Source organism: Lactuca serriola, chromosome 8 (genome assembly GCF_051521515.1).
Source record: "Lactuca serriola cultivar US96UC23 chromosome 8, Lser_US96UC23_V15, whole genome shotgun sequence".
NCBI lineage: Eukaryota > Viridiplantae > Streptophyta > Magnoliopsida > Asterales > Asteraceae > Lactuca > Lactuca serriola.
The window spans coordinates 288081488-288153576 of record NC_136415.1 but is presented as its reverse complement, the minus strand read 5'-3'; positions in this window follow the sequence as shown (position 1 = coordinate 288153576).

Sequence of the window (72089 nt, the reverse complement as noted above, 5' to 3'; positions counted from 1 at the left end):
TCCCATGGACATACAACAGTCCATGAGTTATCAATAACTCATTTCGTATATAACATAAATCAACAAATAAGACCCAACTGGTTGATATAAATATATTACCACCCATGTAAGTATAGTGAGAAGACTCACCTAGCGGGTAGAAGCTAAACATCACATCTCCAACCCAAGAAGATTTACCCTACATGGTACCTAATAGAAATAAAGAGTAACCTCTCAATCTACACTCCAAAACCCTTATTTTCACAAAAATTCAACCCATGCTAAAACTTAAAGTTTAAAGTCAAAGTCAACAACCAACAATGCTAATAGCTGACCCACACGTCGTGACTAGCCCTTGGTCATGTTGTGAGGATGCACCACGACGTAAACTGTAACACCCGTAGAGCCGGGCTAGTCAATTTAGAGATAATAGGGGTCAAAAACGAATTTTCGACAAAATATTATTTAGAATAAATAATCTTAACCAAGTTGTATAATATGTCTCAAGGGTTCTGTAGAAATAAAGAACGCCGAAATCCGAGTTCTAACGAAGAAGTTATGACCCGTCGAAGTTTCGCGACGGAACCGACACGACACCGGAAAGTGTAAATAGTGAATTTACGATAAAGTGATTTTTAGCCTTAGCGATCTAAACAAAAGTCATAGAAAATGTTAAACCGAGAGTGTCCATAAAAAGAACGCCCAAATCTGACTTCGTATGAGGAAGTTATGATTTTTCTAAGATTTGGCATAGCGATGCATGGCCTGTTGAGAAAAAAACTTTGAGACACACTTGAAAAAACGTTAGAACAAGTATATAGCGGAATAGTTAATCTCGAAGGATCTAAAAGCTCAACAATAATATTAAGAGTTACAAGTTAGATAGTTAGTTGCGGAAAAGTAAAGAAATGTAAATGACAAAAATTGTTATATCAAGTATACACATAAGCTGATTCATAACGAGGAATGCATTCAAGCCAAGTTAATAAGTGAGATCAAACCTAGTGATTAAGTCACAAAGGACTTGCTCCGAGGAGAGGTTGTGATTGATTAAGAGAGTAAGAAGATTGAATAAGTAAGATAGAAAGAGAACTTCTGAGATGTGTATTAGAATTGGATGAGATATTCTCCACACTCTTTGATTACATAAGAATGAGCTCTATTTATAGAGACTTATAAAGATAACAGATTTACAACTCGAAGAGTAGCCATGCAAGGCATACTGGACAATAGAGAGTTTTATAGTAAAGACAAAGTAATGTAAAGAAGATAGAGACTGCGGTACTAGAGACAACGGTTGATGATTGCTGAAGAAACTGCTTGACTGCGGTGGCTTTGAGGCTGCGGTAGCTGAAGTTCAAGATGGTCACTTTTTTTTATTCAAAAATTTCCCCCTAAGTGACCTGTTTAACTTCTGATCAACTGTCAAGTTTAAGGAACTTGATCAGGATCCACCAAAACATCCTGATGTTCTCCAACCAGTTGATTCTTCTAAGGATCTCGAACTTGACCTCTGCAGTGGTGTGCTTGGCTTTTTCTATTGCGGTTCGGCAAATGTCAAGTTGATTCCTGGTGAGACGATGCATGACATTGATAGGAATGAAGTATTTGACATTATCAGTCTTCCTTTTGAAAATGACTCCAAGTTCAGGATAGTTGGTTGCACCCAAAGATCTTTCTTTATAGCCTTCGGTAGGCATCGATGTGGGGTCAAGCGGTGGCAGATCGACTATCTTGGCAATGGTGGGGTGAATGTCCGCATCGATCTTGGCAAAATCACAAACTGTTTCCTTCAGGAAGGTCCTAGCCCTTTCAAGTGTAATCTTCATCTTCGGGTGCTTCTTAGACTTGTGTTGAAACACCTTAGCAATAAGAAAGAATTCTTCAGGGTTCATATAGGGAAAATCAGTCTCGGTGCGGACGTAGTCATGTTCCCTTCTGGTCAGAGTGTACTGGATGAAATCAACGTTCATAAACTTCCGGATCTTGTAATTTTTTACTGCTGATGGTCTATCGTTAGACCATATATGTTCAACGGGAGAGGCATGCTTAGCATAGAATTGGCTAAGTCTCTCAAATTCCATTGGAAGTCTTTTGGCATCAGGAAGGCTGCGGTCGAACTACTCAAATACAGTGAAGTATCTCGCATTGGGAGAGATTGGGACATCCCGGTATCCATTTGAAGGGGGTTCCACATAGGTAAGGTGTGGAGTGTAGTCATCATCAAGAAATCTTCGGTGGGGATTGACCCAAGAGTTTAACAAGGACTCGTCCATGACAGTGTCAAATCCACAAAGTCTCCATACTTCTTCAGCGAGTTTGGCTGCCTTCCAATCTCTTTTCCTTTAGGAAGTGGCAGGTGAGTCATTTGAACTCGGAGAATACATATACTCCTCCAGATTTTTGAAGTGAGGGGGAGTCTCTGGTTTTTCGGGAGTGTTTTCAACTTGAAGTGGAGAATTATGAGGTGGAGTATGATGAGATGGTTGCGGTGAAGGTTGTGGTGTAGGAATCTTTTCAGTAGAGACTGGGGGAGTATGATGTTGTGAGATGGAGTGGTTGGAATGATGGACTTCTTCTTCACTTCCCCCTCTTGAGGAGTTCAGACCCGGAGCCTCCTCAAGCCATTGATGAAGGCCATCAACCTTGGCATATACCTCTTGAAATTGCGCTTTGAGGACTTCGGCAAGTTGATGATTATATGGGATGGTGGGGTTGAAAAGTAGTATGTGGATTTCCTTGGTGAGGTGAAGAATTTCTAGACCATGGAAGTTGGCAGATAGAGATCGCTGTAGCAGGTTGATTGTTGTTTGAAGAACGGAGATTGCGGACTCGTAAGCAGTGTGAGTCTCAGCTATCAACTTCTCAGAGTGTGAGGCTTGATCCGCAATGGCTACTTGGAGATCCGTTTTGATTGCGGTAACCTCAGAGATGAGGCGTTCCGCAGCAGCCATAAATTCTTTGTGATCAGCTTGACGATTATTGTCAAGTGACCTGATACCCATTTCAACCTTCAGGGAGATACGCTCTGCAGCCATTCTCTCTCTTGTTTCCAGGAGTTCAATTCGTTCAATAAGGGAATGCAGTCCCGAAATATCTTCTGGTTGCGGTTGAGTTGGCTTGACCGCAGCCAGGATTTGATCAACCTTGGCCTGAAGACTTAGAAATTCCTTCCTAGTCACCGCATGCTTCTTCTTTTTCTTCTTTTCCTTGGGCTTAGAAGTGGAGTGATGAGAACCACTGGATTCTTCGGCTTCATCAAACATCATAAGATCGTCATCAGAAGGAGAGGGTTTGTTTACCTCTTGTAGTTCAGCATCATCAAAGCCAAAAATAGGAACAGAGCTCACTTCGATTTCAGGTTCGTCATCTTGTGAACCTTCAGCAGTAGGAGAGGGAGGAGATTTGGAGACATGTTGATTAGCAGTGGCTTCCTGAGTCTTCTGAAAGGTTTTGACCATTGCGGACATCCAGTCTTGAAATTTGAGGATTGTGGCTACGGTATTGGCATTGTTAATGGCATCTTCCCAATACTTAGCCACTGCTTGTATTTCTTGTTCCTTCAATTGCTGTTGTTTGATTTGTTGATCCTTGCGTGCTTGAAACACCCTTCGAAAAGCAGCATACTTCTTAGCTTCAGCCTCATTGGAGGGTTGGTACTGGCTCTATGAATCATCAGAATTTTCACCGTAATTTCCTGAAAATCGCACCAAGGTGTCCCTTGGGTTCACGGATCCTTGCACATTTGTGCTCACCATGTCTAAACCACCTGTTTCTAATGAAAGTAGAGTTGGATTTCCTGATCTTCCTTGACCCGTGGTCAAGTTTGGTCTCGGCTCAGTTCTGACATGGGCGGAAGAAGTGCCCTGCGGTTGGAAATGTGTTTGTAGTGTTTGGGTGACATTCAATAGGATGGAGTTCAACTCCTCAGGTGAAAAAACATGCAGTCGGAAAGCCCTGGAGACTTTAGGGTGAGAACCAGTATTATCCTCTTAGGATTGAACTAGGGGGAGTCTCCTCGTTGTTGGGAATCAGACTCACTTTCTGAGTCTGAAAGGAAAAAGATAGTGGTTTTGAATGGATGTGCAGGCATCCCAAGGACTACCAGAGCCTTTGGAGAGGCTGAGGTATCGGTCCGTTCATGCATTTGGCTAGATGAGTCAGTTTTGCATTTCTTGAGGATAGATATGGGCTGGTTATCCTCATCTAAATCACTGCTGGAGTCATGATGACTCGGTTCCACTGTTGTGATAGTGGGTGGTGCTTTTCTTTTCTTTGAAGGTTTGGAGGGTTTGGAAGCATCCTTTTTAGAAGTTCCAGATTTCTTTGTGTTGCGGGGGCCATGGAAGGACGAAACTTTGTGTTTACGTCCCTGGGAATGAGAGACATTGGAGAGAGTTGTAGAGGAAGGGACTGCAATACCTTTAGGGTTTAAGACTGCGGATGGAAGAGGTGGGGTAGGAAGGTATGGGTCATTACCTTCCGTAGCGTCAATGTGGTCTGAGACATCAGCAGTCTCGAGACCAAGGGTAGAGAGAATATTAGTCGGAAGTCTGCGGATTGGGAAAAAAATTGTTTGATCATAGGAAGGGTTGTACCTTTTAAGATCCATGGTGACGAAGAAGTTGATGTCATCACCCATGTCTATCCTTGTGTCCGCATGTAAGTTATATATGCAGAGAGACCAGAACCTAGCAAAGGTAAGCTCGATTGGGTTCTGCCTTGGGCTCTCTTTGGGAATGTATTGCAGAAAGTCATCCTAAAGGATATGCCCGTAGTTCACATCGTGGCCTGTGAAGATGCTCCAAACCAGTTCCAAAAGCTTTAGGCCCATGTTATCTGTGCCTCCGGTTCTGCCGGACAAACTGCGGATGATAAAGTGGTACACAAACTGCCAGACCGCAGGCCATTGGTTCTTCTTGAATTCGCCAATTCCTTTGATCTTCTTCTGATAACACATCTGATAAAGTGCTGAGGTGATGTCCGCCATTGATGGAGTGAAGAATTTAATGGAGGGATGAACAAGAAGGTTAATGGCGTTGAGGAATTTTTCTTTGGACAGAATGACCAAAGAATCATTGATGAGGTTTAGATGAACTTCTTGGGGGTTGTTGATTGGGCGATAAGCGGAGAAGGCACATTTGTAGAGGGTTGAAAGTGGAAAAACGTCTGTGAAAGCATCGAATGGTCCAAACAGCGGGTGATTCTTCAAGAACTTGATCATAAGTTTTGTGGGAGCATTGTAAGAGGGTTGATCTTCAAAGATGGCTCTGAAATTGCATGACGCAATCGTGGGAGAATCTGAACCAGTTGGGTTTACTGATCCAGAGGCATTGGATTATTTCTTTGAAACACCAGATTTCACCATTGTTATGTTTTTTAGAAAGCTTGAAGAATGCAGAAGAGATTGGAAGTTTTTAGAGAGCGTAAACTTTTCTTTGTGGAGAAGAAAGGGGTTTTATAGTGACTCAATGAAGCGGGAAACGTTTTTGATCTAAGTAAAATTGGGTAAAAACGTTTGGGTTTATCTTTTGAATTAGCATCTTTAATCTCAACCACATATTGACAAAAGAGGGATAAAGACTGAATTTGGGATTAACCAGAAAAGGGACTCTGCATTTAATGAAATGTCAGGTTTGTATCACGTCTTGAGAACGTGTGGTGGGGTTGAGATTAAACCGTTGGATAAAGGGGAATTCGTAACGGATGTGATGGTTTGGGGTAATAGGAAAAGACATAATAAAAGGATTTGATATGGAAAATATTTATTTTGTCATCATACCTAAAATAGGTCTGACACAAGGTTTTGGAAGAAAAGAATGTGACAGTTTCTCAAAGGACTGTTTTTATTTAATGTTTTATTTAATGAAGGATCATTAAATTGCACACTATGTTTTTTTTTTCATAAGAATGAACCGTCTGAAAATCAATTAATGTGACTGTGGATGGACACATCATTGCGGATGGCTTCTTTGGTATTGCGAATGATTGTAGTGGAAGAAACTGAGATGAGCACTAGTACAAAGTCACCCACTTGCCTCTCTTCCTTAATCGAATCACTCCTTTCCAAGGAGATACCTTTAGGAGTACGAAGTCACCCACTTGGAACTCGAGCTCCGAGCGACGCCTGTCTGCGTAACTCTTCTGATGACTCTGAGCCATCAGTAACCTCTACCTGACCTGTTGTATCTGCTCAATTATCTAAAGTACTATCTACGTACTACCCATCACACGTTGTCCGACCTCACCCTAGCATATGGGAGTCCGACACCTCCTCACATACAACAGCTCAAAGGGTGGCATACCGATGCTCGAATGATGGCTGTTGTTATAGGAAAACTCAGCCAAAGGCAAATACGTGTCCCAACTTCCTCCAAAGTCCAGTACACATGCCCGAAGCATGTCCTCGAGCATCTGAATCGTCCACTCGCTCTGCCCGTCGGTTTGTGGGTGGTATGTGGTGCTAAAATGCAGCCCCGTACCCAACTCCTCATGAAATTTCTTCCTGAACCTGGAAGTGAAATGCATATCTCGATCTGAGACGATCGAGATCGGCACTCCATGACGAGATACCACCTCTTTCACGTACAGCTCTGCCAACCTCTCCGCGGAAGAGCTCTCACTGATAGCAAGGAAGTGAGCGCTCTTCGTCAACCTGTCCATAATCACCCAAATTGCATCGACGCCCCTTGCAGTCCTTGGCAATTTGGTGATGAAATCCATGGTAATCTGTTCCCACTTCCACTCGGGAACTTCCAACGGCTGCAACTTACCATGCGGTCTCCGGTGCTTGGCCTCAACCCTGCGACAGGTCAAACCCCTCTCAACGAACCATGCAACATCCCTCTTCATATAGGGCCACCAATACTCTCTGTTTAGGTCCAAATACATCTTAGTGGCCCCGGGATGGATCGAAAACCTTGATCTATGCGCCTCGTCCATCAAGATGGTATGCGTTCCGCCCACAAACGGTACCTAAATCCGACCCTGAAAGGTCATAAGCCCTCGGCTATCAGTGATGAACTCTGATACCTGCCCGATAACCCGGTCTCTCTTACGGTTCTCTGGTCTCACGGCCTCGGCCTAGGTCCCTCGAATGATGTCAAACACTGGAGTTATCATTATCAGTCTCATACAAACGTCTCGTATCGGGGCGCCCTCCGCCCTACGACTCAGGGCATCGACTACAACGTTAGCCTTGCCCGGGTGGTACAGGATCTCACAATCGTAATCCTTCACCACATCCAGCCATCTCCTCTGGCGCATGTTCAGGTTGGGCTGATCCATCTAATACTTCAAGCAATTGTGGTCCGTGTATATGGTACATCGAACCCCATACAAATTGTGACGCCAGATCTTGAGGGCGAACACTACTGCCCCCAACTCCAGATCGTGGATGGGATACCTCGACTCATGAGGTTTCAGCTGCCTTGATGCATATGCTATCACACGCCTCCTTTGCATAAGCACCGCTCCCAACCCCGATATCGACGCGTTGCAATACACCACGAAGTCCTCCATCCCCTCCGGAAGGGCTAACACCGGGGCTTTGCACAGTCTCTGGCGAAGTGTCTCGAAGGAGACCTGCTACTCTAGGCCCAACGAAAAACCAACACCCTTCCGGGTCAATCTGGTGAGTGGCACGGCAATCTTGGAGAACTCCCTGATGAATCTCCTATAATAGCCTGCCAACCTTAGGAAACTCCTGATCTCGGTGGGGGATCTCGGCACCTCCGAACTCATCACTGCCTCAATCTTGGCCGGATCGACCAATATCCCATTTTGGTTAACGAGGTGCCCAAGGAACTGGACCTTTCGTAACCAAAAATCACACTTGGAGAATTTGGCGTAAAGCCTCTCCGATCTCAAAACTCCAAGGATCTCCCTTAAATGCTCCTCGTGCTGCTCCCTAGATTTCGACCACACCAATATATCATCGATGAACACGATCACCGAGCAGTCCAACATCGGCCTGCACACTTTGTTCATGAGGTCCATGAACGCCGTCGGTGCATTGGTGAGCCCGAAGGGCATCGCAAGGAACTCGTAATGCCCATAACGATTTCTGAACGCTGTCTTCTGGATATCCTCATCTCGCACCCTCACCTGATGATATCCAGACCTCAAATCGATCTTGGAGAACCAAGATGCTCCCTGCAACTGATCGAACAAATCGTCGATCCTCGACAACGGGTAACGATTCTTAACCATCAATTTGTTCAACTCCTAGTAATCAATGCACATCTGATGTGAACCATCCTTTTTTTTGACAAAGAGGATAGGCGCTCCCCACGGCGAACTGCTCGGCCGAGTAAACCCCTTCCCCAGCAACTCCTGAAGCTGTGAGGATAACTCCTGCATCTCTGGAGGTGCAAGGCGATAGGGCGCCTTGGCGATAGGTGCTGCCCCCGGAACCAAATCCATACGAAACTTTACCTGTCTCTCAGGAGGCACACCCGGAAACTCCTTCGGGAAAACATCCAGGAACTCTCACACTATCGGAACCTCATCCACTGACCTCGGCCTCCCTGAATCAACCCTCGTATCCATCACATACGCCACAAACCCACTACATCCCTGCTGTAGACTCTGTCTCGCTCTACCAGCCGAACAAAATGTTGCCTTAGAACGTTTACCCTCGCCGTGCACCGTAAGAACTCCCCCACTAGGGTCTCGTATGGTCACTAGCTATCTCTCGTAGTCGATAACCGCTCCAAATTTTCTCAACCAGTCCATGCCCACAATGACACAGAAATCTCCCATCGAAATAGGAACTAAATCAATCGGAAACTCAACGCCGAAAATCTCAAGTACACACCCTCCGATCACCTCTGTGGCATACACCGCTCTCTCGTCAGCTATGGAAACTCTCAGAGGTCGACTCAACGCCACTCGGCTAATACTTATGTGCTAACTAAAAGCCAAAGATACAAAATACCGACTCGCACCCGAGTCAAATAACACCAAGGCAGGTACAGAACTCACAAGAAAAGTACCTACGCATAACATAATATAAACACAATATCTCAATCATCAAAATAAATACATGAAAGAATACATACCAGCCATGACATCGGGCACTGCGCGGACCACCTCCGCGGTCAACTGGAAGGTCCTCCCTCGTGCCTTCGGTGCCTCGGCCTTCACAGGCCGTCTCTCGATAACTCTGATAGTAGCAGGGGCAGATCCTTGAGGTGCTCCCTGTGCTGATTCCCGCAGCTGTGGACACTCTGCCTTCCAGTGTCTGGTCTGGTTGCAGTGGAAACAGACTGCGAACCCCTTGGGGCAATCCTTGGCCATATGCCCTTCCTTGCCACACTTGAAGCAAGACCCCGCTCTGCAAACCCCATCATGACACTTGCCGCACTTGCCACAAGTGCGGGCCTTCTGGTTCCCTGATCTGGGATCAGCGGGCTTGGCCCGCTTGGCTACCGGCTGAGACTGTGCCGGTCGCCTATCCCTCCCCTGAGACTCTGCCTCCTCCCTAGCCTGAGTCTCCAGCTCTATGTCCCTCTTCCGAGCATTTGCCTGAAGCTCGGCAAATGTCTGGTACGACGAGTTCGCCGCGAACTCTCGTATATCCCTCCTCAAAATGCTCAGATATCGGCTCATACATGCCTGCTCGGAGGACACGTGCTCTGGGCAGAACATCGCCCGCTCATGGAACATCCTCGTAATCACTGTAACAGACTCAGTACCCTGCTTGAGGGTCAGAAACTCCTGGGCCGAACGCTCCCTCTCCTCCTGGGGAACATACTCATCTCGGAACATAGCAGTGAACCTCTCCCACGTCACTACAGCAAGCTCAATAGGCGAATAGTGCACCGTCACAAACCTCCACCCGTCCTTCGCTCCCAAGCGAAGCTGGTTCAACGCGAACCGGACTCTCAAATGCTCTGGACAAGAGCACATAAAGAAACACCCCTCGATGTCTGAAATCCACCTCATCGCCGCAATCGGATCCTGCGTTCCATGAAACTCGAGTGGTTTCGTGATGCTGAACTCCCGGAACAGCAACGCATCACCATCCTGCGGTCTGGCCACAACCACAGCTGCAGTGGATGTAACAACAGTAGCATCAGAAAGAATAGCATATCGCTCATCGGAATTCTCTATCAGCATGATCTTGATAGACCCAAACATCTCTAGTATCTCTGCGCTAATGGCCGCAGCCACCTCCTCATGAATGATCCTACGGATCTCCTCATCACTAGTACCGCTGGTCTCCGGTGTGTGGCGTGGCCCAACCATGACCTCTCTCTCTGAAATACAACATAAAAAATATCAGAGACTCGCTCGAGTATACCCACACTTGAGTACTCCACCCTACTTGTTCCTTAGTACTCTATGGATTCTTACTTGGACTGTGCACTGACCTGGTGTTTTTAGTAGTACGTGCCCAATACTACCATCCACACCGCATCAACATTCATCGCAAGTCCTCCTCCCAGAGTCCTAAATCCCAAATACTCTACTCTCTTTAACCATATGCTACTCACTAGCAGATCTCTCATAAGCTCCTCGCTGCTATCTAAACACTCTCAAGCATCCCTAGCAGCAAAATTCCTAGACTAAGGCATCACATATCAGGCCACTCTAGTCCTAATAAGAACACCTAGTCTACTCTAGCATGCATAATACAACTCATCCTATAACATAACATAATATATCTCATAACACTTATTGCAAGGGTATTTTGGGAAGTCACCATTCGGGCGCTGGCTGATCGTACACACGGCTCTGCTATCAAAACTCTTTTTACTCTTTTAAAATTGTTTTGTTATCAAAATTTTTCTCAAATCCTCAGTTTGAGTTCAGATACGCCCGAAGATGCATCCGAATCCCACAAACCAAGGCTCTAATACCAACTTGTAACACCGTAAAAATTAAAACAATTTTTCACATTTTCAAAACACATTTATCATTCACAAATATTATTAAAATCTCATTGTATCATATCTCTGTTCCACAAAACATTTCCCAAGATCGAAATACATAAAACTCCATGTGTGTGTATGAATCATGTCGGTGCCTTCCCGTGCACCTCACTAGTACCTGATACACATAACACAAAACACTATAAGCACAAAGCTTAGTGAGTTCCCCAAAATACCACGCATAACACATACTAGCCACTTGAGGCTATAACTCTGCGGGCCTTTGGGCCCTAACTCTGTGGACCCTCTGGTCCTAGGTCTGTGAACCTTCCTGTTCTAACTCTGATATACTCTGATATACACATCACATAAATCACATAGAAATAATGCAGTGCAACACATCACATAAATAGCATACTATAACTCTGTCACATAACTCTGATTACCACTCAAGGTAAAGTATAGTGAGAAGACTCACCTTAGATGTCTCGGTAAATCTCTGACTCGGTAGAAATATGGTCTAGCCTCCGCCTAATCACATAAAGTAAATACTCTCATAAATATAACTCTCGAGACTAGACTCAACCCTCCCTTAGCACCCATAGAAGGGTAAAAGACCATTTTACCCATCTCTTGACACAAAGGCCCTAGTGTTGACCAAACCCTCAAAGTCAACAATGTCAATGGTCAAACTTTGACCTGACTCGCCGAGTGCACTTGGGCGACTCGGCGAGTCTACGCGTGTCCGGTATCCCTCTAGTCTCGCATGACACGTCGAGTCTTTCCCCCGCTCGACGGGTTACACCTGGCATGAATCGCGGGGCCACCCCTACTCAACTCGCCGAGTCCCATTATGAACTCAGCGAGTTGCGCCTTGAACTCCAGTCCTCTATTTCCCCTTGACTCACTGAGTCATTCCCCCAACTCGGAAAGTTACTCACTGAGTGAACTATGGGAAAACCCTAGCCCTACTAGTCGAGTCTGTTCTTGGGACTCGGCGAGTTCATGCCATGCTCAAGCTCAAATGACCTCCTGAGGTCAGATCCGCTCCTCTAATCCATAGATGTGGCATCCTTAAGCAATTTAAACACGTAAAGTTTGGATCTTGATGTCCATGCAAAGACCCAATGGCTCTATTTGAAGAAATGGCCTCAATATGTCACCCTAAGCTCATATTACCCAAAGACACTCCATAAAGATTAGGGAGATATGGTCTCTGGACCTCTTTGGATCCAGATCTGAAGTCTCAACACAAGAAGGGACCACTTGTACCATCATTCACACTTTAAATGGGCTAGAAACCCTAACTCTCAAGGATTAACACCCAAAACTGAAGAAGGGTCGAATATATACTTTAATATGAAGTTCTTAGGCTCTGAAATCCATAGAATAGCACCCTCTTCATTTCCCTCTTGCCTTGGTCACCTTCTTCTTGCAAAAACACCCACACAAGGATCAAAAATCGCCTCTCCTTCCTCACAAACACTTTAGATCACTTAGGGTTTCACTCAGGGGTCTGGTAGCCGCACTTGGTGCCTATAAGTCCCTTTAAATAGGTCTCAACCCCGAGGATTAGGGTTTCATTAAACAGCGCGGACTCACCGAGTCCGGTCCTTAACCCGGATGGAATTCGTGACTCTACTCGGCGAGTCTAAGCATCAACTCACCGAGTCCCTCCAAAATATCCAAAATAAAGAATAAATAATGTACCTGGGAATCCGGATGTTACATTTCTCCCCCACTAGAATCAGACTTCGCCCTCGAAGTCTTACTCTGAAAACAGCTCTGGATACTACTCACGCATCTCTCGCTCCGGCTCCCAAGTCAAATCGGACCCTTTCCGATGTTGCCACTGGACCTGCACCAGGGGCACTTCTTTGTTTCTCAGAACCTTGATCTTCTGATCCATAACCGCCACTGGTCTCTCAACATAGTTCAGGCTCGCATCCACCTGAATATCCTCTAGTGGTACTACTGTCGACTTGTCGGCAATACACTTCCTCAACTGAGACACGTGGAAGGTATCATGAATCTGACTCATCTCCGCAGGTAGCTCCAAACAGTATGCTACCCTGCTCACCCTGGCGGTCACCCTGAAAGGACCAATATACCGAGGCCCCAACTTGCCTCTCTTCCTGAATCGAATCACTCCTTTCCAAGGAGATACCTTTAGGAGTACGAAGTCACCCACTTGGAACTCGAGCTCCGAGCGACGCCTGTCTGCGTAACTCTTCTGATGACTTTGAGCCATCAGTAACCTCTACCTGACCTGTTGTATCTGCTCAGTCATCTAAAGTACTATCTCCGTACTACCCATCACACGTCCGACCTCACCCTAGCAAATGGGAGTCCGACACCTCCTCACATACAACAGCTCAAAGGGTGGCATACCGATGCTCGAATGATGGCTGTTGTTATAGGAAAACTCAGCCAAAGGCAAATACGTGTCCCAACTTCCTCCAAAGTCCAGTACACATGCCCGAAGCATGTCCTCGAGCATCTGAATCGTCCACTCGCTCTGCCCGTCGGTTTGTGGGTGGTATGTGGTGCTAAAATGCAGCCTCGTACCCAACTCCTCATGAAATTTCTTCCAGAACCTGGAAGTGAAATGCATATCTCGATCTGAGACAATCGAGATTGGCACTCCATGACGAGATACCACCTCTTTCACGTATAGCTATGCTAACCTCTCCGCGGAAGAGCTCTCACTGATAGCAAGGAAGTGAGCGCTCTTCATCAACCTGTCCACAATCACCCAAATTGCATCGACGCCCCTTGTAGTACTTGGAAATTTGGTGATGAAATCCATGGTAATCTGTTCCCACTTCCACTCGAGAACCTCCAACGGCTGCAACTTACCATGCGGTCTCTGGTGCTCGACCTTAATCCTGCGACAGGTCAAACACATCTGAACGAACCATGCAACATCCCTCTTCATATAGGGCCACCAATACTCTCTGTTTAGGTTCAAATACATCTTAGTGGCCCCGGGATGGATCGAAACCTTGATCTACGCGCCTCATCCATCAAGATGGTATGCGTTCCGCCCACAAACGGTACCTAAATCCGACCCTGAAAGGTCATAAGCCCTCGGCTATCGGTGATGAACTCCGATACCTGCCCGATAACCCGCTCTCTCTTACGGTTCTCTGGTCTCACGGCCTCGGCCTGGGCCCCTCGAATGGTGTCAAACACTGGATTTATCATTATCAGTCTCATACAAACGTCTCGTATCAGGGCGCCCTCAACCCTACGACTCAAGGCATCGGCTACAATGTTAGCCTTGCCCGGGTGGTACAGGATCTCACAATTGTAATCCTTCACCACATCCGGCCATCTCCTCTGGCGCATGTTCAAGTTGGGCAGATCCATCTAATCAAGCTCTGGTGGTCCGTGTATATGGTACACCGAACCCCATACAAATTGTGACGCCAGATCTTGAGGACGAACACTACTGCCCCCCAACTCCAGATCATGGGTGGTATACCTCGACTCATGAGGTTTCAGCTGTCTTGATGCATATGCTATCACATGCCCCCTTTGCATAAGCACCGCTCCCAACCCCGATATCGATGCGTTGCAATACACCACAAAGTCCTCCATCCCCTCCGGAAGGGCTAACACCGGGGCTTCGCACAGTCTCTGGCGAAGTGTCTCGAAGGAGACCTGCTACTCTAGGCCCAACGAAAAACCAACACCCTTCCGGGTCAATCTGGTGAGTGGCACGGCGATCTTGGAGAACTCCCTGATGAATCTCCTATAATAGCCTGCCAGCCTTAGGAAACTCCTGATCTTAGTGGGGGATCTCGGCACCTCCGAACTCATCACTGCCTCAATCTTCGCCGGATCGACCAATATCCCATTTTGGTTAACGGGGTGCCCAAGGAACTGGACCTTTCGTAACCAGAAATCACACTTGGAGAATTTGGCGTAAAGCCTCTCTGATCTCAAAACTCCAAGGATCTCCCTTAAATGCTCCTCGTGCTGCTCCCTGGATTTCGACTACACCAATATATCGTCGATGAACACGATCACCGAGCAGTCCAACATCGGCCTGCACACTCTGTTCATGAGGTCCATGAATGCCATCAGTACATTGGTAAGCCCGAAGGGCATCACCAGGAACTCGTAATGCCCATAACGATTTATGAACGCTGTCTTCTGGATATCCTCATCTCGCACCCTCACCTGATGATATCCAGACCTCAAATCGATCTCGGAGAACCAAGATGCTCCCTGCAACTGATCGAACAAATCGTCGATCCTCGACAACGGGTAACGATTCTTAACCGTCAACTTGTTCAACTCCTGGTAATCAATGCACATCTGATGTGAACCATCCTTTTTCTTGACAAAGAGGATAGGCGCTCCCCACGGCGAACTGCTCGGCCGAGTAAACCCCTTCCCCAGCAACTCCAGAAGCTGCGAGGATAACTCCTGCATCTCTGGAGGTGCAAGGCGATAGGGCGCCTTGGCGATAGGTGCTGCCCCCAAAACCAAATCCATACGAAACTCTACCTGTCTCTCAGGAGGCACACCCGAAAACTCCTTCGGGAAAATATTCGGGAACTCTCGCACTATCGGAACCTCATCCACTGACCTCGGCCTCCCTGAATCAACCCTCATATCCATCACATACGCCACAAACCCACTACATCCCTGCTGTAGACTCTGTCTCGCTCTACCAGCCGAAGACAATGCTGCCTCAGAACGTGTACCCTCGTCGTGCACCGTAAGAACTCCCCCACTAGGGTCTCGTATGGTCACCAGCTCTCTCTCGTAGTCGATAACCGTTCCAAATTTGCTCAACCAGTCCATGCCCACAATGACACAGAAATCTCCCATTGCAATAGGAACTAAATGAATCGGAAACTCAACGCCAAAAATCTCAAGTACACACCCTCAGATCTCCTCTGTGGCATACACCGCCCTCTCGTCAGCTATGGAAACTCTCAGAGGTCGACTCAACGCCACTCGGCTAATACTGATGTGCTAATTAAAAGCCAAAGATACAAAAGCCCGACTCGCACCCGAGTCAAATAACACCAAGGCAGGTACATAACTCACAAGAAAAGTACCTACGCATAACATAATATAAACACAATATCTCAATCATCAAAATAAACACATGAAAGAATACATACCAGCCACGACATCGGGCGCTGCGTGGACCTCCTCCGCGGTCAACTGGAAGGTCCTCCCTCGTGCCTTCGGTGCCTCGGCCTTCACAGGCCGGCTCTCGATAGCTCTGATATTAGCAGGGGCAGATCCTTGAGGTACTCCCTGTGTTGATCCCCGCAGCTGTGGACACTCTGCCTTCCAGTGTCCAGTCTGGTTGCAGTGGAAACAGACTGCGAACCCCTTGGGGCAATCCTTGGCCATATGCCTTTCCTTGCCACACTTGTAGCAAGACCCTACTCTGCAAACCCCATCATGACACCTGCCGCACTTGCCACAAGTGCGGCCCTTCTGGTTCCCTGATCTGGGATCAGCGGGCTTGGCCCGGTTGGCTGCCGGCTGAGACTGTGTCGGTCGCCGATCCCTCCCCTGAGACTCTGCCTCCTCCCTAGCCTGAGTCTCCAGCTCTATCTCCCTCTTCCGAGCATTTTCCTGAAGCTGGCAAAATGTCCGGTACGAAGAGTTCGCCGCGAACTCTCTTATATCCCTCCTCAAAATGCTCAGATATCGCCTCATACGTGCCTGCTCGGAGGACACGTGCTCTGGGCAGAACATTGCCCGCTCATGGAACATCCTCGTAATCACTTTAACAGACTCAGTACCCTGCTTGAGGATCAGAAACTCCTGGGCCAAACGCTCCCTCTCCTCCTGGGGAACATACTCATCTCGGAACATAGCAGTGAACCTCTCCCACGTCACTGCATCAACCTCAACAGGCGAATAGTGCGCCATCACAAACTTCCACCAGTCCTTCGCTCCCAAGCGAAGCTGGTTCAGCGCGAACCAGACTCTCAAATGCTCTGGACAAGAGCACATAAAGAAACACCCCTCGATGTCTGAAATCCACCTCATCGCCGCAATCGGATCCTGCGTCCCATCAAACTCTGGTGGTTTTGTGATGCTGAAGTCCTGGAACAGCAACGCATCACCACCCTGCGGTCTGGGCGCAACCACAGCTGTCGTCGAAAGTCTCTATCAGTATGGTCTTGATAGACCCAAACATCTCTGGTATCTCTGCGCTGATGGTCGCAGCCAGCTCCTCATGAATGATCCTACTGATCTCCTCATCACTAGTATCCCTACTCTCTGGTGTGTGGCGTGGCCCAACCATGACCTCTCTCTCTCTGAAATACAACATAAAAAATATCAGAGACTCGCTCGAGTATACCCACACTTGAGTACTCCACCCTACTTGTTCCTTGGTACTCTATGGATTCTTACTTGGACTGTGCACTGACCTGGTGTTTTTATTAGTACGTGCCCAATACTACCATCCACACCACATCAACATTCATTGTAAGTCCTCCTCCCAGAGTCCTAAATCCCAAATACTCTACTCTCTTTAACCATATGCTACTCACTAGCAGATCTCTCATAAGCTCCTCGCTGCTATCTAAACACTCTCAAGCATCCCTAGCAGCAAAATTCATAGACTAAGGCATCACATATCAGGCCAATCTAGTCCTAATAAGAACACCCAGTCTACTCTAGCATGCATAATATAACTCATCCTATAACATAACATAATATATCTCACAACACTTATTGCAATGGTATTTTAGGAAGTCACCGTTCGGGCGCTGGCTGATCGTACACACGGCTCTGCTATCAAAACTCTTTTTACTCTTTTAAAATTGATTTTTTATCAAAAATTTTCTCAAATCCTCAGTTTGAGTTCAGATACGCCCAAAGATGCATCCGAATCCCTCAAACCAAGGCTCTGATACCAACTTGTAACATCGTAAAAATTAAAACAATTTTTCACATTTTCAAAACACATTTATCATTCACAAATATTATTAAAATCTCATTGTATCATATCTTTGTTCCACAAAACATTTCGCAAGATCGAAATACATAAAACTCCATGTGTGTGTACGAATCATGCCGGCGCCTTCCCACGCTCCTCACTAGTACCTGAAACACATAACACAAAACACTGTAAGCACGAAGCTTAGTGAGCTCCCCAAAATACCACGCATAACACATACTAGCCACTCGAGGCTATAACTCTGCGGGCCTTTGGGCCCTAACTCTGTGGACCCTCTGGTCCTAGGTCTGTGAACCTTCCGGTTCTAACTCTGATATACTCTGATATACACATCGCATAAATCACGTAGAAATAATGCAGTGCAACACATCACATAACTAGCATACGATAACTCTGTCACATAACTCTGATTAGCACTCAAGGTAAAGTATAGTGAGAAGACTCACCTTAGATGTCTCGGTAAATCTCTAACTCGGTAGAAATATGGTCTAGCCTCCGCCTAATCACATAAAGTAAATACTCTCATAAATATAACTCTCGAGACTAGACTCAACCCTCCCTTGGCACCCTCAAAAGGGTAAAACACCATTTTACCCCTCTCTTGACACAAAGGCCCCATTGTTGACAAAACCCTCAAAGTCAACAATGTCAACGGTCAAACTTTAACCCGACTCGCCGAGTGCACTTGGGCGACTTGGCGAGTCTACGCGTGTCCACTATCCCTCTAGTCTCGCATGACACGTCGAGTCTTTCCCCCGCTCGACGGGTTACACCTGGCATGAATCGCAGGGCCACCCCGACTCAACTCGCCGAGTCCCATTATGAACTCGGCGAGTTCCGCCTTCAACTCCAGTCCACTAATTCCCCTTGACTCACCGAGTCATTCCTCCAACTCGGCAAGTTACTCACTGAGTGAACTATGGGAAAACCCTAGCCCTACTCGTCGAGTCTGTTCTTGGGACTCGGCAAGTTCATGCCATGCTCAAGCTCAAATGACCTCGTGAGGTCAGATCCGCTCCTCTAATCCATAGATCTGGTGTCCTTAAGCAATATAAACATGTAAAGTTTTGATCTTGATGCCCATGCAAAGACCCAATGGCTCTATTTAAAGAAATGGCCTCAATATGTCACCCTAAGCTCATATTACCCAAAGACACTCCATAAAGATTAGGGAGATATGGTCTCTGGACCTCTTTGGATCCAGATCCGAAGTCTCAACACAGGAAGGGACCAATTGTACCATCATTTACACTCTAAATGGGCTAGAAACCCTAACTCTCAAGGATTAACACCCAAAACTGAAGAAGGGTTGAATATACCTCAATATGAAGTTCTTAGGCTCTGAAATCCACAGAATAGCACCCTCTTCAGCTCCCTCTATCCTTGGTCACCTTCTTCTTGCAAAAACACCCACACAAGGATCAAAAATGGCCTCTCCTTCCTCACAAACACTCTAGATCGCTTAGGGTTTCACTCAGGGGTCTGGTAGCCGCACTTGGTGGCTATAAGCCCCTTTAAATAGGTCTCAAATCCCGAGGATTAGGGTTTCATTAAACAGCGGGGACTCGCCGAGTCCGGTCATTAACCCGGATGGAATTCGCGACTCTACTCGGCGAGTCTAAGAATCAACTCTCCGAGTACCTCCAAAATCTCCAAAATAAAGAATAAATAATGTACCTGGGAATCCGGATGTTACAATACCTCCCAAAAATTGACATCCACTAGATGTACCTTTTCAATCAAGTTTGCATCCTGCATGATCTGCATCGGTAAATGCTTGCAGACTGAAGTCATTGCCTACAAGATACCATAGACCAAGAGATTTGCTTCCTTTCAGGTACCGGAGAATTTGTTTGGTTGCAGTCATATGTGACACTTTTGGGTTAGCCTGATACCTTGCACATACACCAGTTGCAAAGGCATTGTCCGGTCGGCTTGCGGTGAGGTACATTAGAGAGCCAATGATACCTCTATAAGTCTTGTGATCCACAGATTTACCAGAAGGATCAGCAGAGATCTTATATCCGAATACCATAGGGAACTTAGCTGAGGAGGAGTTGTCCATAGAGTACTTCTTCAATAGTTCAGTGGTGTATTTCTCTTGATGAAGGAATATTCCTTGTTGAATTTGTTTGACTTGAAGACCTAGAAAGAAATTAATCTCTCTATTCATTCTCATTTGAAATTTGTTTGTCATGAGCTTAGCAAATTCATCCACCACTCGTTGATCAGTCGATCCGAAAATGAGATCATCCACGTATATTTGTACAAGCATAAGGTGGTCACCGTTTGATTTTCTAAATAGCGTGGGATCAATCACTCCTGTTTTGTAGCCTGAGGAGACTTGGGATTCAAAAAGGGTTTCATACCAAGCTCTAGGGGCTTGCTTCAGACCGTAGACTGCCTTTTGAAGCTTGTAGCAGTGGTCAGGGAATTCAATACTTTCAAAGCCGGGAGGTTGTTGAAGATAAACCTCTTTTTTCAATTCCCCATTGAGAAAAGCACTCTTAACATCCATTTGGTGTACCTTGATGTTTTTGTGGGCAACATATGCTAAAAATATTCGGATGGCTTTCATTCTTGCCACCGGAGCATATGTTTCATCGTAGTCAACACCTTCCCGTTGACTGTACCCCTTAGCAACCAATCTTGCCTTATTATGATAACCGCACCAGATTCATCTAACTTGTTCTTGAACACCCATCTTGTTCCAACAACAGTATGGCCTTGAGGTATGGGAACAAGTTGCCATACATTGTTCCTTTTGAATTCTTCTAGTTCTTCTTGTATTGAAGAAATTCAATCTGGTTCCAATAATGCTTCTTTGATTGATTGTGGCTCGACTACGAACATAAATGCTGCATAGTGACAATGATCAGATAAATCCTTGGAAAATTGAGTTTGGATCCCTACGGATGGGTTGCCAATAATTTTACCTGGTGGGTGATCCTTCATCCATACATGTAGATGAGGCATTAGATGATCAACAGCTGTGGTAGAAGGAATGTCTTCAATATCAGAGGTTTCTTCGGATGGGGATGGTAGTTCCCCCTGCATTTGAGAACATCTTGCAGAGTTATCTTGGCTTGTTGGAGCAAGAAATAAATTTTCTTGAACAGCTTGGAGAGGTTCCCCCTGGATTGCTGATAGGAGTTCCTCTGGAACCTGAGAAGGTTCCCTCTGGACTGCTGATGGGAGAGTGATGATCCTTGAATCGGTTCGAGTGTCAATGTTTTCTATGATTTCATCATCCGAATCCAAAGATACAATTGATGGTAGTGATCTACTGAGGAAAGGAGCTTGAGCATCATCAAGTACTAGAACCTCGATGGTTGTTGTTAGATCCGGAGTAGAGCTTTCCCCCTCAATCGGAGAGGTGAAAGTATTGAGAGATGCTACTTCGGATAGAGATGGACCAGAAACATCAGCGTGTTGTTGTTGAGCAGTCGGTGACACAAGAAATTCGGATAGTTTTGCCGTTTCAACAGGATCAAAAAGATCATCATAATTGACTTCAACCAGGTTTAGAGGACCAGAGTAAGCAGGAGTGTCACTTTCCATGATGGCAGTGGTTTCAGTGGATGGAGGGGCATTGCGGATGTAAGAGTCATCGAACTTCCCATCGAAACTTTCAATGATTAGCCTCGTTGGTCTGATGAGAACCCGATAGGCAACCTTATTCGTGGAGTAGCCAAGAAAGATACCTTCATCAGACTTTGGTGAAAATTTGTTACGTAGATCTCTGTTGTTGATCACAAAACATCTACACCCAAAGATGTGAAAGAAACGAACATATGGTTTACGGTTGTTGAGGCCCTCATATGGTGTTTTATTGAGGCATTTGCCCACAATGCTTCGGTTCTGAACGAATCATGCGGTTGCTACAGCTTTACCCCAGAAGTAAAGAGGAAGATGTGCAAAGTTGAGCATGGATGTGGCTGCCTAGACTAGAGTACGGTTCCTTCTCTCCACTACACCATTTTGTTGGGGTGTATAAGGAGCTGAAATGTTATGAGAGATACCTTTTGACACCGAGAAGTTGTTGAGATGATGATTAGTGAATTCAGTTCCATTATCATTACGGATGCATCTTACATGCAGCTTGATCTGGAGTTTTATCTCTTTGATGAAGTTGATGAGAATCTGCAGTGTTTCGGATTTGAGTATGAGGAAGAAAACCCATGTGAATCGAATGAAGTCATCAACTATAACCAGTATATACTTTTTATGATGGAGACTGGCTACGGTTGATGGACCGCGGAGATCAATGTGCAGAAGCTCAAGTGGTTCAGATATAGAGGAGTCAATCACCATGGGGTGACTTGCTTTTGACTGCTTACCACATTCACAAGAAGGATATAGAGTGTCATTGCTGAATTTGATAATAGGTAGTCCTCTGACCAGCTCTCCAGTGACCAAGGTGTTGATGTATCGGAAGTTGAGATGAGCGAGCTTGCGGTGCCATAGCCAGCTAACTTCAGATACAGCTTTGGAAAGAAAACACAACTGTGGTTTCCCAATGATGAGAGAGACATCCAAAGGATACATGGTACCCTCGGATCATGATTTGATCAAGTAGGTGCTCCTATCACTTGTCATTACGTAACATAATTGATCATCGAATTCAACTCGATGGCCTTCCTTACATAGTTGGCCAACACTGATGAGATTGTGTTTGAGGCTTTCTACATAAGCAACCTTTTGAATTTAGAAGTTCCTCGTAATGAGTACACCGTAACCTCGGATGATTCCATTTGCATTGTTGCCAAATGTAACATTTCCACCATTGCATATAGGCCTGAAATCCCGAAGGTATTCTAACCTTTCGGTCATGTGCAAGGAGCAGTTAATGTCAATTAACCATTCTTCTTGTTGTTCCTCCTTGCACAAAGCCTAAGAATTACACAGTTAGTTTAGGCATCCAAACTAGTTTGGAGCCTGGAGCAACATGTGAGTTTCTGAGTGATGTATGGACCGAGGCTGTAGGGACTGGTTTCATGTCAACTTTTAAACCTAGTTCTGAGTGTTTGTGAAATTTTGGAGTGTTGTGTGTTTTTGTAAAGTTATGAGGTTTCTGATTTTGACAATTACACTGACACATACAGGTTGAGGTTTTGTCTTTTGCTTTGACTCCATGTTTTTTCATTGGTCTAGAGGAAGAGTTGTTTGGTTTTTGACTAGACCGAGGTTGAAAAAATTTGACATTAGTTTTCTGAAAAGCTTGTTTTGAGAAAGGTTTAACACGTATGGATCTTTGTGTCCTTTTTGTTGGATTTGGTAAGATACCCTTCCATTTGTGAAAATTTGACGTGACTTTATGTGTGTTGGAGTGGGTAAAATACCTTTCCATTTTGGGTCATCTGAGGAATAAATTTGAAAAACACCGTTTTGAAAAGACTTTGCACCCTTTTGAATTGAGTCAGATGAATTAGGAATGACTGTTGAAACTGTACATTCCTTTTTGGATGTTTTCTTGGGAGTAGGGTTTTTTGAAAAGTAGTGAGAGAAAACAAATTTTTCTGGACTTCTAGATTTTTGAGATCCAACATGCCTTTCGTTTTTCGAAAACATTTGCCTATTTTTCCCTCGGGAGCGAATTTCTGCTTTGAAAGCCTTTTTAGCTAAGGATTTTGGTGAACCGCAGTCTCTGTTATTCAACTACGGTTTCCTAGAATCCTTTGAAATTTTGTGAAAACATGGGCTTGAGTCATCTGAGCTTGAGGATTCTGGGATTTGAGAACATTGACCCACTTCAAAGTTATCTATGGGTAGTTCATGATGAATTTCTTGAAGGGAGGCAGAACTTTTGTTTGAGGACTATGGTAAGGATGACTTGACTACCATAGAGTATGTCTTAGTAGGGAATTCAGTGGGACTTATTTGGGACTTCTGACTACAGTGAGGGACACTGTGGTTTGAGGACAGAGATGGAAAGTCTTTAGAGACTTCGGTATCCTCAATGACAATTTCTTCATCGACTACGGATGAGTTTTGTGAATTTGAGAGAGTAGTGCCACTAAAAGGAGTTTGATCACTTGTGTGACCCGAAGCCTCATGCACAATTTCCTCAATGACACAATTGTTGCTTAGATTGTGGAGTCTACCGAAGTGAGTTTTGATATCTTCGGGAAAAGTCTTGTCATTGACTGGGAAATGAAATTCTCGGTCTGGAGGGACATATAGTCTGTCTTTGTTGAACCGGGGTGAGGAATACATTGCGGTAGGATATCCATTTGACCAAACCTAGTTGTATGTGTTGTCCACAGTTCAATTATTTACAAAATTTTCGATACCTTCACTTTCATTGAACAATTTTTCGATTAAAAGATTTAAACGTACAATTTCAGTTTGAGCTAAATCTCTCTGATTCAAAGCTATTTCTAATTGGGTTTCACTAAAAATTCTAGCATCTTTTTCTAACTCTAAATCTCTTTCTAACATAGCCATTTTGAGTCTTTTGTTGTCCAGTCGTCCTCTCACATGGAACATCTCCTGGGACGCAATGTTCTTCTCATCTAAGGCTTTGTTATAGTCTGTAAGGACGCCAACACATGTGTCATGAAGATTATCTATATAAGGTTGACAATCATTCATGCTATAATTTAGATTTTGGATCATGAGTTTTACCTGTTCAACGATGTTAAGAGTTCCATCCTTAGCCATGTAGCAGTAGTTTTTGTCCATCTTTGTGGACCCATCATCATCCGCAGTCGCCAACATGCAGATTTTCCCTTTGCCATTTGCACTGCTGATGGCTTCATCTTCATCTCCGGATGACCAGACTTGATGGTCTCTTTTGACATGGGCTACGTATGCCTTTTCTTTCTCCTTTTCTTCCATCTGTTAAGCCATTCTAAGGTAGAATGCTCTGTCTTTAACTACGTTGTCCTTACAGTCTCTTGCAAAATGATTTTCTTTGTTGTATTTGTGACAAACTACAACATCAGTCTTGTCATCTGTGGGAGTTCCGGAGTCAGAGGTTGGAGTTGGCTGTGGTGCTTCCTTTAGATGAGCATTGTGAGATTGCGGTGGTGGATGAGAACTTTTAGGGACGACGTGACCACAGTCTGAAACATAATCCTAATGGTTTGAGTCCTTAATTCATTAAGCCATCAACTCCAAAATTCAAGAAGGTTTTCTCCCACCCAAAGGACCATAAAAATCATATCTTTGTAGTCATGCATGTCCAATGCATGCATTAAACACTCAAAAGGTCACAACAAAGGAAAATGAGACCAAGATTCAAGCTTGGAGTCCAATCCATTACCAAACTTCTGATTTGAGACTAATATATAACAAATGATCCTCAAGTTCCATAACATGGAGAAAAGTGGGTAAAAATTAGATCTAGAATGCTTAAATAAGAAAGGCAAGAACTTGAGGACTTAAAAAGGTCTAGAAGTAATAGAAAATGGTAAGGAGGAGAATTGCTTGACAAAACAATACACCAAAGGAACCTTCTTCTACATCAAAGAGTTAAAACCACCCAAAATGTGCCCCCAAACCACCATGACGAACTAGGGTTAGGATTTTTGAGGTTAAAAGAGGTGGAGGCTAAGAAATGAACCCTAAATTAAAGTTTAGGGTGCTTAAATATGAAGCAAACCCTAAACGATCATAGGATTGGGCTACAACCCTTTTCATGTCGTGACCAGCTATGCGTCACGTTCTGACCACAACTCGATATACACATGCTCATTTGGCTTGTCATGTAGTGACCTCCTTATGGTCACATCATGTCCCATGGTTTTTCCTAAAAACCATGCCTTTGACTCCTTAATGCCCCATGCTGATCCATTCTAGAAACTGGGTGTTACACTATTGTTATGTCTTATTCTTAAAGAGATTATATTTGGTCCTATGACATTTACCTAGGGATGAGATTGAGATAAAATCATTTGTGTTCTTAAGGTGAACATCTTATATGATATGCACTACACTACTAAGAGTTATTATGCCTTATAGGACTTACCTTATATGAGTGCTTAAAAAGGGTTTTGGTACCCAAATGAGAATTTATGATGAAAATGTGTTATATGAGATGATTAAGAAGAGTATGATTAGACATGTGATAGTTGTACATGCCTTGTAAGAAAGAGTCTGGCTAAGAAATAAATTATCACAAGATACACCGAAGCTTTAGTGTGCATGGTAATGTAGTCTTGGACACACAAAATTTGTCATGGAGTGATGAATTAGAATTTCTTGTGGCATTAGACTTCAAAAAAAAAGACTCACATAAATATCATGTTTCATATGGGCATGTTCAAATTGAATTTATATGGTTTTAAGACACATGTATGACATTCATTTTGTTTCCTTTAATTTAGCTTATATTGTTGTATGGGTTTTGCTCCATGGTTGCTTTCTATGGATAGACACAAGCTACTATTGTATGGTTCAAGGCTATTTTTTCAAGGTCTCATTGGTGATGCCAATGATGATTCATTAAAACTCTAGAAAGATTATTAGGCTTGTATTATCAATTAATGGTGATACTCTCGTTTTCTCTGGGACTCCTTTAGATCAGTTCACCTGAAAGAGTTGGAGGTATTCTTAAGGAAGCCTATAAGTACATTTTAACGATAAAGTCAATAGTGGTTCGAGAGTGATGAAGATAAAATAACATAACCATGTATTTTGAAGAACATAACTCTTATGGAATGCTTATGGTGGTATTCATAGTTAAAATGTATGAGAGGTTTGTATATTCGTAAATGCTAGAGGGGGAGACAGATTCTTTGATTACCTTGCCTTTTAGTGTTGGTAGTGCAATATTGCTTAGCCAGAGTCAACTCCTGGAATGTCCATGAAGTCAAGATTGATATAGAGTCAGGACTTTGAATTGACGTTGAGAAACATCATTAGACTCTTGATTTAGTCATGGGAAGTGATTCGTACACAACAATTTTTCCCATACACAACAATTTTTGTTTTATAGAGTTGTAAAACAAAACATTTTAAAACATAAATTGTTGTGTATGGAGAAATTTTTGTTGGGGTACAAAGTTATCCATGTCTGACTTTGTAATGGTTTGACTCATGCAGACCCACTTCCATGTAGTAGTGTAGCCTTGTGACATGAGATAGATAGATAGATAGAGATAGAGATAGAGAGAGAGAGATGTAAACAACTTTATATATAGTGTGTTTCATACCACTTATAGAGGTGTTCTTGAGAGCTGTAGTTCATATTGACTAGTGGGTGAGGTATTTATGAAGTTCTAGTCTAGTACCCTTTTTGTACTCATTTCCTATGATCGAATAAATCTTTTAGCACACAAATCACCATGTTCTTTGTGTTATTTAATTCGGCATGCAAGATCAAATGCCCATAATTCACATCAATTGGTATTAGAGCGGGTCTTCGAAGATCAATGTGATTTTTTTGAAGAAACGGTTATGGGTTTGGCTACATTCAACACAATTGGAATGTTTATGGTGAGTCTCTCGATGATCTCACTAAATCTCTTTTATTCGTACTTGTGTTCTTGAATTTTTTTTTTATCATTTTGACTCATTGAATCATTTTTTTTTGAAAAACCTATTTTTTATGATCAAATAATTATTTCATTGATCAAGCTCGATCCAATCCTATTCTTTTTTTTGAATTTGGTTCTATATTTTCAATTTTTCGTTTTATTCAAGATCTAGCCCAAAATCATATTAAATTCATTACTATTCATGTTTGTTTTTAATGTCCAAAATACGTTTGTTTAAGATCCGATGACATTAATCCGATATTTTTCATCCATTTGTTTGTTTTAAGCCCAACATTCATTTTGATCGATTTAAGAATCTGTTACTGTTCATAAGAATTGAGCCCAAACTTTATATCTATCTGAGATCATATTTTCATCTAACTTCATATTTTCTTTTCAACGTCATCGAACTCGGTTGTACATTCTGCAGTGCATCTCTCGAATATTAATCTTAGAGTTCTTAAGTTTCGTTTTTGATACAATGATCTTGTTATTCGATTAGATTTTGTTCTTGAATCCAGACTTGTAAATTGATTGTATATGCTTTGTGTTATTACCAAGATGATAATGAACAAGTAATTTTCAATCAATGTTTTGATTTTGAAGAAATAGATCTAGAGCACTTGAATATGATGAAGAACAGTTGATTGAACACTTTTTTGATCTAAAATTTTGTATTAGAATCATCTATTTCATGTTTGTTGATCTTTGACTTCAAAAAGTCAAACCTAGAAAAAATCAAACTCGATTTTTTTATGTGTTGATTCTATGAATTGGGGGCCAAAATTGGTTAATACAAGTTGTATTTGGGCCATGGATGTCGAATCAAGTTTGATTTGGGGTTTAATTTTGAAGTTGGACGTGTTTTTGTTCTTGATGACGAAGCCTATGACATAGCTTCTTCTTCGACACGTGAGTTTTGATTTCAAAACTAAGTGTGTTTTGGAAATCATTTGTTTACTGATGTCGAATGGGAAGGATGGATAATGACGGACATATAACGAAGGTGACTGAGTTCAACAACGAATGACTGAATGGATTTTGCTTTGAGTTGGTTTGTTTTGGGGTTTGAAATCGATTCTAGCTTAGTTGTTGGATTTGGATATGATTGAGTCGAATTAGAGTTTTGGGTGATTTGTGTACACATTCGCTATGTACCATCGTCCATCGAGGTTTGGATGTCGAAGTCAGATTCGACTTGTGGACGTGGAAAAAACTTAGAAATGAAATGGTTAATTGCCTCATGTCGAATAAGAAATCATTTTGGGGTTAATGATCAAAGCTGATAACGAAGGTTGTGTATTTGAATTGTGTATTGGATATTGACTAGGAAGGAAAGATATTGAAAGGTTATTTCGACTTCACTTGAAAATATTAGTTAGATTGATGTCGAGGGTCCGTCCAGGATATTGAGAACGAATGAATGTGTAGATGGATTTGATGGTCGATACTGTCTCCTTATGTGGACTTGATTTCAAAGGGTTGATTTTGAAATGGGAGTAATGATTTTGAAGGTCTGTTAATCGAGTATTTGATGCCATGGAGTCGAGCATCAATGTGTACAATCGATTGGTTATGTTGATTTTGAAGAAAATGGGTCATTTCGAAATTGAGTCATGGTTTGGTGTTCCGAAACCGGTGGATTGACTTCGAAGGTTGAGTTTTGACATGTGTATCGACATGGTTCCTGTTGGTATTTGTCTTCGAAGTGCAGATGAAGAAGAATCCAAACATGTCAATCCCAATCCCTGGCATTTCTAAGAACTGAAAGTTTATACCCACCTTCGAAATGGGAACAAAAGTGGAGTTAAAAGCTGAATTTTTGTTTCGAATCCCTAGACATTATGCGAAATGGCGGTATTTACCCAGTTTCGACATTGGACTGAAAATTCTGAGAAATGGTAATATTTTCGAAATAGGACCTGAAGTTCATGAGAATTCACACTTTATGCCCAGTTTCCCAAATTGGATGGAGTTTCGCACCTTAAGCTGTTTTGGCGCACCGGGTAACTGCAGAAGTTTGAAATTGACAATTTCTACCCAAATTTGTGAAATTTCGTCAAAGGCGGTCCGTGCACGAATTCAAAAATTGAGATTTTTTTTTGGATTTTCCAGATTTATGCAAAATGTTTATCCATGTGTTAAGGGGAGTTTTCGATAGAAAATTTCTGAATTTGAGTGCTTTCTCATTCCTTTTTGGTTTTATAAGCATTTTTTGATTATAAAAGGGGGAGAGAATTAGTTATGAGAATTCGAAAGTTGAATTTTTCATATTATGCGGACTTGAAGACCGAAGTGACCTTGAGCAACAAAGTTTAAGAAGTGATTCAATTGGAGATTCGGAAGTGATTAGTTCATGATGGATTTGGATTTATTGAAGATTTTTAGGGTTTGCTTTTATGCTTAAAATTGGGAAATTTTATGGAGATTTGGATAATCCTAATTGCCTTTTGATGCTTGGTTTGGAAGGTGTGACACTTTAGAATCCGTATTTAAAGTTCATTGAAGAACTGAAGATTTGAAGTTAATTTTTACATGTGTCATGCTTGAGGCTTGGTTCACAGAGTTACTCAATTTTGGAGGATTAAAGCGGGTCATTCGTTCCTAACTTTGAGGGGGAAAATGTTGGGGTACAAAGTTATCCATGTATGACTTTGTAATGGTTTGAATCATGTAGACCCACGTATATGTAGTAGTGTAGTGTGACAACCTGTATTTTCAATATTGTAAAAGTCAACCAAAGTCTAACATATCAAATAAAAGTCAAAGTGGTTGTTTTGTTAATTTATTAAAGTTAAATTTAACAATTTGATATGTATAAACCTTTTACTAAAGTGTTGTAAAAATTAGAGTATAAACACCCAAACACCGAGGAATCGCGCATACACCGAAAACCCTTGGATTTGTCCACTTGCCTCGCACCGAAAAGTAGCACGTATATTTACTTGGTTCGCATTTTAGTAGGATAAGTTACATGTTTCAATGAACATGTTACGTAAATTTTCATGAATATATATGCATGAACGAAAACACGACCCCATTCTTACACTCTTCAACCAAAATCACTTCTTTTTCCTCTCAAGAACACATGTGAAATCACCCATTTCTCTCAACTATCATATGAAAACCATTTAAATCTTCATAGGATCATATCGAATTCATCAAGTGTTCTTCATAACTTTTTAGAAATCATCATCCAATCTTCTTAATTCCAACAAAAAACATCCAAATCTCTTTGTTACATCAAGAACACCATGAACATCAAGAACACCAATAACACCTACAAACTATTCCAAGGCTTATTGTAAGTTTTCGTACAATAATTAAGTGTTGTTAAACACTTTAACATAGTATTTAAATTTTTAGTTAATTGATTTAAATATGATATCGTGTGTAAATATTGTTTGGATATGGTTTATAATACGAGTTCTGACCCGAAGATCTACACAATCAATATACAACCAATCGAGATCTCACACAAAAGGTGAGTTCATACCCCTACGTTTTTACTATTTTTCAATGTTTTAAGGGGGAAATACAAGGTTAAGAAAAGTATATTGTGCTTGCAAATAAATGATTTCTTAATATTTCTAAACTATTTCAAGTCACTTAAACTCTTTTATATATTGTCAAACTCATTTATCTGCTTTAATAACTCCTTCAAATTACAAAATTACTCAAATTATATATATATATATATATATATATATATATATAAGAATATAATAAATTATTTCAATTAATTTGACACCCTTTGTAACATGTTGAGCAAAGGGGTATTTCCATGAATATTTCGTATCACTCAGAACATACATATAAATTATAATAAGTGTAATTTATGGAACCGTTTCACTATTTTACTAAGTCAGGATACAAAACTAAACAAATACTCTCGTACAAGTAGATTACACTACAAGGATACAAAGGTGTATAGATCTATACGGGATTGACTATCCCGCACCCAAATTGTTCGCTATAGTTAGGCTGGTATGCCTAGGGTTAACAAATGCCGTTACAATTCCGACGCCTGAAAAATGTCGAATTAGGCTTACTTAGTGTTAGTATGGTTATAATGACTCACAAAATAATATGAATAACACGATTAGTGTACGAATGCGTTAACAAAGGGTTTTATTTTATAATAAAACTACAACATAATGATTTACAGTATAACAGTACAACTTACAATTACAGCTAGTGGATCCAGGCATATATACAATTATAGATTTTTCAAAAGAGTACAAATACAGAACACAAGTTTACAATACCAAGAAACATACAATACATAAAACATTCTTTTTATAGTTTTATTGTGAATTAAAACTATGTACACTATTAGATGGTACAACAACAACACTTATGCAGTTTCGTTTTTTGGTATTAAAACAACTTTTCAGTTATATTAGAAAACATTGGATTTTCTAGAACAATAAACACGTTTACTATTTCAAGAAACAGATAACAAGCTTCTAAACATAAATGCTTATGAACTCACCAAATTAAATGTTGATACTCTTTTTTCAAAACACTTGTATTCTCTGGGAATGAGAAGACAGGTACATCTACAGGTTTTTGAGAAGATGGAGCAGTATGGTGAACTCACACACTTAAATGTTGTCACGTCTTTTAGTTTTTGCTATATTTTTGGTGTCAATATACAATGATTGAACACATATTTAAAAACTTAAACATTATTAATGAAATGGTTGTTCTGCTTTGATTTCTATTATACATTTTTTGTGATATTTAACATGAAGTCATCCACCCCCGGACGTTTCCGCCGTTCAGGCTTGGGGTGTGATCGATTGGTATTAGAGCATTGTTTATAGTGAACTCAGTATATCAACTCATAAAAGATATACAACTATAAATACAATGGGGCAGAAGCGCTCTGACTAATAGTATACTTTTAAATAAAAGTATTCTATAAGAGTATACTAACATGTATACATACCAGAAACAGTATGACAGTTGTATCAACATAAAAAGTATTTGGATGTTGGACACTGTAGTTAAACCTAGACATCGATGTAATCATATCTGGGATAAATATAGCTTGATCAACTATATTTATTTTTGATATGAGCTACATTTGTTTGGGAGTGATGGTAGTGTTGCGACTCTAAAACTTACCAACTCTACATATACAGAAGAACTCTAGAACCAAAAATAAAGTTAAAAATACTATAGGAGTATTTTGAGTCACTATAACACTAAGAACCAACTATGTGAAAACAAAGGACCCTTCCTGGTAGATCTATAAGTACTAAGTGTATACATTACGGTTATATATAATTAAGGTTTTCTAGACTTAGAATTTGTGGCTTAGCTTTACTTCATTTTCGTTGTTTGGATGTGGATGTAGAGTAGGATCATTTATTCAAAGGTCTATTCGACCCGAGTTATATATAATTAGTATACACTATGTAATTGTAGGAGGACCCAGTATGGGTCATACCATACAGAATACATTAACCGTTTAACTATAAGTTTTGTAGATTGAAATTTGAAATTGTTTACTTGCATTAGTAGACAGCTATTCATAGATAGGACTTAGCATAAACTTAAATACTATAGGAGTCTTTATAACATGATACCATAATGTTACTAAATCTATTAAATCTCTCTTATACCCCTATTCTCGCATAGATAACATGGTTCGATTTCATCTACCGGGAGACCCATACTTTCCCAATCTAGGGAACGGAGGATAGCTCGATGAAGAATCGGAGGAACACCTTATTGTTCCAATAGAAGAAGACTTCGAGGAAGTTTTCATGGAAGAAAAAGTTCCAGAAGACTCTGAATCAGAATCAAAAGTCTATGATCCACCCTAAATTGTCCAAAATCCCAATCATTGACAGAATTTCCAAGCCCAGACACCTCAGTAGGAAGTGAACTTGGAAAGTTGGAGTTCTGAACAGGGTCAACGCCTTCCCTGTAATGGAGACCAAAGCTTCTAAAACCTTAACAAAGGAGGCTCAGCAGACAGAGCCCTCCCTATGTTAGTACGTTGAATTTCTCGTAACCATGAACAAGCAAGAGCAGCCATCGACCAAGTCATGCAGGTGGGTGCTACCACTGAAATCAACATGGTTCGCTTTCACCATCTGAATGAAGACCATGGGATAACCAAGAATCACACCGAGGCTCTACAAAGGGAACTATCCATAACCCGAGCTGAGGTTAAAGAACTTTGGGAATGCCAAGTAACACTAGAAAGGCGTATGTTTGAAACAGAACACGAATTGGCTAAATCCAGGGCTGAAACTAGTAGGAAATTGAAAAACACTCCTCGCGATTAGGGCATACTCTACTCACTCTTTTGGATATAGATTAAGTCTACATATATACACTAGTGATGTTTTTCAAGTTTATAGTACGACCTCGAAATTTCATTTTTGATAGGTCGGTATGTTGTCGAAGTTTTCCCGTTAAGTTGGTATTTTGTAGAGCTACTTTAAGGTCAAATTTTCCAAACTCTATGCATTTAATATACCAATGAATTTGACATGCATCTCATTTCCTTTGAAAAATCATAATCCAATTTCATATTATTGCTTTACAAGTTATTACTTGTGGTAGACTTCTATTATAACTCCTTAAAGAATAAATGTTGGACTAGTATAACTAGTTCAAAGACACCTGCTTTATAATCACTGTTGATGTCTTACCACTTTTTCCTCTTTGAATCTTAAAGAAAAATATGCCTCCAAGAAGAAACCCAAGGCGTATGAGTACCAATGCAGCACCAACACTACCTCCACCTCCGCCACCACCTACACAATTTGACGTTGCTATGTTCAAGCAGTGGTCACCGCAGCCGTGGCAGCCGTCATGTCACAAATAAGTGCAACTGGCACTAGTGGATCTGGGAGTGGTGCTCATCCTTCTAATCATGGTGAAAGTCAGGGATGCCCGAGGGAGTGTTATTATAAAGAAAACCGAAGCAGTAAAGTGGAAAAGTATCTTTGCAAGGTGTACTATGCCTTTCTAGCTCACGTGGTAGACAAGAAACAAGAAGTAAAAGACTTCGAGAGAAATCCCGAAGTCTGTAATTTCCCCGAAATATTCCCCGATGATCTTCCAGGGGTATCACCAGCAGAAATGTAGGAACTATCCAGCCAGCTTGACGATCTTCTTAGCAAAGGTTTCATTAGACCAAGTTTCTCACCCTGGGGAGCATCGGTCTTGTTTGTGAAGAAGAAGGATGGATCTTTCCACATGTTCATAGACTAACGCGAGCTAAATAAACTTCCTATCAAAAATCGGTACCCTTTACCTCGTCTTGATGATCTGTTCGACCAACTCCAAGGAGAAAGTTACTTTTCAAAGATTGACCTATGATCTAGGTATCACCAGTTACGAGTTCTAGAAGTGGATGTTCCCAAAACAACATTCTGAACTCGTTATGGTCACTACGAGTTTGTAGTAATGACCTTTGGACTAACCAATGCACCTACAATGTTCATGGACTTAATGAATAGGGTGTGTCATCCCTACTTAGAAACATTTGTGATAGTCTTCATAGATGATATCCTTATCTAGTCACGAAGTAAGGAGGAGCATAGCCAACACCTCCGAAAAATCTTGGAAACACTAAGAGCAGAGAAGCTATATGAAAAACTCTCAAAGTGGGAATTTTGGATTAGGAAAGTAAATGTCCTAGGTCATGTGGTCAGCGAAGAGGGAATACGCATGCACCCATCCAAAATAAAGGCAATCAAGAATTGGTCAGCACCCAGAACACCGACGAAAATTCGTCAATTCTAAGGGCTTGCTGGCTACTATTGCAGATTCATTCAGAACTTCTCCCGAGGCGCTAAACCGCTTAACACTCTGACTCAACAAGAAATAGCATTCCAAACACTAAAGTGAGCCCTGTGTAGTGCACCTATATTGTCTCTTCCATAAGGGATAGAAGACTTCGTAGTATATTGCGATGCGTCTAAACAAGGGCTAGGATGTGTTCTTCTGCAGCGAGGAAAACTCATATCCTATGCCTCGAGACAACTTAAGACACATGAGGTCAACTATACAACATGCAATCTCGAACTGGGAGCAGTGATATTTGCTCTGAAGATCTGGAGACATTACCTCTATGGCACGAAATGCACAATATTCATGGACCATAAAAGTCTTCAGCACATCTTCTACCAGAAGGAACTGAACATGAGACAACGACGTTCGGTGGAACTAGTTAATTATTATGAATGTGAGATTCGTTATCATCCCAACAAAACCAATGTGGTAGCTGATACCCTTAGCATAAAACAATACTCGGGTCATCGAGTAAAGTCATTGACCATGACTATCCATTCGCATCTGTCCACACAGATCAAAGAGGCTCAACTAGAGGCCTTGAAACCCAAGAATGTGGCAGGTGAAACTTCAAGAGGAATGGATAAAAACTTAGAAATCAAAGGTGATAGAGCCCGATGTCTCATGAACCAGATCTAGACACCAAAATTCGGTGGTTATAGAGAAGTTGTCATGAACAAAGCACACAAGACACGATACTCCGTTCACCCGGGTTCAGACAAGATGTATCTAGACCTTAAGAAGCTTTATTGGTGGCCTAACATGAAAGCTGAGATTGCTACCTATGTGGACAAGTGTATAATGTGTGCCAAAGTCAAGGTAGAGTACCAAAAGACTTCAGGTCTACTACAAAAACTAGAAATTCCAAAATAGAAGTGGGAGCAGATTACAAAGGATTTCATAACTAAGTTACCCAGGACAACGAGTGGTCACGATACCATTTTGGTAATCGTTGACAACTTAACCAAATCTGCACACTTCCTACCAATAAAGGAAACAGACAAGATGGAGAAGTTAACTAGAACACACATCAGAGAGATAGTAAGACTGCACGGTGTACCAATATCTATTATCTCTAACCGAGATACTAGATTCACCTCACAATTCTGGTAGTCACTTCAAAAATCTCTAGGAACTAGGTTGGACATGAGTATAGCCTACCATCCATAAACTGACGAGCAGAGTGAGAGAAAGATTCAAACATTGGAAGACATGCTAAGAGCTTGCATGATCGACTTTGGTAAAGCATGGGGTTCCTATTTGCCACTATTCTAGTTTTCATACAACAATAGCTATCATACTAGCATTAAGGTTGCTCCATTCGAAGCCCTCTATGGTCACAAGTGTAGATCACCTATGTGTTGGGCTAAACTGGGTGACTCACAACTGGCTAGAGGACAAGTTCCTCACAACACTCTCACTGGTCCTGAGATCATTTGAGAAACTACTGAGAAAATTGTACAAATATGTAACGCCTGTGTTTCGGGGCTACGCATTAATAGATGATGTGATAGCCTAGGTCAACTATTGTAACTCTTATTAAAGTAATAAAGATGAATTATTTGAGTATTATGTGAATTATGTTTATTTATGTGCTTTATACTTAACTATAAAGATATAATTAATAAAGAATAAAAATAAACGTCAAAATTAAAGTGTGAGATAAGCTCGATATCTTAAAATAAAGTTGTACTGGTCGAAACAAGGATTACGAAAAGATAAAGGACGTCGAAATCCGAGTTATAACGAAGAAGTTATGACCTGTCGAAGTTTTTCAGCGAAACCCGCATGACACCGGGAAGACGTAAATAGTGAATTTACAATAGAGGACTTGTTGGTCTTAGTGACCTAAAAAAAAGCTATAGCATACGTTAAACTGAGAACATACAAAAAAAAGAACGCCCAAATCTGACTTCGTATGAGGAAGTTATGAATTTTCTAAGATTTGGCATAGCAGTGCACGACCCGAAACTCGAATTTTAGTTCGAGAGGTTTTTGAATTACGCAGCCTAAATGAGGGTTGAAGATCTCATTAATAGGAACTCAACGGTAAAAAGACAGATGAAAACGAAGTCCGTATGAAGGAGTTACGAATTTTTCGCAGTCATTTAACGGTCTAATCTCCTCCTACTATTAAACTTAAGATCGGTCGAGAATTAGTTGATGAAGTCTAAATGAAAGTTATAGAAGTTGGTTTTACCTACACGTGGAAAAAATTAACATTGAAAACGGAGCTCGTATGCGAGAGTTATGATTTTTCTAAGTCAGGAGGGTGTTGTGCGAGTTTGGGTGACGTGGCGCAATCACAGTCATTGCTTTCTCTCCAAGGAAAGCCATCAGATGATGACACATGTCACTGAATTGGTGAGTCAGTGGACCGACTTGGTGAGTCCATCAGGAATTCAGCCTATAAATAAGAGTGCCATGTTCCTTTATTTCATCACCCCTCAACCCTCTTCTTTCTCTCTCTCTCTATATTCTCTATAAGCTCCCTAACCCCCGCTAAAGTCTCCGTAAACACCCTAGCACCAGAAGGAAGCCCCAAGGATCCTGGAGTACCGATGAAAAGGGTCATTTGGTTCAGGAAACGCTACTCCAAGCGAAGCCCGGTTTTCTATAAAACTTGTTATAAGTGAGCTACGCCTATGCTATTTTTAATATAACTTTTATTTAATTATAGTAACATTATTAGGAACTTATAATAAGTACTTGCGCTATTATTATGAGTTATATAAGTGTCATTATAATATCTTTTTAACCATTCGCGGTACGGGGAATCTGGTTTAAAGGGCTGCATAAGGTTGTTGGATTTCAGAAGTGCTATATGCCAAAATGGTCCTGCCCTCCGGTGTTTTATGTCTGGCCCCTGTCTGTATATAGTGGTTGAGAAATATCATTTCGTTCTCATATAATAGTAATAATAGCAAGACTATTAATTAGTCTCGGTGAATATTAGACTAAACTCTAGTGGTATTGATACTAGGTTTTGTCAATGGAAAATTGTGTTAAGAGTCACGAAGTGTTGTCCGAGTACCGAGTCACCACCTTACCAGGTGAGTGCATAGTTACTTTCATCTTACACATAGCTATGAAGTATTTTATATAAACTACGTGCTATGTGTATGTATTATCTGTATAATTTCTATCTATGCTGGATGAAAGATTTTATACAAGTTTATATGATTTAAATTGTATATGTATTTTATATCTACAAAAATGTTGGGGTAAAACGTTGGTAGATGTAATAGACGATGTGTGATAAAATGATGAGAGGCCTCGATGTTGTTGTTGTTGATTCTGTCATCTAGTGGAGTATGGATGACGACCACGGACTCTTCTAGACAATCCAATGGAACGCTAGTAGACTCGCAACTTGTAGGTGTTTGTGAACGATGTGTTCACCGGTGTACTCCATCCCACTCATGGTTGCCTTAAGGACATTTATTGTTGAGGAATCCCCTTAGCATTAGTGTCCATCCCGATGTTGATCCTTAGTCTAGGTCCCTTATGATAGGTGTTTTAGGGACGTAATGTGAGGATAACGGGAACGGGTATTCGGGTTATTATTTGTTGATGAAATTAATAAACTTACTTATTGTGGGTTGAAACCCTATGTGCTTACCAGGCTCCCAAGCGTGACCCACTCAGTTTCTTTTATTACAGGTAGTGGCGCACGAGCATAGATATGATGTTTGGGATGAGATATTACGGATATAGGCCTATAGATATGAGTAAATGTAGTAAGGCATATATTGTACTGTTTATGCTTTTGATCTGTATCGAACATGACATCCCGAGGTTTTTAATGAAATACATTTCTACGGAAATGCTTTGATAAATTTTTATCATATTTTATTATGGGAACAAATTCCGGAACACTTTTATTTAAAATGTTACTCTGATTTTTAAACAAAGCATAAACAAAAAATCGGTTTATTCTGGCCGTGAAAATTGGGATGTCACAGTTGGTATCAGAGCATTAGTTTAAGCGAACTAGGAATTTGTAGGATTTATAAACTTCAACTTAGAATGCTAAGCGATGATTATGAGATGAGTGTCGAGTATATTTTAGACACAAGCACTAGTTTATTTTAGGAAAGATGCCTAAAATGCTTTTATGTGCTATATGCTATTATTTGTTCGGATTTATGGTCTGTTGCTGACCGAATCTAGAAACCTTATGTGTTTAGGATTTTAAACGTACGACTACGATATTAGAACTAGCATATAAACGTTTCAGAGAGATAAGGATGATTTAAACGTCTATCCTAAATAAAGATCTAAATTCACCTTATTCGGTGTATAGATCAAAATGAAAAGAACCCGCAGTGGAGTTGGGAATGCGAATGGGAATAGGAATCAACCCCTAGTGATTCAGCAAATACCTGTTGTAGTAGAAGTTGCACCCGAGCCAATCACCATGGATGGAGTACAAGCCATAATTCGGGATATGTTAGCAGAACAAAGGGAGGAAATGAGGCAGATGTTGCATGAAAATAGGGACGAACCTACCATGCTAGTTGAACAGCCAGAGATAAATGATGGGCAATCTGAGGAGGAGAACTACAGTATGACCGTTGGTCAACTTGATCCGCCAGTGATTAGGAGGATCAATCAAGATGACGGATTCGAGAGGAACGGATACAAGTACAAAGATTTTCTAACTTGCAAGCCATCAACCTTCACCAGGAAGGAAGATCCGATTGGAGTTATGGATTGGATCTCAGAGATGGAGTTGGCTATTATGACATGTGGTTGCAGAGGCAAACTACAAACCACATTTGTAGTACGCTGGTTTAGAGGAGGCACGGTTCGTTGGTGGAACACTCTGGGGAAGACTTTAAGCCCCAATGAGCCCCTGCAACTAACATAGGCAGAGTTTTTGATGCATTTCAAACGCAAGTACTGCTCGGCCCAAAACCTACTAGAGCTAGAAAACCAATTCCTAACCCTGAAGAAAGGAAGCATGTCTATTGATGAGTACACCAACAAATTCACAGAGAAGATGCAGTTTGCCTTGCGTGTTGTCCCAGATGAATTGACAAAAATAGACAAGTACACGAAGGGACTTCCATGGGAGTATGCGGTGCCGGTATGTCAGGCACCTACTCTAGAGGCAGCTATCTGGGCTGCCAAGTCTGTGGAGGAGATGATCAAGGGAAGAGCCACCAACAAGATTAAGATTGGTAAGAAAAGGAAATTTGATGGATCCTCGAGGTCCGGAAAGAAGAGTAAATTCTCGAAGTCTGGTTCGAGAGGAGGAGGAGCCGAAGAAAAGTGGTGCGACAAGTGCAAGAAGAAGCATTATGGGAAATGTGACAGAGAAGTCACCTGTTTCAAGTGTGGAAAGCCCGGGCACTATGCGAACAAGTGCACGTTCACTAAGAAGGTATGTTATGAATGCAATGAGGAAGGGAACATTTTGAGGGACTACTCGAAGAAGAAGAAGGCAGGAAGACCCAACCATCCACCGAAGCCGAAGGCAAGAACCTTCCAAATGACACTCGAGGCTGCAAAGGAGGCAGAAAATGTCACTTCAGGTACCTTTCTTGTAAATGGTTTGCCTGCAAATATAATGTTTGATTTCGGAGCGAACTACTCCTTTGTATTGCATAGATTTGGAAGGAAACTTGCATTGCCTGTAGAAAAACTTGATAATGCCCTAATTATGGAAGTTGTCAGTGGCAAGTTCGTATGTTTTAGTGATCGTATTAAGAACATAGTCTTCGACATAAACGGAAATGAATTCCACGAAGAGCTGTTACCCATAGAATTGAACGGATTCGACATCCTTTTGGGAATGGATTGGCTCAGTGCCAATGATGCCGAGATATTATGCTGAAAGAATATAGTAAGAGTAAACCCACCAGGAAAAGAGTCATTCATGGTGTATGGGAACAAACGCAGAGTAAATTCTGGAATCATCTCCCTGATGAAAGCCATAAAATGTTTTTCCAAAGGATGTGAATCATATTTGGCGTTAGGGATCGATGCTAAGAAGGAAAAGAAGGAGGTGCAAAATATACCAGTGGTGTGTGACTATCTGGAAGTCTTTCCCGAAGATCCTCCCGGATTAACGCCTGATAGACAAGTGGAGTTTCGGATAGACTTGTTACCGGGAACATCACCGATAACAAAATCACCATACCGACTAGCACCGACAGAGATGAAGGAGCTCATGATGCAACTTCAGGAGTTGTTGGACAATGGTTTCATTCAACCTAGTTCATCACCCTGGGGAGCTCCGATGTTATTCGTGAAAAAGAAGGACGTAAGCATTAGAATGTGTAAAAACTAATGAGAGTTGAACAAGGCCACGGTGAAGAACAAGTATCCATTACCAAGGATTGATGACCTATTCAATCAGCTGCAAGGTTAGATATATTTCTCAAAGATCGATCTTAGGTCAGGATATCATCAGCTGCAGATAAGAGAACATGATATTGAGAAAACTACGTTCAGAACGAGATATGGAGACTACGAGCTCTTGGTTATGTCGTTTGAACTAACCAATGCTCCAGCAGCGTTCATGGATTTGATGAATAGGGTTTGTAAACCATTCCTCGATAAATTCGTGATAGTGATCATAGATGACATTCTCATCTACTCGAAAATCCAGGAGGAGCATCGCCAGCATCTACGAGAAGTGTTGGAAGTCTTGAAGAATGAGAAGCTTTATGCAAACTTCTCTAATTGTGATTTTTGGATCCGAGAAGTCCAATTCTTGGGTCATGTGGTTAACCAAGAAAGGATAATGGTTGACCCAGCAAAAATCAAAGTAGTGATGAAGTGGGAACGACCAAAAAGTCCCATGGAGATTCGAAGCTTTCTGGGATTAGCTGGATACTACTGATGATTTCTCCAAGGCTTTTCATCGATAGTTGCTGCATTAACAGCTTTAACCCACAAAGGAGCTATGTATACGTGGAGTGAGAAGCACGAAGAAGCATTCGAGAAGCAAAAGAAGAAATTATGTGAAGCACCAGTTCCTTCTCTACCCGATGGAGTTGATGACTTCACGGTCCATAGTGACGCACCTGGAGTCGGGTTGGGTTATGTTCTGACCCAAAGAAAAAAAGTGATAGCATACACATCTCGACAATTGAAGGAGCATGAAAAGGACTACCCCACTCATGATTTGGTGTTGGCAACGATAGTATTTTCCCTAAAGATATCGAGGCATTACCACTACGGCACGAAGTGCAAACTTTTCACTGATCAGTAGAGTCTCCAGTATCTCTTTAATCAGAAGGAATGAGGCAAAAACGCTGGCTAGAGTTACTCAAGGACTACGACTGTGAGATACTTTACCACCCCAGTAAAGCAAATTTTGTCGTTGATGCTCTTAGTCGAAAAGTCAACCTTGAGAGAAAAAGGCCAATAGCGTTGAGAATAGAAGTTGTCTCGACGATTGTGGAAAATATCAAGAAAGCTCAGGAAGAAGCTTCAGAGAAGAATGACCGGAAGGAAGAAAATTTGGGAAAAACGTTAGAGTTCAGTACAAACAGTCAAGGACTGAAGGTATTCTAAGATCGGATTTGGATACCTAAGATGGGAGGAATAAGAGATATTCTGATGGAAGAAACTCACAAGACCATGTACTCGATTCATCCCGGTAGCATTAAAATGTATAGGGACTTAAAAACCTACTACTGGTGGCCGACGATGAAGCTCGATGTTATGAAGTATGTGGCCGAGTGTGTGACATGTGCGAGAGTTAAGGCACAACATCAGAAACTGTATGTGAGTTTAGAACCTTTACCTGTACTCATGGGTAAATGGGAAGACATCACCATGGATTTTGTGACTAAATGACCAGAACGAAGAGGTCACGACATGATTTAGGTGGTCGTAGATCGTTTCACCAAGAGTGCACACTCCATAGCAGCCAATGAGAGGTGGTCTATGGATAAGCTTTCAAATGCTTACGTGAAGGAAGTGGTAAGACTTCATGGTGTTCCTCTGACGATTGTATCAGATCATAATAGTCATTTCACGTCAATGTTTTGGATAAGTCTACAAGAAGAATTGGGTACGAAGTTGTGTTTGAGTACAGCTTACCATCCGCAAACTGATGGTCAGAGCGAAAGAACGATACAAACACTCGAAGATATGCTAAGAGCATGTGCCGTAGAGTTCCAAGGTAACTGGGATGAGCACTTACCTTTGGTAGAATTTTCCTACAACAATATTTTCCACTCGAGCATCAAGATGTCACCTTATCAAGCTTTGTACGGACAAAAGTGTCGTACGCCGTCTTGTTGGCTTGAGGCTGTGGAAAAGCAGTTTATGGGCCCCGAGATAGTTCATGAGACTACTGAAAAGTTGAAAGTAATCAGGGAGAGGATGTTAAAAGCTCAGGATCGTCAGAAGAGCTATGCTGATAAGAAGAGACGACTGATGACATTCGAAGTTGGGGATTCAGTTTTGCTAAAAGTTTCACCGTGGAAGGGAATTATAAGATTTGGGAAATGAGGAAAGTTGAGTCCAAGGTTTATAGGACCGTTCAAAGTTCTTCAGAGGATTGGGAACCAAGCTTACAAGCTCAAATTTCCTAAAGAACTGGATGGTATTCATAACACCTTCCATGTGTGTTATTTGAGCAAGTTCACAGGAGAAATTCCCGACATAATTCCAATCTCAGAGTTAAGAATAGATGAGAATAAGAGGCTAATTGAAGAGCCTGAGAAAATTGTTCATCGTAAGACTAAGAAGTTACGACGCAAAATGGTCGACTTAGTGCTAGTCCATTGGAAACATTTGAATGGGCCGAATCTTACTTGGGAAACAGAGAGTGACATGATTAGTCGCTACCCACATCTGTTTGTCGATGCATGATTCCGGGATGGAATCATCCTAACGGGGAGAGAATTGTAACGACTGTGTTTCGGGGCTAAGCATTAATAGATGATGTGATAGTCTAGGTCAACTATTGTAACTCTTTTTAAAGTAATAAAGATGAATTATTTGAGTATTATGTGAATTATGTGAATTTATGTGCTTTATACTTAATTATAAAGATATAAGTAATAAAGATTAAAAATAAACATCAAAATTCTCACACCCCAAAACCACGAACGGCGGAAACGTTCAGGGGTGGAGGACGTCATGTACAGTATCACAACAGTGTAATATAATAAACAAGCAACAACATCATCCATTGCATTATAAGTAAAGTTTAATACATGTGTGTTCTTTCATAGTAATAAGACACCAAAAATATACAATCAAAATAAAAGACGAGACTTGTCTGCTCCGTCTTCTCAAAACTTGGCCTCCGTACCTGTCTACTGACGACCTGAGAATACAAGTTATTTTGAAAGCGAGTATCAGCTTTAAAGTTAGTGAGTTCATAAGTATATAAGTGTCATTGCCTGGTTTGTGAAAATCTGTTATGAAAGCCATGTAAAACTTTAAATGAAAATGTTGAGGTAAGTATGAAATCCCTAGAAAAACCCTTATTTTCTATAAGTATGAAATGTAGCCTTCTACCAAGACCCGAATGTTCTGTATGTATGGAGTGTAGTCTTCTACCAAGACACGAATGTTTTGTAAGTATGAAGTGTAGCCTTCTACAAGACACGAATGTTTTGTATGTATGAAGTGTAGTCTTCTACCAAGACACAAATGGTTTATATGTATGAAGTGTAGTCTTCTACCAAGACGCGAATGTTTTGTATGTATGAAGTGTAGTCTTCTACCAAGACTCGAATGTTTTGTTTGTATGAAGTGTAGTCTTCTACCAAGACTCGAATGTTTTGCAAGTATAATGATAGTTTTTCCTTTCTATTGACTAGTACTAGAGCACTTAGTCTAACTCCTCGTTTATGTGAAAATGATCACAAAATAAAGTAAACAGGGAAAATATAATCATGTAGGTGTTATTGTCTTGGGTTACCAGGACAACACGACATCGCCGAAGCGAAAGATAGACCCTATGGAACATCCGAAGAGTGTCCCCTCATCCTCTGTAGCAGCAGCAGGGTGGAAGGAGGGTTAGTCCCCGAATCGATCTCTTAACGCAGATCGCCAACCTAATGATCCTCCTAAGATTCACATCTCATCCACTTTTGCAACAGTGGACAATGGGATGGTTAGTCCCGTCACTGACTACTAAACAAGTGACTACCTTAGACATCCGTAGACGTCATCGACCACTGGTGCTAATCACTGAGATTCGGAAGGGTAAGTCCCGCCGAAACATCCCATTGAACGGGGATAGGAAAGACAATTTACACATTAATTACTAATAAATCATCCTCGTAATTCTAAGTACAAGTATCCAGGTAAGTAAATACAGGATAATGCACCTAAGTAACAATGTTCCTGTATGGTATTCATGTAATGTGTTCATGTAAGCGTAATCATGTATCAAGTAAGTATATGTAAATGTACTCAGGTATCATGTAATCAACGGTAATTGTACTCATGTATCAGGTAATGTACTGGTATGGACTCATGAATGAACTGACTCTTGTGTGATTCCTTGCAATAGGAATAATGTTTTGTTCTTTCTAACTATCCCTATGATAATTAACTGGAAAGTATGTGGTTTGTTCAAGTAGATTTATACACCCTTTATACACTATGGTGCGGGAAACTGAACTAAGGATGAAAACTATAATCTCTATCATATAAATGAACATATATGCATACGTATAGTTTGATTTACAAAGGTAAAACAATGGTTTTGCAAGATATCTAGGAGTTTTGAACAATAGTTTAGAGTGACTTGAAGTCATTAAACATTTCAAAACTAATACTTCTGTTATCCAAGTATTTTAAGATAGAAAACCCTTTCATGTGACACCTTTTGCAATATGTGAAATCTAGTGAGTGAAAACACAGTTATAAAATACATAAGATGGATTTAATAACATATTGTTTTCTACTTGTATTCCCCCCTCCCCCCCCCATTAAAGCATTTAAAATCCTTTAAAACATTGATTAAGGGGTATGAACTCACCTGTAGTTGGTGATTGGAATGATCTGAACGGCATAGGATGGCTAGGTGTCAAGCAAGGACTTGTGCACACACTATGATCCTAATGAACACATAATCACACATATATGCACTCAATTAGCCTCAAAAGACTAATTGATAATGTTTAAAGCATCCTAGACATAGTTAACACTTTATATAAGTGTTTTAAGCCGTAAGGATTTCATCTAAGCCATTGTGGGACAGGGTATTTCTGTTTAGGGTTTCCAAAGGACCCTATATGAGAGTTTACTCTCCATAAACCATCACACATGGAGTTTACGGTTGTAAACTCTTGAGTTTATGGCCATAAACTCTCAAACATGTGTGTTTGGTGTGTTTCGAAGTCCCAAATGCTTTCTTGAATTATCCTAACTTAGTGGCTAAGTCCTTGGAAGGGTTTAAGGTCTAGAAGTACTCCAAATAGGAGTTTACGGCCTCAAGGCCATTTCCCCTTGGAGTTTACGGCCGTAAACTCCCTTGGGGTGTCGTTTTTATTGTTTTCAAGTCTCTTGCATTTGTGGGATATGTTCTAGACTTTTATTCCTAGCATATGAAGGCATTAGGCACACCTTAGTGCCCTTTTTAGGAGTTTACGGCCCAAGAACCATGTCTTGGCCGTAAACTCACTTGGTTAAGTGATTTTGGTGTGGTTTGGTCCTTCCATTAAGTGGGTACAATTTCTTGTAAAGGTCTAGGGCTTTAGGTGTCATGAAAACACCCTTTATGTCCATTTATATGGAGTTTACGGCCTAAAGGAGTTCTGGGCCGTAAACTCACTTTTGTTTGTGTCATTTGATGTGTTTAAGACCTTAATATACTTGGGAAAATAGCCTAGATGCAAACCTTAAAGTCTTAGAGCCTTAAAACACCATTTAGGGTGTGAATATGGAGTTTACGGCCTAAGAGAGTTCTGGGCCGTAAACTCCCAATCTTGGGTGGATTTGTGTGTGTTTTCTTGTCCCTAACATGCATACATAATGGTCTAAGGCTTTATCTAAGCACAAATGTCGGTTTTGGCTTCGTTTCGGGAGTTTACCGCCCAAGAACACCTTGGGGAGTAAACTCCTAGATCTAATGATTTAGCCATCTAAATCATGTTATAAGCATCTAATATGTATTCTAACACTACTAGACAGAGTTACTCACAATCTGGGATAAAAACCCGAAGATCCGTCAGAGAGAAAATGGCTTTTCTCTAGTTGGAATTGTGAATAATGAATTAATTTAATTCAGAAAACTATTTATAGTCCTGAAATATTTTGACATAAAATATTTTTATTCTCGAACTTGGACTGTAACATTATGAAACTTGAAATGTTCAAATTTCACAAACCCAGGAGCATCCACTCTCCTGATATCTCCTAAAGTGTAAACCCTAATGTACACAAACTTGTTCGGAAAAGTCTGAAAATCACTGAAATTGGACCGACTCCTATTGAATAGATATTGTTCGTACATATGGAAATTTCGGGTTGTCACATCATCCCCCCGTTAGAAGGAATTTCGTCCCAGAATTAGAATTTAAGCAAGTAAGAAATTACACATAATTTAAATGAAAAGATGAGGGTATTTCAGTTTCATCTGATCCTCTCGTTCCCAAGTGAATTCCGGTTCACGCTTTGCGTTCCAGCGCACCTTCACTATCGGGATACGACTCTGCTTTGTTTGCTTGACCTCTCGGTCCATGATCTCTACTGGTTCCTCCACGAATTTGAGGTTCTCGTTGATCTCGATCTCGTTGAGTGGAATGACAAGAGTCTCGTCGGATAGGCACTTTTTCAAGTTTGACACGTGGAAGGTAGGATGTACGTTACTGAATTCTTTCGGTAGATTGAGCTTGTAAGCCACAAGGCCGATTCTTGCGAGAATCTCGAAAGGCCCTATGTATCTTTGATTGAGCTTCCCACGCTTTCCAAAGCGTATTAAGCCCTTCCAGGGTGAGACCTTCAGTAGGACTCGGTCGCCCACCTGGAACTCCAATGGTTTCCTACGCTTGTCGGCGTAGCTTTTCTATCGGTCTCTAGAGGCTTTTAATCGTTCACAAATTTGAACGATCTTCTCTGTCGTTTCCCGAATGATCTCCGGACCCGTGAGAGTGCTTTCGGGAACTCATCCCTTAGCTAACTGGGTATCACCCACTTCAGCCCAGCACAGAGGGGATCTGCACTTTTGGCCATAGAGGGCCTCGAATGGAGCTGCCTTTATGCTCGTGTGATAAGTGTTGTTGTAGGAAAATTCAACAAGGGGTAAATGAGTATCCCAAGCTTTTCCAAAGTCTATCACATAGGCGCGCGACATATCTTCTAAAGTTTGGATAGTTCTCTCAGTTTGCCCGTCGGTTTGTGGATGGTAGGCTGTACACATGTCCAGCCTAGTTCCTAGGGAACTTTGTAATGACTGCCAGAACCTCGAAGTGAATCTACTATCTCGGTCTGAGATGATAGATAAAGGAACACCGTGCAGTCTTACAATCTCCCTAATGTAAGTTCTGGTAAGTTTCTCCATCTAGTCTGTTTCCTTGATCGGTAGGAAGTGTGCAGACTTGGTCAGTCTATCGACGATGAATCATATGGAATCAAGTCCACCCGTCGTCTTGGGCAACTTGGTTATGAAGTCCATAGTAATCCGCTCCCACTTCCATTCTGGTATCTCCGTTTGTTGTAGAAGACCGGAGGGTTTCTGGTATTCTTCCTTGACCTTTGCGCAAGTAAGGCATTTACTCACGAAGGTAGCAATATCTGCTTTCATGTTAGGCCACCAGTATAGCTTTTTAAGATCCAGATACATCTTATCTGAACCCGGGTGGACGGAATAACGAGTGTTGTGAGCTTCGGTCATGACCAAGTCTCTGAAGCCACCGTGTTTCAGTTTCCAGATCCGATCCATGAGGTATAAGGCTCCGCCACCCTTGACTTCCAAGTTCTTATCCATCCCTCTAAGGGATTCACCCGCCACGTTTTCAGGTTTCAAAGCGTCGAGCTGAGCCTCCTTTATTTGCGTGGACAAGTGTGAATGGATAGATAGAGTCAAAGATTTGACTCTACGACCAGTATATTCTTTCCGACTTAGGGCGTCGGCTACTATATTGGCTTTACTTGGATGATAGCGAATTTCGCATTCGTAATCACTAAGTAGCTCGACCCACCGTCATTGTCTCATGTTGAGCTCTTTCTAGTCGAAAATGTGCTATAGACTCTTATGGTCTGTAAAGATCGTGCTTTTTGTACCGTATAGGTAATGTCACCAGATCTTCAGAGCAAACACAACTGCTCCTAGCTCGAGATCGTGGGTTGTGTAGTTAACCTCATGTGTCTTCAGCTGTCTCGAGGCATACGCTATGACTTTACCTCGCTGCATCAGAACACATCCGAGTCCTTGATTGGATGCATCACAATAGACAATGAAGTCTTTTATCCCTTCGGGGAGGGATAGTATTGGGGCGGTGCACAAGGCTCGTTTGAGCGTTTGGAACGCTTTTTCCTATTTCTCTTCCCAGTCAAAGGCCACGCCTTTCTGGGTTTCGCTATGCTGGAGAAGTTCTGAATGAACCTGCGATAGTAGCCAACTAGACCTAGAAATTGACGAATTTCAGTAGGTGTCTTTGGTGCTGACTAGTTCTCGATGGCCTTAATTTTGGAAGGGTCCACATGTATACCTTCTTCGCTAACCACATGGCCCAAAAATTCGACTCGCCGAATCCAAAATTCGCACTTCGAGAACTTTGCCTAGAGCTTCTCCGCTCGCAATGTTTCTAAGATTTTACGGAGATGTTGACCATGCTCCTCCTTACTTCGAGAGTAGATGAGTATGTCATCAATGAAGACGATGACGAACTGATCCAAGTAAGGACGACACACCCTATTCATCAGATCCATGAATACTGCGGGCGCGTTAGTTAATCCGAATGGCATCACTACAAACTCGTAGTGCCCATAACGAGTTCGGAAGGTTGTCTTAGGAACATCTTCCTCTAACACTCGTAGTTGGTGGTATCCGGATCGCAGATCTATCTTCGAGAAGTAGTTGGCTCCTTGAAGTTGATCGAATAAATCGTCAATGCGGGGCAAGGGATAACGATTTTTAATGGTAAGTTTGTTGAGTTCTCTATAGTCGATGCACATGCGAAACGATCCATCTTTCTTCTTGACGAACAAGACCGGCGCTCCCCATGGTGAGAAGCTTGGTCGAATGAATCCCTTCTTGAGAAGTTCGTTAAGTTGACTGGAAAGTTCCTGCATTTCAGCCGGTGTAAGACGATAAGGAGATTTTGCTACGGGGGTAGCCCCTGGCACTAAGTCGATTCTGAACTCGACTTGGTGTTGTGGTGGTAAACCGGGAATTTCTTCTGGGAATATGTCGGGAAAGTCGCGTACTTCTGGGATTTTCTGGATGTCTTTCTGTTGTTGGCTGGTATCACCGACGTGTGCGAGAAATGCATGGTACTCCTTCCGCAAACACTTATGTGCTTGAATGCACGAAATGATGCGAAGGCTCGTACTAGGTTTGTCGCCGTAGATAATTAAAGTTTCGTTGTTAGGAAAGTCAAGACGAACTGCTTTTTCGAAGCACATAATGTCGGCACGCAGAAGACTCAACCAATCCATACCGATGATGACGTCGAAACATTTAATGGTAACTGGCATGAGATCTATCTTGAAAGTATGGCCATCTAAAGTTAAGGTACAACCTACGTATATGCAGTTTGTACTCTCTGTTTTCCCGTTAGCCATTTCTATTGTGAATGAATTATCTAATGCACATGGTTTTTGTTTAAGCAGGTGTGCAAATTTGTGACTTACAAAACTTTTCTTGGCTCCACTATCGAAAAGTATGCAAGCATATGAGTTATCGAGGAGGAACGTACCAGTAACTATCGTTGGATCAGCTACTGCTTCCTCGTGGCCTAGGGCCATAACTCTTCCCACTCCTCCAGCCATCCCTGCTTTAGGGCAGTTCCTCTTGTAGTGGCCCACTTCGCCACATCCGTAACAAGCTTGGCCCATATCGGCGTTAGGAACCTGAGCAGTTTGAGCTGTTGGAGTCTTGCAGAAACGGACTGTGTGTCCCTTCCTGTTGCAGTTAGAGCACTTCATCTCTTTGCAAGGTCGGTGGTGGTGGAAGTTACACTTGGTGCACTTCGGGAGAGTTCCAGCATATGTTCTTGCTGGTAAGAGGTTTGCAGGGGCAATAGGAGTAACTGTGGCAGCATTGATTGCCACAAATTGTTGTTTCTTGGAGGACCCTTGTGAAGCCCCTCTTTTCCTCTTATTCCACCCCTTCCTGTCGTGGTCGGGGTTGGACTTTTGTGGTACAGGTGTAGGGATTGTTGCGTTCTGAGGTTTCTGGTGATCGATAAGAGATTGTGCTAGTTCCTTGGCACTATCATAAGTAATAGGCCTGGAAGCGATCACACTTGCCTGGATCTGGGGCGACAGTCCCCAGATATACCTCTCGATCTTTTTGCTCTGGAGAGCAACCATGTCGGGGCATAAGTTTGCCAAATCACAAAACCTATTTGTGTAGGTAGTGATGTCGGATCCTACCATTTGTAGACCCCGGAATTCCTGCTCGAGTTTTTGTACTTCGCCTCGAGGACAGTATTCTTTCATCAGCATTTCTTTCAATTTTTCCCAGCTGATGGAATACGCCACCACCAGAGTTAGATAGTTAACATGGCTGTTCCACCATGTTAGTGCTCGGTCAGAGAAGGTGCAAGCTGCGAACTTGACCTTGCTGCCTTCTTGGCATGCGCAGATCTCGAAGACAGATTCCATCTTCTCGATCCATTGTCTCAACACCATAACACCCCCAGTCCCATTGAAGCTGCGGGGTTTGGCGTTAGTGAAATCCTTGTAGGTGCATTCCTGAGGGTGTCCATGGCTTTCGCCGTGGTTTGAGGGTGGTGCACCTGTTCCTGATCCACTAGGGGCAGGAGCGTTGATTGCTGACACAGCAGCTGCAACTGCTGCTGTGAAAGCTGCCTGGAACATAGTGGCATCAAAAGGATTTGGTGGTTGAAGAGGTACAGGTGGTGGTGGAGGTGGTGGTATTAGTGCTTCGTTGTTTGGGTTCCTACGTGGCGGCATCTCTAACTATATGTTTAAAAGATGACGACACGGTTAAGAATAAATGATAAATGAATGTGTCTCATGGACTAAATCCCCATAGTCCAACAACAGAAAGAATAGCATGACTAAATGAAGAAGATAGCATTTGGATAATAATTTCCATAAGATGAGATATCTATCAATAATACTGGAATTACAGATGTAACAAGTTCGGGAAAAATGGCCTAGAAGTAGGCCTTACATCAATCATGATGGAAAATTTTGACAGAATTTAGACTAGATCAAGACTTAACAGGTCTAAGATTTATACAGATAGGAAATTAGACCTAAGTTTTACATAAACTAGGTTATATCCAAAAGATGAGTCGATGAGATTCTATCGGCGACGAGAACTGCTAGCATGAGTCCTCGATCCCGACAGTAGATGTTCAATGTCCCTTATACGCCTGTCCGACCTTGCTTACTGAGCTCGAAGTTCTCTAACTTCCGCTTGGGTTTCAGCAAGTTCCCTTTGCAGATTTGCATTACGGACCAGAGTCCTTTCATGAGCAGACTGTAGTTGGCGAATGTGGACAGTGTTAACACCAGAGTTGGCGTCAACTTCCAAAACTTGATTGATAGCCGCCTGAGCTATTATCGAGTTCCTATACATCCTACGCACCATGATTGGTAGGACTCTATCAGCAGAACCCCCTTCAGTGAGGTTGTAGAAACTTCGTTCTCCATTGTAGGGAATGGGCTGACCCTGTTCATGACTCCATGTTATCAAGTTAGTGGCCCACAGAGGTGTGGGTCCTTGAAACACAGGGCAAGGGTTCAAGTTTGGGTTTTGAACAGCTGCGGGTAGGTTGTTGACTTCTGGCTCCGAGTCGGAGCTATCAGAAAAACCTTCGGCATGGTGATCATCCAAAGGAATTGGGTGACCATCTTCTGGTTCAGCCTCTAGCCAACCAGCATTGCCTTCGTTTGGGAAGTACGGATCGCCATGGTGAAATCCAGCCATTTTAATCTACGCGAGAAAAGGGATATAAGAAATAGCTAAGATAGACGAACTACTAAGATAATTACAGTAAGATCAAATACCCATATGGTATTCCTTTATGGTTGTGTTGGTAAGTTTTTAGACTTGTTGCCATATCATAACCATTCTTGGGCATATTCTAATCACTCCTCGGACCAGCATAGTTGATCAGGCTATGCCATTCCCAAGACTGACTATATATCCCCAGGCTTACTTGTGATATTCAACAATCGTAATACTTTTGTTCTTGTCGTTGTGACATTGATTTTAGTATGAATGCAGGCACGTATACTTACTTAAATATTTTATTATTTAAAAGTATAACTCTGAGACAGAGTGTTTTAATCCCATGTATTTATAGTTAGTATATCTTTTATGGGTTGATATACTATATTCACTATAAACAATGCTCTGATACCAATCTGTCACACCCCAAAACCACGAACGGCGGAAACGTTCAGGGGTGGAGGACGTCATGTACAGTATCACAACAGTGTAATATAATAAACAAGCAACAACATCATCCATTGCATTATAAGTAAAGTTTAATACATGTGTGTTCTTTCATAGTAATAAGACACCAAAAATATACAATCAAAATAAAAGACGAGACTTGTCTGCTCCGTCTTCTCAAAACCTGGCCTCCGTACCTGTCTACTAACGACCTGAGAATACAAGTTATTTTGAAAGCAAGTATCAGCTTTAAAGCTGGCGAGTTCATAAGTATATAAGTTTCATTGCCTGGTTTGTGAAAATCTGTTATGAAAGCCATGTAAAACTTTAAATGAAAATGTTGAGGTAAGTATGAAATCCCTAGAAAAACCCTTATTTTCTATAAGTATGAAATGTAGCCTTCTACCAAGACCCAAATGTTCTGTATGTATGGAGTGTAGTCTTCTACCAAGACACGAATGTTTTGTAAGTATGAAGTGTAGTCTTCTACCAAGACACGAATGTTTTGTATGTATGAAGTGTAGTCTTCTACCAAGACACGAATGGTTTGTATGTATGAAGTGTAGTCTTCTACCAAGACTCGAATGTTTTGTATGTATGAAGTGTAGTCTTCTACCAAGACTCGAATGTTTTGTTTGTATGAAGTGTAGTCTTCTACCAAGACTCGAATGTTTTGCAAGTATAATGATAGTTTTTCCTTTCTATTGACTAGTACTAGAGCACTTAGTCTAACTCCTCGTTTATGTGAAAATGATCACAAAATAAAGTAAACAGGGAAAATATAATCATGTAAGTGTTATTGTCTTGGGTTACCAGGACAACACGACATCGCCGAAGCGAAAGATAGACCCTATGGAACATCCGAAGAGTGTCCCCTCATCCTCTGTAGCAGCAGCAGGGTGGAAGGAGGGTTAGTCCCCGAATCGATCTCTTAACGCAGATCGTCAACCTAATGATCCTCCGAAGATTCACATCTCATCCACTGTTGCAACAGTGGACAGTGGGATGGTTAGTCCCGTCACTGACTACTAAACAAGTGACTACCTTAGACATCCGTAGACGTCATCGACCACTGGTGCTAATCAGTGAGATTCGGAAGGGTAAGTCCCGCCGAAACATCCCATTGAACGGGGATAGGAAAGACAATTTACACATTAATTACTAATAAATCATCCTCGTAATTCTAAGTACAAGTATCCAGGTAAGTAAATACAGGATAATGCACCTAAGTAACAATGTTCCTGTATGGTATTCATGTAATGTGCTCATGTAAGTGTAATCATGTATCAAGTAAGTATATGTAAACGTACTCAGGTATCATGTAATCAACGGTAATTGTACTCATGTATCAGGTAATGTACTGGTATGGACTCATGAATGAACTGACTCTTGTGTGATTCCTTGCAATAGGAATAATGTTTTGTTCTTTCTAACTATCCCTATGATAATTAACTCGAAAGTATGTGGTTTGTTCAAGTAGATTTATACACCCTTTATACACTATGGTGCGGGAAACTGAACTAAGGATGAAAACTATAATCTCTACCATATAAATGAACATATATGCATACGTATAGTTTGATTTACAAAGGTAAAACAATGGTTTTGCAAGATATCTAGGAGTTTTGAACAATAATTTAGAGTGACTTGAAGTCATTAAACATTTCAAAACTAATACTTCTGTTACCCAAGTATTTTAAGATAGAAAACCCTTTCATGTGACACCTTTTGGCAATATGTGAAATCTAGTGAGTGAAAACACAGTTATAAAATACATAAGATGGATTTAATAACATATTGTTTTCTACTTGTATTCCCCCCTCCCCCCCCCCCATTAAAGCATTTAAAATCCTTTAAAACATTGATTAAGGGGTATGAACTCACCTGTAGTTGGTGATTGGAATGATCTGAACGGCATAGGATGGCTAGGTGTCAAGCAAGGACTTGTGCACACACTATGATCCTAATGAACACATAATCACACATATATGCACTCAATTAGACTCAAAAGACTAATTGATAATGTTTAAAGCATCCTAGACATAGTTAACACTTTATATAAGTGTTTTAAGCCATAAGGATTTCATCTAAGCCATTGTGGGACATGGTATTTCTGTTAAGGGTTTCCAAAGGACCCTATATGAGAGTTTACTCTCCATAAACCATCACACATGGAGTTTACGGTTGTAAACTCTTGAGTTTACGACCGTAAACTCCCAAACATGTGTGTTTGGTGTGTTTTGAAGTCCCAAATGCTTTCTTGAATTATCCTAACTTAGTGGCTAAGTCCTTGGAAGGGTTTAAGGTCTAGAAGTACTCCAAATAGGAGTTTACGGCCTCAAGACCATTTCCTCTTGGAGTTTACGGCCGTAAACTCCCTTGGGATGTGGTTTTTGTTGTTTTCAAGTCTCTTGCATTTGTGGGATATGTTCTAGACTTTTATTCCTAGCATATGAAGGCATTAGGCACACCTTAGTGCCCTTTTTAGGAGTTTACAGCCCAAGAACCATGTCTTGGCCGTAAACTCACTTGGTTAAGTGATTTTGGTGTGGTTTGGTCCTTCCATTAAGTGGGTACAATTTCTTGTAAAGGTCTAGGGCTTTAGGTGTCATGAAAACACCCTTTATGTCCATTTATATGGAGTTTACGGCCTAAAGGAGTTCTGGGCCGTAAACTCACTTTTGTTTGTGTCATTTGACGTGTTTAAGACCTTAATCTACTTGGGAAAATAGCCTAGATGCAAGCCTTAAAGTCCTAGAGCCTTAAAACACCATTTAGGGTGTGAATATGGAGTTTATAGCCTAAGAGAGTTCTGGGCCGTAAACTCCCAATCTTGGGTGGATTTGTGTGTGTTTTCTTGTCCCTAACATGCATACATAATGGTCTAAGGCTTTATCTAAGCACAAATGTCGGTTTTGGCTTCGTTTCGGGAGTTTACCGCCCAAGAACACCTTGAGGAGTAAACTCCTAGATCTAATGATTTAGCCATCTAAATCATGTTATAAGCATCTAATATGTATTCTAACACTACTAGAAAGAGTTACTCTCAATCTAGGATAAAAACCCGAAGATCCGTCAGAGAGAAAATGGCTTTTCTCTAGTTGGAATTGTGAATAATGAATTAATTTAATTCAGAAAAGTATTTATAGTCCTGAAATATTTTGACAGAAAATATTTTTATTCTCGAACTTGGACTGTAACATTATGAAACTTGAAATGTTCAAATTTCACAAACCCAGGAGCATCCACTCTCCTGATATCTCCTAAAGTGTAAACCCTAATGTACACAAACTTGTTCGGAAAAGTCTGAAAATCACTGAAATTGGACTGACTCCTATTGAATAGATATTGTTCGTACAAATGGAAGTTTCGGGTTGTCACAAAAATTAAAGTGTGAGATAAGCCCGATATCTTAAAATAAAGTTGTAGTGGTCGAAACAAGGATTCTGGAGATATAAAGAACCCCGAAATCCGAGTTATAACTAAGAAGTGATGACCCGTCGAAGTTTTTCGGCGAAACTGACACGACACCGGGAAGACGTAAATAGTGAATTTACGATAGAGAAGTTTTTAGCCTTAGTGATCTAAACAAAATTTGTAGTATACGTCAAATCGAGAACATACAAAAAAAAAAAAGAACGCCCAAATCTGACTTCGTATGAGGAAGTTATGAATTTTCTAAGATTTGGCATAATAGTGCACGACTCGAAACTCGAATTTTAGTTCGAGCGGTTTTTGGCTAACACGACCTAAATGAGGGTTGAAGTTCTCATTAATAGGAACTCAATGGTAAAAAGACAGACGAAAACGGAGTCCGTATGAAGGAGTTACGAATTTTTTGCGGTCATTTAACGGTCTAATCTCCTCCTACTATTAAATTTACGATCAGTCGAGAATTAGTTGACGGAGTCTAAATGAAAGTTGTAGATCTTGTTTTTACCTACGCGTGAAAAATAAATAACGTCGAAAACGGAGCCTGTATGCGAGAGTTATGATTTTTCTAAGTCGAGAGGGTGTTGTGCGAGTTTGGGTGACGTGGTGCGATCACAACCGTTGCTTTCTCTCCAAGGAAAGCCATAAGATGATGACACATGGCACTGACTTGGCGAGTCAGTGGACCAACTCAGCGAGTCCATTAGGAATTCAACCTATAAATAAGAGTGTCAGGTTCCCTCATTTCCTCACCCCTCAACCCTCTTCTTTATCTCTCTATACTCTCTCTCTCTCTAAGCTCCCTAACCCCACCTAAAGTCTAGGGAAACCCCCTAGCACCCGAAGGAAGCCCCGAGGCTCCCAAAGTCCCGAGGAAAAGGGTCTTTCGGTTCAGAAACGCTGCTCTAAGCGAAGCCTGGTTTTCTATAAAACCCGTTGTAAGTGAGCTACGCCTACATTATTTTTAATATAGCTTTTATTTAAGAGTAAATTAGTGAAATCGTCCATGTGGTTTAGTCAAAATTGCACGTTTGGTCCCTAACTATTTTTCTGCACTCGGATCATCCCTATGGTTTGATTTTTTTGCGTTTTTTGTCCCTATGGTTTGGTAAAAATTTCATATTTGGTCCCTCACTTTATGTATGTAAGGGACGAAAAATGCAACAAAATCAAACCACAGGGACGATCCGAGTGCAAAAAAAAAGTTAGGGACCAAATGTGAAAATTTAACCAAACCATAGGGACGATCTCAGTAATTTACTCTTTATTTAATTATAGTAACGTTATTAGGAACTTATAATAAGTACTTGGGCTATTATTATGAGTTATATAAGTGTCGATATAATATCTTTTTAACCACTCACGGTATGGGGAATCTAGTTTAAAGGGCCACATAGGGTTGTTGGATTTCAGAAGTGCTATATGCCAAAATGGTCCTGCCCTCCGGTGTTTTATGTCTGGCCCCTGTCTGTATATAGTGGTTGAGAAATATCGTTTCGTTCTCATATAATAGTAATAATAGCAAGACTATTAATTAGTCTCGGTGAATATTAGACTAAACTCTAGTGGTATTGATACTAGGATTTGTCAATGGAAAATTGTGTTAAGAGTCACGAAGTGCTGTCCGAGTACCGAGTCACCACCTTACTAGGTGAGTGCATAGTTACTTTCATCTTACACATAAATATGATGTATTTTATATAAACTACGTGCTATGTGTATGTATTATCTATATACTTTCTATCTATGTTGGATGAAAGATTTTATACAAGTTTATATGATTTAAACTATATATGTATTTTATATCTACAAAAATGTTGAGGTAAAACATGGGTAGATGTAATAGACGATGTGTGATAAAATGATGATAGGCCTAGATGTTGTTTTTGTTGATTCTGTCATTTAGCGGAGTATGAATGACGACCACAGACTCTTCTAGACAATCCAGTAGAACGCTAGCAGGCTCGCAACCTGTAGGTGTTTGTGAACGATGTATTCACCGGTGTACTCTATCGCCCTCATGGTTGCCTTAAGGACATTTATTTCTGAGGAATCCCCTTACCACTAGTGTCCATCCCGATGTTGATCCTTAGTCTAGGTCCCTTATGATAGGTGTTTTAGGGACGTAATGTGAGGATAACGGGAACGAGTAATTGGGTTATTGTTGGTTGATGAAATTAATAAACTTATTTGTTGTGGGTTGAAAACCCTATGCGCTCACCAGGCTTCTAATCCTGAACCACTCAGTTTCTTTTATTACAGGTAGCGGCGCACGAGCATAGATATGATGTTTGGGATGAGAGATTACGGATATAGGCCTGTTGATATGAATAAATGTAGTAAGGCTTGTATTGTACTATTTATGCTTTTGATATGTATCGAACATCACATCCCGAGGTTTTTAATGAAATACATTTCTACGGAAATGCTTTGATAAATATTTATCATATTTTATTATGGGAACAAATTCCGCAACACTTTCATTTAAAATGTTACTCTGATTTTTAAAGAAAGCATAAACAAATAATCGGTCTTTTCTGGCCGTGAAAATGTAGATGTCACAAAATCCGAGAATGACTTAAAGCTTCTAGAGACAGGCAGAAAAGCTACGCAGACAAGAGAAGAAAACCCTGGGAATTTTAGGTTGGTTACCGCGTCATGTTGAAGGTCTCACCCTGGAAGGGCATGATATGCTTCGGAAAGCTTGGAAAACTAAATCCAAGGTACATCAAACTGTTCGATATTCTTGCTAGAATCGGTCTAGTAGCTTACAAACTAAAACTACCTCAAGAACTTGGTAACGTACACCCTAACTTTCACGTGTCTAACCTAAAGAAGTGCTTATCTGATGAGACTCTTGCAATCCCACTTGATGAAATCGAGATAAATGAGAGCCTCAACTTCATGGTAGAACTAGTAGAACTCGTAGACAAGGAAGTTAAGAGGACTAAACAAAGTTGTATCCCGATAGTGAAGGTTCGTTGGAATGCCAATCGGGGACCCGAATTCACGTGGGAGCCGGAAGATCAAATGAAACAAAAATACCCGCATCTCTTTCCCTAGTCCAGGTGTATCTCAATAGACATAATTTCGGGACGAAATTCCATTTAACGGGGGGATGATGTGACAACCCGTAATTTCAATCTTGTAAAAGTCAACCAAAGTGAACAAAAGTCAAACATATCAAATAAAAGTCAAAATGGCTGTTTTGTTAATTTATTAAAGTTAAATTTAACAATTTGATATGTATAAACCTTTTAACAAAGTGTTGTAAAAATTTGAAGTAAAATCACCCAAAACCGAGGAATCTCGCATACACCAAAAACCCTCGGATTTGTCCACTTTCCTCGCACCGAAAACTATGAATTTTATCCACTTGGTTCGCCTTTTAACATGATAAGTTACATGTTTCAATGAACATGTCATGCCAATTTTCATGCATATATATATATATATATATATATATATATATATATATATATATATATATATATATATATATATATGCATGACCAAAAACACAACCCCATTCTTACACTCTTCAACCGAAATCACTCTTTTTCCTCTCAAGAACACATGCGGAATCACCCTTTTCTCTCAAGTATCATACGAAAACCACTTGAATCTTCATAGGGTCATATCAAATTAAACAAGTGTTCTTCATACCTTTTTGGAAATCATCATCCAATCTCCTTAATTCCAACCAAAAACATCCAAATCTCTTTGTTACACCAAGAACACACCAAGCACATTAATAGCACTGAACCAATCGAGAACTCACACAAAAGGTGAGTTCATACCCCTACATTTTTATGATTTTTCAATGTTTTAGGGGGGAATACAAGTCTAACATGAGCATATTGTGTTTACAAATAAACGATTTCTTAATATTTCAAAACTATTTCAAGTCACTTAAACTCTTTTAGATATTGTCAATCTCATTTAACTACATTAAAAACTCCTTCTAATTATAAAATTACTCAAATCATATATATATATATATATATATATATATATATATATATATAATACGAATATTATAAATTATTTCAATCAATTTTACACCCTTTGTAACATGTTGAGCAAAGAGGTATTTCCATGGATATTTCATATCACTCAGAACATACATATAAATTATAATAGGTATAATTTATGGAACAATTTCACTATTTGTGACATCCCCAAAATCACGGCCAGAAAAGACCGGTTTGTTTATGCTTCGTTTAAAAATCAGAGTAACATTTTAAATAAAAGTGTTGTGGAATTTGTCCCAAAACAAAATATGATAAACATTTATCAAAAGCATTGCCATAGAAATGTATTTCATTAAAAGACTTGGGATGTCATGTTCGTACAGATCAAAAGCATAAACAGTACAATATAAGCCTTACTACATTATTTCATATCTACAGGCCTATATCCGTAATCCCTCGTCCAAACATCATATCTATGCTCAAGCGCCACTACCTGTAATACATAAAACTGAGTGGGTAAGGCTTGGGAGCCTGGTGAGCACATAGGGTTTTCAACCCACAATAAATAAGTTTATTAATTTCATCAATCAACAAAAACCCGATTAACCGTTCCCGTTATCCTCACTTTACGTCCCTAAACACCTATCATAAGGGACCTAGCCTAAGGATCATCATCGGGACGGCCATTACTGCTAAGGGGATTCCTCAACAATAAATGTCCTAAAGGCAACCATGTGGGGGATGGAGTACACCGGTGAACACATCGTTCACAAACACCTACAAGTTGCGAGTCTGCTAGTGTTCCATTGGACTGTCTAGAAGAGTCCGTGGTCGTCATCCATACTCCGCTAGATGATAGAATCAACAACATCAACATCGAGGCCTCTCATCATTTTATCACACATCACCTATTACGTCTACCCATGTTTTACCCCAACATTTTCGTAGATATAAAATACATATATAGTTCAAATCATTGAAAACATGTATAACAATGTTCATCCAGCATAGATAGCAAGTATTCAAGTAATATGCACACATAGCACGTAATTCATATAAAATACTTCGTATCTATGTGTAAGCTCAAAGTAACTATGCACTCACCTGAAAGGTGGTGACTCAGCACTCAGACAGCACTTTGATACTCTCAAAACGATATTACTTCGATAAAACCTAGTATCGATACCATTAGGGTTTAGTCTAGCGATAACCGCAACAAATTAATTGTCTGACTATTATTATTATTATTATATAGGCGTTAATAACAATCAATATAACTCATAATAATAGCCCAAATAATTATTTTAAGGACCTAATAACATTCCTATAATTATTTGAAAGCTATATTAAAAATTGCGTAAGCGTAGCACACTTACAGCGAATTTTATCAAAAACCTGAACTTAATTGGAGCAGCGTTTCGAAACCGAAAGACTCCTTTTTCTCGGGACTCCGGGAGCCTCGGGGCTTCCCTAGGGTGCTAGGGGTTTTATCTAGGGCTTAAGGGGGTTTAGAGCACTTAGAGAGAGAAAGTTTTTAGAGAGAGAGTGAGTTTTGGTGTGAAAATAAAGGCTGCCTTCGGACCCCTTTTATAGGCGCGAAGCCTCGGTCTACGCTGGGCGTCCAGCAGCGCTACGTTGGGCGTAGCTCGGATATGGTTGCCAGCTCGCACCAGCTGGCTCGCACTAGGACTCGGAAGGGATAAGAGAGAAGGTACGCGGGGTGTACAGACTTCAGACGTGCGACGTAAGCGAGGCGACGTGTCATCATCCGAAGCGAGGACCGTGTTCAGCAAGCGACGGTCAGGATTAAGCCACGTCATCGGATTTGCAACAGACTTCGCAATTTCGAATTACAAATTCAAAAATTCGTAACTTTCGCGTACGACCTCCGTTTTCAACGTTCTTTATATCCACACGAAGGTGGGAACGTACTCTACAACTTTCGTTTAGACTCCGTTGGCTAATTTGGATCGATTTTAAATTTTTATATTATTAACAGGCCGGGACAGGATTGGTGCGTTAAATCCCCATAACTTCTTCATCCGACATCCGTTTTCGCCCATCTTTTTCTCGTTACGCTAATTTTAACGAGATCTTCGATTCTCGTTTAGGTTGTGTCGGCTAAAATTCACTCGATCTAATATTCGAATTTCGGGTTGTACACTGCTAACTCGAAACTTCGAAAAATCATAACTTCTTTATACGAAGTCAGATTTGGGCGTTCTTTTTATCGATGTTCTTAGTTTAACATATTCTACGACTTTCATTTAGATAACTAAGGCTAAATCTCGCTCTATCGTAAATTCACTATTTACGCTTCCCGGTATCGTGTCGGTTCTGTCGCGAAACTTCGACGGGTTATAACTTCTTCGTTATAACTCGGATTTCAGCGTTCTTTATATGTACGGAAACCTTGAGACATATTCTACAACTTTATGTAGGATTATCTCACACTTTAATTTTGACGCTTATTTTTATTCTTTATTAATTATACATTTATAATTAAATAGTAAGCACATAAACACACATAATTCACATAATACTCAAATATTTCATCTTTATTACTTCAAAAAGAGTTACAAGAGTTGACCTAGACTATTACATGGACAAAAATGCTTAGCCCTGAAACCCGGGCGTTACAATTCTCTCCACCTTAGGATGATTCCGTCCTGGAATCATGCATCAACAAACAGATGTGGATAGCGACTCATCATGTCATCCTCTGTTTCCCAAGTGAGATTCGGCCCATTCGAATGTTTCCATCGGACTAGCACTAAGTCGACCATCTTACATCGTAACTTCTTAGTCTTACGGTCAAAAATTGCCTCGGGCTCTTCGATCAGCCTTTTGTTCTCATCCATCCTTAACTCTGAGATTGGAATTATGTAAGGAACATCTCCCGTGAATTTCCTCAAATAACACACATGGCAGGTGTTATGAATACCATTGAGTTCTTCGGGCAATTCCAGCTTGTAAGCTTGGTTCCCAATCTTCTGAAGAACTTTGAATGATCCAATAAACCTTGGACTCAACTTTCCTCGTTTCCCAAATCGTATAAGTCCCTTCCACGGTGAGACTTTAAGCAAAATGGAATCCCCAACTTCAAAGGTTATCGGTCGTCTTTTCTTGTCAGCATAGCTCTTCTGACGATCCTGGGCCGCTAACATTCTTTCCCTAATCACTTTCAACTTCTCAGCAGTCTCATGGACTATCTCGGGGCCCATAAACTGCTTCTCTCCGACTTCAAGCCAATAAGACGGCGTACGACACTTCTGTCCATACAAGGCTTGATAAGGTGCCATCTTGATGCTCGAGTGGAAACTATTGTTGTAGGAAAATTCTACCAGAGGTAAGTGCTCATCCCAATTCCCTTGGAATTCGAGGGTACATGCTCTCAGCATATCTTCCAATGTCTGAATCGTTCTTTCGGTCTGACCATCAGTTTGCGGATGGTAAGCAGTACTCAAACACAACTTTGTACCCAACTCCTCTTCTAGACTCCTCCAAAACCTCGATGTGAAACGACCATCACGATCTGATACAATCGTAAGAGGGACACCGTGAAGTCTTACAATTTCCTTCACGTAAGCATTTGCGAGCATATCCATAGACCACTTCTTGTTGGCAGCTATGATGTGTGCACTCTTGGTGAAACGATCCATGACTACCCAAATCATGTCGTGTCCGTTCTTCGTTCTAGGCAGTTTAGTCACAAAATCCATGGTGATGTCTTCCCATTTACCCATGGGTACAGGTAAAGGTTCTAAAGTCCCATACGGTTTTTGATGTTGTGCCTTAACCCTCGCACATGTTACGCACTCGGCCACATACTTCGCAACATCGAGCTTCATCGTCGGCCACTAGTAGTAGGGTTTTAGGTCCCTATACATTTTAGTGCTACCGGGATGAATTTAGTACATGGTCTTATGTGCTTCTTCCATCAGAAGATCTCTTATTCCTCCTGTCTTAGGTACCCAAATTCGATCTTGGAATACCTTCAGTCCTCGACTCTTTGTACCGAACACTAACGTTCTTCCCAAACGTTCTTCCTTTCGGTTATTCTTCTCTAAAGCTTCTTCTTGAGCTTTCCTGATACTTCCCACAATCGTCGAGACGACTTCAATTCTTAACGCTCTTGGCCTTTTCCTTTCAAGATTGACTTTCCGACTGAGAGCATCAGCAACAATATTTGCTTTACCCGGGTGGTAAAGTATCTCACAGTCGTAGTCCTTGAGAAGTTCTATCCAGCGTCGTTGCCTCATGTTCAACTCCTTCTGATTAAAGAGATACTGGAGACTCTTATGATCAGTGAAGAGTTTGCACTTCGTGTCGTAGAGGTAATGCCTCCATATCTTTAAGGCAAATACTACCGGCAAATACTACCGTTTCCAACTCCAGATCATGAGTGGGATAGTTCGTTTCGTGCTCTTTCAATTGTCGATATGCGTATGCTATCACCTTTTCTCTTTGGGTCAGAACACAACCCAACCCGACTCTAGATGCATCACTATAAACCGCAAAGTCTTCAACTCCATCGGGTAGAGAAAGTATCGGTGGTTCACATAACTTCTTCTTTAGCTTCTCGAATGCCTCATTGTGTTTCTCACTCCACGTATACGTAGCTCCTTTATGAGTCAAAGCTGTTAATGGAGCAGCTATCGAAGAAAAGCCTTGGATAAATCGTCAATAATATCCGGCTAATCCTAGAAAGCTTCGAATCTCCGTGGGACTCTTTGGACGTTCCCACTTCATCATAGCCTCGATTTTTGCAGGGTCAACCATTATTCCCTCCTGGTTAACAACATGACCCAAGAATTGGACTTCCCGTATCCAAAAGTCGCATTTGGAGAACTTTGCAAAAAGCTTCTCCTTCTTCAACACTTCTAATACTTCCCGCAGATGCTTTCCATGCTCCTCTTGGCTTTTCGAGTAGCCGAGAATGTCGTCGATGAACACTATCACAGATTTATTGAGGAATGGTTTACAAACTCTGTTCATCAAATCCATGAATGCTGCAGGAGCATTGGTTAGCCCAAATGACATAACCAAGAACTCATAGAGTCCATATCTTGTTCTGAATGCAGTCTTCTCAATATCCTGCTCTCTCACCTTCAGTTGATGATATCCTGACCTAAGATCGAGCTTTGAGAAGAAGCTCGAACCTTGCAGCTGATCGAATAGGTCGTCAATCCTCGGCAATGGATACTTGTTCTTCATAGTTGCCTTACCGATTACAACCTTGCAGGTGATGAACTAGGTCGAATGAAACCGTTGTCCAACAACTCCTGAAGTTGCGTCATAAGCTCCTTCATCTCCGTCGGTGCTAATCGGTAAGGGGCTTTTGCTATCGGTGTTGTTCCTGGTAACAAGTCTATACGAAACTCCACTTGTCTATCAAGTGGTAATCCGGGAAGATCTTTGGGAAAGACTTTCGAATAATCACACACAACCGGTATATTCTGCACCTCTTTCTTCTCCTTCTTAGCATCGATTACGAATGCCAAGTACGATGCACATCCTTTAGACAAACATTTCCTGGCTTTCATCAGGGAGATGATTCCAGAATTCACTCTGCGTTTGTCCCCGTACACCATAAATGATTCTTTTCCGGGTGGGTTTACCCTTACTATTTTCTTTCGGCATTGAATCTCGGCATCGTTGGCGCTAAGCCAATCCTTACCCAAAACGATGTCGAAACCGTTTAACTCTATGGGTAATAGCTCTTCGTGGAATTCGTTTTCGTTTAGGTCAATGAAGATGTTCCTAATACGATTACTAACAGGTACGAATTTGCTACTGGCAACTTCTACAATCAGGGCATTATCTAGTTTTTCTACAGGCAATGCTAATTTCCCACCATGTTTTTGCGACACAAAGGAGTAGTTGGCTCCGGAATCAAATAGTATATTTGCAGGCAAACCATTTACAAGAAAGGTACCTAAAGCGACGTCTGCTGCCTCCTTCACAGCCTCGAGCATCATCTGGAAGGCTCTTGCCTTCGGCTTCGGTGGTATGTTGGGTCTTCCTGCCTCCTTCTTCTTCGGGCAGTCCTTCAAAATGTGCCCTTCTTCATTACACCCATAACAGGCCTTCTAGTTGAGGGTGCATTCATTGGCATAGTGCCCAGGCTTTCCGCATTTGAAACAAGTGACCCCTCCGTCACACTTCCCAGAGTGCTTCTTCTTGCACTTGTCACACCACTTCGCTTCTGATCCTCCTCCTCTCGAACCAGACTTCGAGAATCTACTCTTCTTGTTGGACTTCGAGGATCCATCGAACTTCCGTTTCTCAACAACCTCAGCCCTTTCCACACCTCTTTCCTTTTGTTGGGTCTCCACATTCTTAGCTGCTCGAACAGCTGATTTCAGAGTGGTTGCCATCTTGACTGTTGGGCCAAAGACAGTCGGCAATCCGCTTGAAAACAACTCAATTTTGGAAAGTTCGGTTGGCACTAGGTATGGAAACAACTTCATCTTTTCCGTGAATGCAACAGCATAGTCATCGATGCTCATCCTCCCTTTCTTCAGATTTTGGAACTCGTTGTTCAGATCATATAGATCTATCTCTGAACAGTATTGCGTGTTCAGTTGTTCCAGGAACTCGTCCCATGACATCTTCAGAGCTTCTCCTCATGGCATTGTATCTGCCAATAGCTTCCACCAGCTCAAGACTCCAGTTTTCAGTTGTCTTACAGCGAAGACAGTCTTTTGCTTCTCGCTGCAGTCGCAGCTCTCAAACACCATCTCCATCTCGGAGATCCAGTCCAGAATCTCAACAGGCTCTGGGCTTCCTGAGAGACTTGGTGGTTTCGCACCCAAGAAATTTTTGTACATCCGCCCATCCTTGTTGTTTCTCCCTTCTGGGCCATCCCTTTGCTCACCTTGAGTCCCTACTTGACTCATTTGGCGGCTGTAGTTCCCTTCCTCAGATTGCTCGGGAACTGGCTCCGTCGGTTCAACATGTATGGTAGGTTCATCCCTAGTTTCGTGGAGCATCTTTCTCATCTCTTCCGTTTGTTCCGCTAGCATAGCCCGCATCATGGCTTGAACTCCAGCCATGGTGACTGGCTCAGGTGCCACTTCTTCTACAATAGGTAATTGCTGAACCACTGGGGGTTGGTTCCTCTTCCCATTTGCGTTCACGTTTCCGCTACGGGTTCTTGCCATATTGATCTATACATCGAATAAGGTGAATTTAGATCTTTATTTAGGACTGATGTTCAAATCATCCTTATCTCTCTGAAACGTTTATATGCTAGTTCTAATATCGTAGTCGTACGTTTAAAATCCTAAACACATAAGGTTTCCAGATCCGGTCGGCAACAGACCATAGATCCGTACGAATATCAGCTTATCAGGCATAAAGCATTTAGCACATAAAAGCATTTTAGGCACAATTCCTAAAATAATCTAGTGCTCACACCTCACAATCATCGCTTAGCATTCTAAGTTTAAGTCTAGGAATCCTACAAATTCCTAGTTCGCTTAAACTAATGCTCTGATACCAACTGTGACATCCCCAAAATCACGGCCAGAAAAGACCGGTTTGTTTATGCTTTGTTTAAAAATCAGAGTAACATTTTAAATAAAGTGTTGCGGAATTTGTCCCAAAACGAAATATGATAAAGATTTATCAAAAGCATTTCCATAGAAATGTATTTCATTAAAAGACTTGGGATGTCATGTTCGTACAGATCAAAAGCATACACAGTACAAACATCATATCTATGCTCATCCAAACATCATATCTATGCTCAAGCGCCATCCAAACATCATATCTATGCTCAAGCGCCACTACCTGTAATACATAAAACTGAGTGGGTCAGGCTTGGGAGCCTGGTGAGCACATAGGGTTTTCAACCCACAATAAATAAGTTTATTAATTTCATCAATCAACAAAAACCCGATTACTCGTTCCCGTTATCCTTACTTTACGTCCCTAAACACCTATCATAAGGGACCTAGCCTAAGGATCATCATCGGGACGGACACTACTGCTAAGGGGATTCCTCAGCAATAAATGTCCTAAAGGCAACCATGTGGGGGATGGAGTACACCGGTGAACACATCGTTCACAAACACCTACAGGTTGCGAACCTGCTAGTGTTCCACTGGACTGTCTAGAAGAGTCCGTGGTCGTAATCCATACTCCGCTAGATGACAGAATCAACAACATCAACATCGAGGCCTCTCATCATTTTATCACACATCACCTATTACATCTACCCATGTTTTACCCCAACATTTTCGTAGATATAAAATACATATACAGTTTAAATCATTGAAAACACGTATAACAATGTTCATCCAGCATAGACAGCAAGTATTCAAGTAATATGCACACATAGCACGTAATTCATATAAAATACTTCGTATCTATGTGTAAGCTGAAAGGTGGTGACTCAGCACTCAGACAACGCTTTGATACTCTCAAAACGATATTCCTTCGATAAAACCTAGTATCGATACCACTAGGGTTTAGTCTAGCGATAACCGCGACAAATTAATTGTCTGACTATTATTATTATTATATAAGCGTTAATAACACTCAATATAACTCATAATAATAGCCCAAATAATTATTTTAAGGACATAATAACATTCCTATAATTATTTGAAAGCTATATTAAAAATTGCGTAAGCGTAGCACACTTACAGCGAAGTTTATCGAAAACCGGAACCTAATTGGAGCAGCGTTTCGAAACCGAAAGACTCCTTTTTCTTGGGACTCCGGGAGCCTCGGGGCTTCCCTAGGGTGCTAGGGGTTTTATCTAGGGCTTAGGGGGGTTTAGAGCACTTAGAGAGAGAAATTTTTTAGAGAGAGAGTGAGTTTTGGTGTGAAAATGAAGGCTGCATTCGGACCCCTTTTATAGGCGCGAAGCCTCGGTCTACGCTGGGCGTCCAGCAGCGCTATGCTGGGCGTAGCTCGAATATGGTTTCCAGCTCGCACCAGCTGGCTCGCACTCGGACTCGGAAGGGATAAGAGCGAAGGTATGCGGGGCATACAGACTTCGGACGCGGGGCGTAAGCGAGGCAACGTGTCATCATCCGAAGCGAGGACCGTGTTCAGCAAGCGACGGTCAGGATTAAGCCACATCATCGGATTTGCAACAGACTTCGCAATTTCGAGTTACAACTTCAAAAAATCGTAACTTTCGCGTACGACCTCTGTTTTCGACGTTCTTTATATCCACGCAAAGGTGGGAACGTACTCTACAACTTTCGTTTAGACTCCGTTGGTTAATTTTGGCTCCATTTTAAATTTTTTATTATTAAGAGGCCGGGACAGGATTGGTGCGTTAAATCCTCATAACTTCTTCATCCGACATCCATTTTCGCCCATCTTCTTCTCGTTATGCTAATTTTAACGAGATCTTCGATTCTCGTTTAGGTCGTGTCGGCTAAAATTCACTCGATCTAATATTCAAATTTCGGGTTGTACACTGCTAACTCGAAACTTCGAAAAATCATAACTTCTTCATACGAAGTCAGATTTGGGCGTTCTTTTTATCGATGTTCTTAGTTTAACATATTCTACGACTTTCATTTAGATCACTAAGGCTAAATCTCGTTCTATCGTAAATTCACTATTTACGCTTCCCGGTATCGTGTCGGTTCTGTCGCGAAACTTCGACGGGTCATAACTTCTTCGTTATAACTCGGATTTCAGCTTTCTTTAGATGTACGGAAACCTTGAGACATATTCTACAACTTTATGTAGAGATATCAGGATTATCTCACACTTTAATTTTGACGCTTATTTTTATTCTTTATTAATTATACATTTATAATTAAATAGTAAGCACATAAACACACATAATTCACATAATACTCAAATGTTTCATCTTTATTACTTCAAAAAGAGTTACAAGAGTTGACCTAGACTATTACATTGACAAAAATGCTTAGCCCTGAAACCCGGGCGTTACACTATTTTACTAAGTTTGGGATACAAAACTAAAAAAAATACTCTCGTACAAGTAGATTACACTACAAGTATACTAGAAAAGGAAAAACGCTTCTAGTTCATTCGTTTTCAAAGTAACTTTTCATTATTCTATATGTAACTGTCATTAAGGTTTTGTGAGATAACATTCACATGCTTATTTAAAGTGCTACTAAATTCCTGATTGTATAACCAGAATCTCCCAACAGAGAATGATGAGACAAATGTGTATAGATCTATACCGGATTGACTATCCCGCACCCAAACTATTCGCTATAGTTAGGTTGGTATGTGTCACAACTAGTATTTTAAGGCTAGGAAATTATGTCCATGCGTAACTACTTTTGGTAAATTCTTGTAACCCTAAGTATGATGTTATATATGTTACTCATTCACAAACGAAAATTCGAATCAAGACCCATACATGAAGCCGTAAACCTAATTCAATTTATTACACTTACAAAACTTTGGGTTTGAACCCTAACTTTCCGGTTCAAACTTTTATTGGACCAGGATTCTCTTATTGGGCCTAATGGACCAATAAACCATCAAATTGGTTCTTTTGGGCTAATAAATCTCATTTGGGCCCTAGTTGGACCCACATTCAATAAACAATAGCATTTTGGGCCATAAGACCCATCATGGGCCTTATTGGGCCGCAAACCCATTCCTTTCACTAATTTGGGACGTAAACACATATGTAGGCCTAATGGGCCGAAAATTGTTATTTGGGCTAACATTTTCTCAATTAGAATTCAAGCCTAATACCTATTTCCTTTCTCCTCTCCCCTCTCCTAAATTCTCTACCACTTATAAAAAAAAGGATTAATAAGTAAGTGACACCTCATAATTACATGGAGGACATCCATGCATTGTCCTCCATGTATCTAGGCATCCAAGATTACCCCTCATATATCAAGGCAAAGCTTTTCCCTCACTTCTTTCTTCAATTCGGCCGAGACCTCATCACTACCCCTCTCATTCTCCAAATTCAAACTTAAATCTCTATACTCCTTCCTATCTAAAATTCAAAGAGAACCCCCTTATTCCCCTCGAAATTTTCATGAGCTTAGTGTGTGATTTCAAGAACTTTCCATCAAGTAT